The sequence below is a fragment of the Esox lucius genome, chromosome 19 (assembly GCF_011004845.1).
Source record: "Esox lucius isolate fEsoLuc1 chromosome 19, fEsoLuc1.pri, whole genome shotgun sequence".
Lineage (NCBI taxonomy): Eukaryota > Metazoa > Chordata > Actinopteri > Esociformes > Esocidae > Esox > Esox lucius.
In genome coordinates, this window is record NC_047587.1 from 28,400,853 (window position 1) to 28,453,656 (window position 52,804).

The 52,804-nt window shown below is 42.9% G+C and overlaps 3 protein-coding genes across 9 annotated transcripts; 1 reads left to right on the forward strand and 2 right to left on the reverse strand.

The window, feature by feature from the left end:
* The first annotated feature begins 4,634 nt into the window (after positions 1-4,634).
* On the forward strand, positions 4,635-7,127 carry ccl22 (C-C motif chemokine ligand 22). The gene is given in 3 exon segments (NM_001310990.1): positions 4,635-4,762; positions 5,700-5,820; positions 6,728-7,127. Coding segments are annotated over 3 exon segments (315 nt in total). The 5' UTR covers positions 4,635-4,698; the 3' UTR covers positions 6,858-7,127.
* LOC105018543 (septin-7) lies at positions 7,126-36,054 on the reverse strand. Of its 7 annotated transcripts, none has more exons than XM_034288249.1 (14): positions 31,124-31,306; positions 30,691-30,790; positions 17,668-17,774; positions 16,079-16,179; positions 15,749-15,883; positions 14,033-14,150; positions 13,829-13,921; positions 13,580-13,676; positions 13,124-13,135; positions 10,681-10,732; positions 10,427-10,555; positions 9,469-9,604; positions 9,087-9,232; positions 7,126-8,944 (listed from the first exon to the last, which is right to left on the reverse strand). In XM_034288249.1, the coding sequence occupies exons 1-14, from the start codon at positions 31,292-31,294 to the stop codon at positions 8,905-8,907; spliced, it is 1,437 nt and encodes a 478-aa protein (XP_034144140.1). In that variant the 5' UTR covers positions 31,295-31,306; the 3' UTR covers positions 7,126-8,904. The 7 variants fall into 7 exon arrangements, with proteins under 7 accessions (XP_034144140.1, XP_012994457.1, XP_019895978.1 ...); XM_013139003.4 differs by lacking the exon at positions 31,124-31,306 and adding an exon at positions 35,711-36,054 and having other exon boundaries at positions 8,905-8,944; positions 30,691-30,787; XM_020040419.2 differs by lacking the exon at positions 31,124-31,306 and adding an exon at positions 35,711-36,053 and having other exon boundaries at positions 8,905-8,944.
* A 2,647-nt stretch (positions 36,055-38,701) lies between these two features.
* LOC105018542 (C-C motif chemokine 4-like) lies at positions 38,702-40,280 on the reverse strand. The gene is given in 3 exon segments (NM_001304058.1): positions 38,702-39,320; positions 39,928-40,048; positions 40,137-40,280. Coding segments are annotated over 3 exon segments (300 nt in total). The 5' UTR covers positions 40,207-40,280; the 3' UTR covers positions 38,702-39,211.
* Between the last annotated feature and the right edge of the window lie 12,524 nt (positions 40,281-52,804).

Here is a 52,804-nt window from a genome sequence, read left to right on the forward strand (position 1 = left end):
CACTCCTGTCACAAAAATTCAAGTAGCTCAGCTTTGTTTGATGGCTTGTAACCATCCATCTTCCACTTGATCAAATTCCAAAGGTTTTCAATGGGGTTCAGATCTGGAGATTAGGCTGGCCATGACAGGGTCTTGTTCTGATGGTCCTCCATCCACACCTTGATTAACCTGGCTGTGTGGCATGGAGCATTGTCCTGCTGGAAAAAACTATTCTCAGAGTTGAAGAACATTGTCAGAGCAGAAGGAAGCAGGTGTTCTTCCAGGATAACCTTGTACTTTGCTTGATTCATGCGTCCTTCACAAAGACAAATCTACCCGATTCCAGCATTGCTGAAGCATCCCTAGATCATCACTGATCCTCCACCAAATTTCACAGTGGGTGCGAGACACAGTGGCTTGTAGGCCTCTCCAGATCTCTGTCTAACCATCAGATGACCAGGTGTAGGGCAAAGCTGAAATTTTGACTCGTCAGAGGAGTTGACCTTGTATCTATAAAGAACAACTATAGACGTGTATCAAATCTCCCTTTTATAGCCAAGATCATTGAGAAGGATGTCTTTAATCAACTCAGCTATTTTGTGACCTTAAGCGGTCTCTTTTCAGTCAGGTTTCCAACCTCACCACAGTACTGAAACGGCCCTGATTAAAGTTTTAAATGATTAACAGTTCTGGTTCTATTAGATCTCAGTGCAGCATTTGACACTGTAGATCATAGAACACTTATAGATAGGCTGGAAAATTGGGTAGGACTCTCTGGGACAGTCCTTGATTGGTTCAGATCTTATCTAGATGGCCAGAGTTACTTTGTCACCATTGGTAATCATTAATCTGATTGGGTGGCAATGACATGCAGAGTTCCACAGGGATCAGTTCTCGGACCACTTCTCTTCAATCTCTATATGCTACCTCTGGGCCAAATTCTACAGAACAACAACATTAACTACCACAGCTATGCCGATGATTCTCAAATATATATGGCTCTCGAACCATATGACAACAGCTCAACAGACTCTCTTTGTCACTCTATAGAGCACATAAAAACCTGGATGAACCAAAATGTGAGATTATTGTGTTCGGCACCAAAAATAAAAGAACAAGTATTAGTAAAGAGCTGGATTCTCGGGCCCTTAAAACCAGGGATCAAGTACGTAACCTTGGTGTTCTGATAGACTCGGACCTCACATTTAACAGTAATATCAAAGCAGTCACCAAAACGGCATTCTATCATCTAAAACGTATAGTCAGAATCAAAGGCTTGGTGTCCCAAAAAGATCAAGAAGTTCATCCATGCTTTTTTCTCTAGTAGGGTTGACTACTGTAATGGCCTCATAACTGGACTCCTGAGAAAGACTGTAAAACAACTGCAGCTCATTCAGAATGCTACTGCTAGAATGTTAACCTGGACCAAGAGAGCAGAGCACATCACTCCCATTCTTAAATCTTTGCACTGGCTTCCAGTCAGTTACAGAATAGATTTCAAAGTGGTGCTTTTAGTTTATAAATCTCTGAATGGATTAGGACCCGAATACATTTCTGATGTTTGAAGAATATAAACCGAGCAGGACTCTTAGATCCATGAACACAGGTCAGCTAGTAGAGCCCAGAGTCCAAACTAAACATGGAGAAGCTGCGTTTAGCACTTATGCTGTACACAACTGGAATAAACTACCAGAAGATCATAGATGTGCCCCAAACGTATAAATGTTTAAATCCAGGTTAAAAACATTTCTCTTCTCACGTGCCTATGATTGAGCACTTAAACTTAACCACAGTGTTTAGCCTTATAGCTTCCTATGTTTTTATCCCATTTTTAATCTTTATATGTTTTCTTATTGTATTTTTTCTTATTATGATGTATTCATTTATTTTTATGTTATTTTACTTTCAAATATTTTTCTTTGTAAAGCACATTGAATTGCTTCGATGTATGAATTGTGCTATATAAATAAACTTGCTTGCTTGCTTACGGTCTTTTGCAAACTTCAGCCTGGCTCTTCTTTGCTTCTCACTGATGATTTTTCTAGCTTTGCACGAATTCAGCACGAATGCTTGTGTTGGAATTTAAAAGACACTGGAATGGAATGGCTGCCATAAATGTAAAGATGCTGATTTAAGAAATATTAGGAGCTGTCTCTTAATTTTTTCCAGAGCTGTATATACACTCACCTAAAGGATTATTAGGAACACCTGTTCAATTTCTCATTAATGCAATTATCTAATCAACCGATCACATGGCAGTTGCTTCAATGCATTTAGGGGTGTGGTCCTCGTCAAGACAATCTCCTGAACTCCAAACTGAATGTCAGAATGGGAAAGAAAGGTGATTTAAGCAATTTTGAGCGTGGCATGGTTGTTGGTGCCAGACGGGCCGGTCTGAGTATTTCACAATCTGCTCAGTTACTGGGATTTTCACGCACATCCATTTCTAGGGTTTACAAAGAATGGTGTGAAAAGGGAAAAACATCCAGCATGCGGCAGTCCTGTGGGCGAAAATGCCTTGTTGATGCTAGAGGTCAGAGGAGAATGGGCCGACTGATTCAAGCTGATTTGACTGAAATAACCACTCATTACAACCGATGTATGCAGAAAAGCATTTGTGAAGCCACAACACGCACAACCTTGAGGCAGATGGGCTACAACAGCAGAAGACCCCATCCGGGTACCACTCATCTCCACTACAAATAGGAAAAAGAGGCTACAATTTGCACAAGCTCACGAAAATTGGACAGTTGAAGACTGGAAGAATGTTGCCTGGTCTGATGAGTCTCGATTTCTGTTGAGACATTCAGATGGTAGAGTCAGAATTTGGCGTAAACAGAATGAGAACATCGATCCATCATGCCTTGTTACCACTGTGCAGGCTGGTGGTGGTGGTGTAATGGTGTGGGGGATGTTTTCTTGGCACACTTTAGGCCCCTTAGTGCCAATTGGGCATCGTTTAAATGCCACGGCCTACTTGAGCATTGTTTCTGACCATGTCCATCCCTTTATGACCACCATGTACACATCCTCTGATGGCTACTTCCAGCAGGATAATGCACCATGTCACAAAGCTCGAATCATTTCAAATTGGTTTCTTGAACATGACAATGAGTTCACTGTACTGAAATGGCCCCCACAGTCACCAGATCTCAACCCAATAGAGCATCTTTGGGATGTGGTGGAACGGGAGCTTCGTGCCCTGGATGTGCATCCCACAAATCTCCATCCACTGCAAGATGCTATCCTATCAATATGGGCCAACATTTCTAAAGAATGCTTTCAGCACCTTGCTGAATCAATGCCACGTAGAATTAAGGCAGTTCTGAAGGCGAAAGGGGGTCAAACACAGTATTAGTATGGTGTTCCTAATAATCCTTTAGGTGAGTGTATATCACAGGTGCACACTGAGCACATGACACAGCAACCTTTCTTGCAACAGCACATATTGAATGTACCATCCTGGAGGATCTGGAATGCCTGTGTAACCTGAATGGGCTGCGGGAACTGCCTCATGCTACCAGTAGTGACAAGGACACTTGCAAAACACAAAACTACAGAAGAATCAGTCAGGAAGGATAAGGAGAGAGCAGCTGTCTGTGGCCACCACCTGCAAAACCATTCCCATTTTAGAGGTTGTCTTGCTCTCTAGTGCATCTGTTGTCACTTTCATTTGCACCAAAACAGGTGACATTGATTCACAATCGCTTATGCTTTATGTGTTGATTCAACTGGACAGATTGATAGCCCTGAAGTTTAATTGACTTGGTGTTATACTGGGAGGATAACATGTCCCTTAATGTTTTTGAGCAGTGTATATTATTCAGTCTTGTGTAAAATGTTGTACCATTGGATGAAGTGCAGTTATTAATTTCCCCATTATCCCCAGACCATATAGGCATGTGTGCAGATTCTGAAAACTCCTCCATACAACTACTCAGAGCCAAAGTACTGCAAAATGAAGCCCTGCTTCTTGTTTTATTATTTTGGGCAGAGGGCAGAGAGTCACAAGAAAATATATTTGGCTGAGAAAGGAACATTTTCTGAAAAATAAGAATCTCTCCAGTTATTCCTAATTACAATTAATGTACACTCCCCATTCTTTAATTGTACTCCATCCTGTAACAACAAACATTGTCATAAAATACTATGGGTACTAAATGTATGTAATCAATATTGTATGTAAGTCACTACAGATAGGTGTCAGTTAAATGTGTAAATATACAGCTGTTAAATGACAATACAAAACAGCTGTTAAATTACAAATACAAACAGCTGATCATTTGACTTCTTCCAAGACTGCCAACCAGATTTAGTTTAACGATGACATGGTAACTAATGAACTAAAATGACTGAATATGGTTACCAGTACTTTTATATGCAGAAGTATATCATCCTCTCGAAATCTACCCCTAACTGATCTACTTTTTGTGATAAGTTGTCATCCGCTTTTCAATGGAAGAAGTTACTAGAGATGTGTTGCACTGTGGTGACATCTTATCTTGACAGGATCTGCTCAGAATGAGGTGACAAAAACAACCTTAATATCACAAATGTTGCGGTTGGCAGAAAATTAGGGCGAGGATACGATTTATTTGGAAGTTCTGTCATGTGTCTTGACAGTATTTATATGGGGTGATGTCAGCCTTGAGGACACAGACTACAACAGAAGCAAGACAACAAAGAAAAAGGCAGATCTTTGAAACATCTCAAACCATCATGAAGACTATCTGCTTGACTCTTGCGTTATTGCTACTGACAGTGTTCCACTCCTATGCTGCCCGTAAGTAAAGTATTTAAATAGATGCCTTCTTGAACTTAGCTAACTTCCTTCTTAATCTTAACGACGCATTAATCTGATGTAATGCATAAGGTTGGTTGTTTATTCTTAAACTGAAAATGGTAATTTAAAACTCTTTAAAAAGACTTTGCCTTTTTTCATGTATTGATTCATGCTAAGGTAATGGACATATGGAATAGTTTAAGATATACCAGGGACCATTTAGCAATAACATACCAAGATTTGACCTATTTTAGGTTTCCCATCAAAATGCTAAAACATTCTTTAAATTACGTTGAAATGGGCCTATTGTGCATTCATCTCTGAAACACAGAAGTAACATTCTGAATCATTTGATCAGCTGATTATACAGCTCTGGAAAGAATTAAGAGACCACCGCACCTTTTTCTTTCCTTTCCAAAAAAGTTGAAAAGGAAAGTTTTGAGTGAGGAACAGAAGCGCTCAATTTGCAGTGGTCTCTTAATTTTGAATCCTTCTATTCCTCACTCAAAACTTTCCTTTTCGACTTTTTTGGAAAAGAAAGAAAAAGGTGCATTGGTCTTTTAATTCTTTCCGGAGCTGTATGTGGCCTCTGCACATAGTATAGTGATTGTGAAAGAAATTATTCATTTGACAGTAAATGGGCTTCCATAACTTTTTTCATCACAAACACATGGAGTTGTGGATAAAAGACATGATGTTGATTCAAAGGAGTTTTTAAGAAAGTCCATATTCAGTAGTTCCCGACCGTTTTTAGTTACTGTATCACTAGCGGAATTTTCCCCTTTAGTGAGAACCTCTGAAGTACCCCATCTTGTGCATTGTATTAGTAAGCCTATCTATTGACTATTCTTAGGTACCACCAGCAGATAAGTCGGGTACCCCGGGGGATCCTGGTACCCTTGGTTGGGAACCACTGACCTATTTTATCCATCCACAGCTCATGGTATGGAAGCATCACCCACCAGTTGCTGTTTCCAATTCGCCACTATGAGAGTGCCTCTCAACAAGATCGTCTCCATCAAGAAGACTGACAACAACTGCCTCCTACCTGCCTTAATGTAAATGCTTGATATGTTTATATTCCACTAGTGAACTTAATGGAAATCATCTGTTAATTTGATTAAGTTTAGCAAGTTTTGACTGAAGGTTAATGATGGTTGTTTTTTTCAACTTTCTTTTACTGGTGAACCTAAGGTACTTTTCAGTATGAAAATATAAAAATGTTCAATGCAAAATATGTACAGAGTAGGCAATATTTTCCTTTCTTTTATTTGCCTCAAACACATCAAACTTTTAATGAAAATGCAGTGTTTGAGTTTAATAAGGCTTAATAATACATGCTGTTAATATCTGGCTTCAGGGATCTCTTCTTTTAATTTGTTATCTATGACATTTTAGATTTTAATGTACTTTTTCTCAAAGTAGATTGAATGTAGTAAATTACATTTCAAAGTAATTTTAGTAAAAGGAACTATATTTTTATAGATAGCTGGGCACTGAACCAAAATATAAATGCAACAATTTCACTGAGTTATTTTACTGAGTTACTGTTCAAATAAGGTAATCAGTGATTTTAAATGAAATAATGATGTGCTAATCAATGGATTTCACATTAAAAAAATACATTTAGTAGTGTTCTCCCTGCAGGCAGGCTGTATGAATGCAGCTGGAGATTTAATGACAGTTCTGGTTTATTTAGACACGCATTTCTACATAGACAAAGGAAATAGCCATTTAGATATACTTTGAAACGATCTTTATAGATAGTTTTGTGTCTGCATTTTGACAGCCTTTTAAATGTGATCTACCCAGGTATACAAATAAACTATAAGCACATTTTATGTCTGAACGGGTATGAGGAGATTGCATTTCTCAGTCATTGAAGTAAAGAACCGCTGACTGTCACGGACTTAAAAAGAGAAGTGTTTGACTACTCTTCTTTGTACCATTGATTTTCTTCTACAGAGTGACAACTGTCAGGGACAGGGTGATCTGCTACGAATTGACTGAGCCATGGGTACAGAAGGCCATGCACCAGCTAAAGTCTGCGACTCACCCAACAGCTGTGTCCAGAAGTAGGAGCCAATGGGGGTAACAGTCATACTTGACAAGACACAGTGACCACAGCCTCAAGCTGACTGTGTACTCAGTGTATGGTACATGATCATTTTACAACATGTATTTTCCCGAGAGCATTCAGTATTGTTTTCCAGTAGGATTTTTGTACAAGACTAACATGTAATTAATGTGAGCTATTCGTATAAATTCATCATATAAATGTGTGATGCTGTTATTTTAAAAAGGTTTTAAGAGGTGTTAAGATTCATGACAAGATTGTATGCTTATATTAAAGAGTAAAAACATTTGACTTGAGCATAACTGTCTCATCTTTAATATTAATAATGTACAGTTAGATAAAGAGAACAATGATAATATTATGAAGAACAGAACAAAGCTCAAAACAGTGTACATATAAAAAAAAAAACAATAAAAAATTATATCCAAAAATTATGACTACCTTTAACAGGGGTAGGAGAGTGGTTAAAGAACAATTTTGGAAAAGATTGTCTCAGACCATAGCTAACTGATCCTTTAATACTTAAACCACGGACTCGTTTCTGAATATAATAACTCAGAGACCTGCAACAAGAGACTGATCCTGAGAAAGTCTACACTTGGCATAGTCATTTATGTGAGTGTGTGTGGCTCGTGATGGCAGGAGAGGCAGCGTAGGTTGGGTAAGAGCTGACCTTCAGTAATCTCACAGCAATATTGCATTTGTGTTCAGCTGTGAAGTAAATAACTATTTAGAGTCATATCCATTATGTATGTGAGAAATAGTGCCAGTTAGATGGTAGATATTTGTTTGGTCTGTGAAGGTTTAGTTTCCCTTTCGCATGTCACTGAGTGCACCTTTCAAGACTTTAGAGGTGTGTAAAGTCAAGGCTGTACAAAAAAAATGGATCCTTCTTTGAACCATCAAATAATCCTAAAGGGTTTCAGGGATCTAAGCTCTTGAACCGTACACATATATAAAAGTTGACGGTCTTCAGAGGGGTAAAGGTTTAGAGGGGTCCCACAGTGTGTCTTAGCGTCGGAGTCTCACCATGACAATGGGACAAACCCACGCATGCCAACCTCTCTGCTCAGTCTTTACAACAGGGAGGAGAATGGGGGACAGTGGAAAGGGCCTTTAGTTTGGGGCTTCCACAAAACCCATCACCTCACAATATAAAACATCTTCATTGTTTTGGACACCCATGCGATTTACGCAACATCTTCTAATAGGGACATGACATTTGCTTCAGTATCCAGAGACCGTTGCTATGACACTGACAATGTTACCGTTACAGTTAAATGTGTCTTCTAACCCTATTAATACTAAATGGAGTTATGGTTCAGATTGCTTTCTCAGGCAAAATATATGACCTAAAACACATAGGCTTATAATATACATACACACGCACACACACACACACTTGAAATAGGTCTTCCCCTTTCCTGAATCATACTTTTTTTTATTGACCCCGTTTTCCTGTTTCCTGTACACTCTCACCTGAAAGTCTTCATAATCACCTACGGTCCTGGAGTCCTATACACACGTCCCAAGCATTCAGGAAGTGTTGGAATGTATGTTACCGGGTTCATTTTGTCAATGGACTAAGACTGGAGCTGCCGATGCTGGAAGAAACCAGCAAGTTAGGTGGCAGCATCTAGAGAACAGACTTGTGTATGCTAGTGTAAATGACAGCTATGCATGGCGCCTGCAATGTGGAAAACCTCCATAATCAGAGGGATGTAATTTCCTCCTTGTCGAGAATAGGCATTGAAGTTCCCGTACACATGCATTCCCACTTATACGTTTCTGGTTTTGGCAGAGGTCCCCCAGGGCAGGGACGTTGCGGTGTGTGCAGTGGTATATGAGTATGACACTGGAGTGTTGTTCTGTGTGACCGCCAGGCCCTTGTATGAGGAGTTGCATGTAAGATGATCATACATTTGGAGTGCAGATGTGGAATGGTACAACATATGTGTGTGTGTGTGAGAATTACGCGCGTGTTCGCTTTGAGGGTCATAGATCAGGTGAGCATCAACAGGATGTAAAAACAAGGTGGTAATATTTCATTGGCCTGGTTCGACACTCAAAATATTTTTCCTTTCTTTTTGTTCTTCTCCATCGTCCTGTGGGGAGAGACAGTGTGATTACTTCCTGTTTCAGAGTCGCATTAAAGGGAAAGAGACTTGTAATTCACTAAACATTATGCTCGTCTGAGAGAGACAGAAAAGAGGAAGGATTAATAAATACTGTAAGTCAGCCACTCACTTTGAAGCGTCCAGTTTCTGCTGCTCCAGTATACGCTGCTGGGCCTCCCAGTTTGATTTCTCCTCCTCGTAGTGGCGCCTCTTCTCCTCCAGCTCTTTATACTGAGCCTCCAAGTTCTTTTTCATTTGTTCGTGGCGTCGCTCCAGCTGTTAAGAAGAGGATTGAAAATGTGAATATAACAGACAAATGCACATCCACTCAACTGCCCACGCCACACACTTGACCACCTGTCCTACACACACTTAACCGCCCACACCACACACTCGACCGCCTGCCCCACACACACTCAACTGCCCACGCCACACACTCGACCGCCTGCCCCACACACACTTGACCGCCCCACGCCACACACACTCAACCACACACAAACACATCCACACACCTCAGCCTCAGAGTCCTTCAGTTTCTGTTTCTTCTCTTTGACCTTCATCTCAAACACTTGCTCCATCTCAGTCTCCATCTTCTTCATCTTCATGACATGTTCCCTCCGCTCCTCCTCCATCTGGGCCAAGGGGCTCCTACATTTTAAAGGTGAGGTACCAGACAACAAATATCACCCACCCTGACCATCACAGCTGTGACCGTATGACAGTAACGGACTTAAAACATCGAACAACAGGTTACAGAATTGACAGAATAAACGTCCTCATCATCTTTCCTTTTAGTCTTAATTACGGTTGGAGTCAATTCCATTTCTGTTCCAGTCAATTCAGGACATACAGTGAAATTCTAATTGTCTTCATTGCTTTGTTATAAATTACATTTGGGAACAAATGTGTGGGGAAAGATGTCAATTCTCCACATTGTCCCCCAGCTAAATTTGCATACAGTAAGCCTTTGGTTTTTAGGTGTATTTCACACTGTGTTTAGCAATGTTCCCTCAAATTTCTGTGAGCACATTTCTGATTCTGAATTCTGTGCAACTTCCAGGCTGTGATTAGAGGGAACACTGAGGCTTTTCTGACTTTAAGTTACAGTTTTAAAGCATAGCCAACAGGCTATTGAGGCTATTTAAGATTACTGCCTTGACCAGTAATTCAACATTTTATACTTGGTCTGTAACACCAAGGTCCAACATTACTGCAAAATGCATTGTGTTGTGTTGTATGATGCAAGAAACCAATTTACAACTTTATTATATTTCCCATACCAGAAATTCGACAATGTAAGATACCCTGTGCAAATTCTTTAACATGATCTGAGCTGTTATCAGACAAGCACATCCACTAAGGTGTTAAAAACATTACTTCTGGGCTACAGCCTACAGAATTGTCCCCTAATAGCTAAGGTTATAAAAAAGGTCAGAGAATTAGAGAGGACTTGTGGTGTGTCTCTCCTACCTGGTCATTTGGTTCTTGGTCTTGCTGATGTCCACTCCTCCATTGCAGGTGACGGCAGCAAGCTTCTTGCTGCGATAGTTCTCATAGTGAACATTGTTGGTCACATCCTTCAGGTCTTGCATATGGGTCCTGCAGGGTTTGGGATTTTTGTAAAGTGATCTCTCTAATAAAGGCATTACTATGACTACTGCAATATGATCCCTGTGACAATAGGGAATGAACAAAAAGACAGACATGTCTACTGTGTGTCTCACCTGATCAGCATATTCCGTAAGACGGTGAAGTCACAGTGCTCGCCGTTCTCCACTGAAACAGGAAGAGAGCCAGACGTCAGAGACCCTCTGGGATTTATCTCACGTGGTCATCATCACTGATGGAACACGACCATCCCCGTAACTACAGTCATCTAATAACATTACAAAGGCCCACGGATCAAAAGGTCAGTCTCTACTCACGGAGCTAGTTTAGAGTAAGCCTATTAGCTAATGAGACAGGTCGTCTAAAACAGACACCAAGTCATTGGCAGAAAACGTCCCATGGTTAAACAGTCTCTGTTCACTGACCAGCCACCGTTTATACACCGCTGGGGTCAAAATGATCCCTGCTTCTAAAATGGAGAAGATTTCACTGGACTATACCTCAGACAGTCAGTAAAATAGAGTGAGTAATCAACAACAGACAGACATGTCACAGTCCAGACACACAGACAGACATGTCACAGAAAAGACAGACAGACATGTCACGGACCAGACACACAGACATGTCACCAACCAGACATACATACATGTCAGACATGTCACAAACCAGACATACATACATGTCAGATATGTCACAGACCAGACAGACATGTTAAAGACCAGATAGACAGACAGACATGTTACACACCAGACAGACAGACATGTCACAGACCAGAGAGAACACAGATCAGACGTTACGGACCAGACAGACATGTCACAGACAGACATGTTACAGACCAGACAGACAGACATGTAACAGACCAGATCAGACAAACAGGTCACAGACCAGACAAACAGACAGACATGTCACAGAAGACAGATATGTCACAGACCAGACAGACATGTTAAAGACCAGATAGACAGACAGACATGTTACACACCAGATAGACAGACATGTCACAGACCAGACAGACATGTTAAAGACCAGATAGACAGACAGACAGACATGTTACACACCAGACAGACAGACATGTCACAGACCAGACAAACAGACATGTCACAGACCAGAATGATCACTGCTTTCAATACAGCTGATTAAGTGGCCAGACAATCTCTCAGCTCAAACAAACACAAAGTTCTACGATCCCACAGGATTCTGGAAAAGGACTGCAGAGGCTCGGTGCTCCTGTAGAGTACTCCTCCGCTCACTAAACTTCGTAAACACAGCACTCCGCTCCCCAAGCCCCGCCACCTCTGGGGCTCAACCTATTGCCTCCCGCCGTGGAACTTGGGAGGACGCCTTACCCTTGATGAGGCGCACGCGGTGCCCCGTCTGCCAACCAATCCCCCGCCGTCACCTACCTGAGTGACTTGAGACGGTGGGAGGGAACCCGGTGGCCCAGGTCGTGCACGGGTGACCCCAATAACCAGAACCTGTCCGCCCTGACTTTCTAGTGACCGAGGAGTTACATGAAGGGGGGGGGTTTATGGGGGCGGGCTGGCAGGGCGGGCCAGCCTCAGTGACGGGTCGGGAGGGTTGAGGTGGAGTCGTAGGGAGACAACAAAGCAAGGCAGTAGCTCTAATGGAAAGACACGCCCCCCTCTGCCAATAGGCTGGAAACTCCAGATGTATGCTGCCTGAATGGCTGTGTCCTCCTCACTGTTTTCAGCGCTCGGCTGTTGAAACGACAACAGAGCAACACAGCGCGCCAGGGTATTGCACTCGCACCAGGTCAGCTGGCCATCGGGAGTTTTAAGCCGGAGTGCTTGAGCTACTAATGGTTGTTAGCACGTGATATACAGTCACCAGGCAAAAGTTTGGACAGACTTACCCGTTCATTTTCACGGGTAAGTGTGTCCAAACTTTTGCCGGCTACCGTACCTGCATGGTGGTTTTCATTGAAGAAGCTGAGAGCAGTGAAATATATCTTAACCAATGGCCAGGAGGTAACTGTATGCTATGTCAATCAATATGCAATGTAGCAGGTGTGATTGGCCACCTACGGACTAAAGTACACCTATGTGAAGGTTGGCACGGCATGCATGCATAATATTAGCCTCGTAACAAACATCCTTTGGTGAGCTCACATTCTGTTTCGCTACCTGGATTCCAACCGAATGGGAGCTTGCGAGACCAGGATGGTTTGTACGGAGTTAGCAAAGTGAACATTCACATATTATGCACACACTGAATTCTCATTTTTCTTGTAACTGCTTATTTATCTTTAATGTGTTCTATATTAGTGTTCATGATTTGCCAAATTATAAAACAAAGGTGGATCATGCAGTTCTGGAAAAGGTATGAGTTTTATTGTGAAGGTAATTAGGCACCTATTAACCTGAACTAAAAGTTGATGTTTCTCTGTTCTAGGGGTAGCAGCAGCACTGGCCAGCCTCTAGGTTTCTCTGACTAGGATGAGCTCCAGTTTGACCATTAACCTTATGCCACAGCAACAAAAAGGTGAAGGGGGGAGGAAGGCCTGATGGACTAGTATCAAAAGTGAGAGATGGATTTGTTTACCAAAAATGCCCTCTGTCAGTCATGGAAAGGAACAGACAGAAAGAAAAAAAAGAGAAAAGAAAGAATGAAAAAGTGAAAGACGATCAACCACAGAGCAACAATTGGTCAATGAGAAGATAGTCATTCAGGGGACTTCAAACAAAAGGAAATCAAGAGGAAATTAACCACAACAAAGATCCATTGTGGCCAATGGGTGAAGAAACTGGGTGACATAGTCTTTCTGTGATGTCACTGGGTATAATACAGAAAGGTAAAGGGCTAACTAAAAGAGGGACCATCATACCCCAGTAGGAACCTGTCCCCCTTTTCCAGAATCCCTGTCTGACCCTCTATCTGGGGCGGGGGGGATGTTGGGTCCCATCCACTAGCATGGCAAAGCGCGGGACATTCTTAAAGAGCTTCAGAACGATCCACAGGTAACACGGTCCAGTCTGAGCCACAGAACACAGTACCTACCTTCTGCCACGCCCCAGGGGTACTGACGACCTCTGACCTTCTTGCCGTTCACTTCAATCACCACATTGCTGCCAACCACGGCTAAGGGCATCCTCTCCTGAGGCACAAGGAAAGAGGGGCCGTGACCGTTAAATAGAGAGCCTGCATGGTAGACAACCTACCAGACAAACACACTAACAGGAATCAACAATGGCAGCCAGGGTCCAGTGTCAGGGCAGACCCCGATGACGGACTCTCCTGGTAAACTACCTTGATCTTCCGGATGAGCTTGTTGTCCTCATCATCCTCTGTGTCGGGAAACTCGTAGATCTTGATCTTGTGTTCTTGGATTTCCTTCATAATCTAAAGATGAGTTGAAGGTACGAATGACTGAACTGCCACACACTTATTATTACACGCACGCACGCACGCCAACACACAATCAAACACTCACACAAACACACACACACACACCTGTTTCTTGAACAGCTGGCATTCCTCAGGTGTCAGGGTGTCTGCCTTGGCGATGAGAGGGATTACATTGACCTTGTCATGGAGTCTCTTCATAAACTCTATGTCCAGGGGCTTCAGACTAAAAACACATTGACACAGTTAAAAGATCTCTCCTGAGGCTATGTAGTTGTAAAGCTATTTGGTTACACAGTCATTCAATCAGACAAACATGTAGACAGAAAGTGCTCCTCAATGCTTTGACGTGACGGTTCTAAATAGTTCTCTATAGTTGGTGCAGGTTTGACTCAAACTGACACAGTTCATCGTGTCACCAGCAGAGGGCTCCCTAACACAATGGAAAAACCGAGGCCTCGGAGTAACAGTGACGGTCTTATTTCTCTTCTTTTTTCACGGTCAGTGAGCAATACTAACTATGGCATGGTGGGATCATGAGGGATCCTCTTTGTTATTCTTTCTGTGATGCTCTCACTCCGGCTGGTGACTGAGTGGGAGGACAAAGGGGTTCTTCTATGTGGCTTGAGAGAGCGTTCTGTCCATGGAGCAGAGGGTGGGTGGGGGGAGAGCGTTCTGTCCATGGAGCAGAGGGCGGGTGGGGGGAGGAGCACAGACATGATGGTGCGGTGGAGGGCCCCTGTATTCTAGGAATGTGAAGATCCACAGCAACAGACCAGCTGTAACAGGTCACAGGAGGAAAGGGGGCGTACAAAGTATGGGGTGGAGAGACGAAGACGAAGCTGACAGAGGTGGAAGTTCGTGTTTTGTCCCGATGTTATCAGGAGAAGGGGTCGTCAGCGCGGACATGACCTCTGATCTCTTAAAACATTACCTTGTGTCGTTCTAACAATGGGGTAGATGTTTACGTAACTCCACACACACACACACACACACACACCGGTGTCCTTCCTCCTGAGGTGGATACCTGTGTTAACAGCAGCCATTCGACTGGTTCTAATTTGCAGCTGGATAGGCTGCGCTCTGAACATCCTAACACAGAAAGCGCTCGTAACCGAATTACTTTTCAGGCTGTCTATTAGGTCGTTTCTCTAGGCTTAAAATAAAGCATCCCATTCTCTGGGATTCTGAGCTCATGGGGCTCCTCGCTGAGCTGCTCCTGCCTCCTGCTGATTGGCTGGCTCAGTGATGGCGAGAGCGCTTCCATCTCATCCTCCACACAGCAAGCTCCGTCTAGTGGCTGTTACGCAACCTTGTGGGTCACAACGCTGGCAGCCTACATCTCTGTCGCTTCCCACTCACACATGTGAACTCAAGCATTCGCCTCCACTCCACTCATACGCTCATGTTTATGTTCCAGCTTTTAAAAAAAAGGATATATTTATATATAATTTTTAATTATATAAATATTTTTTTGATATAAAGGGAAATGCATACATGCATAATAAAAGGCATATGAAATAATACATTTATAGTTTACTCTATACAATGAGTACAGTGCACAGAGATATTCATTGTCTCACAAGCAGAAGAGATAAGGGACGTTTTCATAATTAAGAAATTCTAGAAATCATGCGATCCAGAACTTGTCATTTACTGTGGGCTTCAGCTCATGCTAGTGTCTTTCAGAGAGCAGGACAGCTGGGTAGCATATGTCATCAGGCATCAGAGCACATCCCACTATGATCTATATCTGTCAATGTCACCGTGGCACCGGTGCGTGATGTCAAAGAGCCTGTCTCTCCCAGGCCTGTCAGGACTCACCCGTGGCCAGAGGGGGCAATGAAGTACAGGCAGCAGTGAACTCTGTTGTCTGGCATCAGTCGTCGATTCACCCTGGATTCTGCATTCAGGAAGTCCTCGCATTTACTGTCAATGTAGTTAATGACAGGCTGCCAGCTTGGATGATGAAAGGGATAGGGGGGAGAGAGAGAGAGAGAGAGCGAGAGAGAGAGGGGAGATAAAGAAAATAGGAAAAGGGGAGGATGTTAACTGATTAACTGATACAGTAGGGTCTTACTGACACAGAGCATATGGTACATTCACACTCCCACAGAACATTCAAACGAGGCCATGTTCATTCCCAATACTCACCAGTTACTATTGTCCACGGCATCTCCGAACCCCGGAGTGTCAACGATGGTGAGTGTGAGCTGGACACCCCCTTCCTTCACCAGGACCTTGGATTGCTCCACCTGCAGAACACCAACAGTGTCTCTAGAACAGATTTCCACAGCTTCCTTTTCATCCCTGAGCTCCCCAAACACCACGGCTCATCTATAGATTTATCATTTGAGTCCCAGAGGGGGTGGGGGGTGGGGAGATCCGGGATCAGAAAGGCAGCTGTTGCCCAGCGAAATGGTGCTGGTTGGTTTTTCAAAGTTTAGGAGACCAATGCATCCCTTCCCTTTGTGCTGTTGTTTGTTTCAACTGCTCTCGTTTTGGCTGCACATTTTCACAAGGATAGTTATTTTTGGTTGACCCCTTCGCAGGCTCTCTAACCACTTATTTCAGAAAACATTCCAGCGAGACATAGTGTATACCAAGTTCTCCAGATTTTCTCAAAATGTTCTCCTTTTCTATGCGTGCATGTGTTCACCCGGATATCTGCTTTTGAACCGTTGCAGTGAAAGAAAAACAGAAGAAGAAAACCAAAAATATTTGCACCCATCAATTGAGTGAAATCTGAGTAGACAGAATGTGACCATTTGACAAACATACAAGATTGTTCTGGAATATAAATACTCTTCTCTCTCTCCCCCACAGCAGACAGCCGCACACAGCTATCTGACCACAAGCTAGCCTTCCACATTTACACTGTGGCTTTAGCCTATCCAAACAGCTCTATTCCTAAACATTGGACACACTGATTCTTCAATAGAGGAACAAAGACAGCACCAGAAACCACAGGCACCCCTGAAACACTACCAGGAATTTCAGGCCTCAACAAATCTGCAAAACAGCTTACTTCTGCCTACATTCAAAAGCAAAGCCACACATTTGCTTACAAACTAGCTTATTTCTTGGAGCAGCTTTGGATGAGTGCAGTTCCAATTTGGGAGATTCGCCATGGCAACTAACTCCCACACATTAATGCCGTCAATGTGATGAAGACAAAACCCAAACAGCAGCCAGGCACTGCACCAGTGCGTGAGGGTGTGCGTGTGTGTGTCTTTGTATATACATCATAAACACAGGGGAATATTAAAGAAATCTCGGGTCATGCTGTTACAGAGATGGGAGTCTTGTGTTTGGTGGGAAAGTCACCACTGGGTGTTGAGTTTCATGAGAACATTCCTAACCTCTTACTGACCCCTTCAGGCCCCAAGAGGAACAAGCGTCCCTGAGTCCAGCTTTACTCCCCTCTCCTCCCCCTCCCGTCCCCCAACCGAGGACACACACCACTCCAAACACCCTTCACTAGCCTACCTTCCCCCTCTGGTCCTTCAGATTCATCTGTCCCTCTCCTGTTTATCAAGGCCTTAAAAGGACAAAACGCGTCTCTCTTTCCCTCTCTCTGGCCCTCGCCTGAACTGCACGGAGTGTAGTGGGGACGGACGGACAGGAGGAGCGAAGGGACCAGCCCAGGGGGAGGTGCCAGTTGGATGGACCACGGGAAGGGTTGAGAAGAGGGATGAAGAGGGGCAGGGGTGGGAGGTCAAGGCGCAGAAGACGTGGCCTACCTGCACAGTCTTCTTGATCCGTAAGGACGGGCCAGGGTAATCCTTGGAGTACAGGTCAGTCAGGAAGAGGGAGTTGATGAGCGTGGATTTCCCCAATCCAGATTCACCTATAGGAGACATAGAAGACCAGACGTCAGTTACAGTCTCAATAATGGGATTTAGTAAATGGTTTTATCATGCAGCTTTGTCTGGCTATACAGTAAGAATACACCACAAGAACATTAAAACTCTAACCCCAAAAACCTTTACCCTAACCCTAACACCTAACCTTTATCCAAAACCTAACCCCTAATGTCTGACCCTAATTCTAACCCTAAACACAATTGTAACCCTAAACAAAACACTTAAGCCCACAGAAAATGGGAAAATGTCAGCATTAATTGTATTTTACTGGTTTAAGCACACACACATTTGAAGGTCATTCCTATCCTGGAGGGTTACAGCACATGAAATAGAGCTGATTCATTGTCTCACTGGGAAAGGTCAAAAGCTCATCTAACAGAGAGTAGGCTTTTAGGGAACAAAACCTTCTCAGCCTTTCTTATTCTCTCTCTCCACCCTGACAGTGGAATCATTCAATTTTTCGTGCTCACTACAGAGCCTATTACTTCACAGACGATCAAACCCGCCCCCACAACCACAGCTTATATCTTTCACTCACATGTTACAAAGATTAATGATTGTGCATCTGGCCAGTGTGTCAATTCAGAGCTGTGCTGGGAAGTGAGTTCTCTGAGCTGGGTAGTGACTACTCTGTGCTGGGGAGTGAGTTCTCTGAGCTGGGTAGCGACTACTCTGTGCTGGGGAGTGAGTTCTCTGAGCTGGGTAGCGACTACTCTGTGCTGGGGAGTGAGTTCTCTGAGCTGGGTAGCGACTACTCTGTGCTGGGGAGTGAGTTCTCTGAGCTGGGTAGTGACTACTCTGTGCTGGGGAGTGAGTTCTCTAAGCTGGGTAGCGACTACTCTGTGCTGGGGAGTGAGTTCTCTGAGCTGGGTAGCGACTACTCTGTGCTGGGGAGTGAGTTCTCTGAGCTGGGTAGCGACTACTCTGTGCTGGGGAGTGATTTCTATCGGGGTGGTGGAGGAAAAGGGGGGGTTGACCAGGCCAGCTGAGCAACAACAGCTCTACCAGCCCTGTACCAGTAGAGGGCACCCCACCATCTCCTTGCTCACGTTTCACGTCAACTCCTCAGCCATATACCGTTCTCCCTGGGAGCTTAACACATGGTTCCGGGGGCTTTCCTCCCTCCATCAGTACAGCCTAAAAATGGATGACTGTGGACGAGGGTTGCCTGAGCTCCTTTCTGCATACAGCGTTACGTTACAACCAATTCTTTTTGCAGACCGTCAATGATGATGACTGACTGAGCGATGGGCGGAGTCACAGAAAATGTACTCAATCTCCGGACCAGTAGTGAAATTGTCCGATCACTGTCGGTCTTTAAAACTTCATCTGCCCGGCTCCTTCACACCGAGACACCTGGTCAGCCAGTGTTTCCCCTACTTTTCCCCCCAATGTTGGGGGTGTTGTCACGGCATCAACGACACTAAAGGCTCAATGAGTGAAATGCTAAAATATCCTCCGGTACACCAGTCTCTCTTACTTGTCAACCTTATTTCTTGACAATACTATAACCTAACTACTCACTCTCAATTAACCATCATCTAAAACTGTTTATGAATTGCCGCCCAGACTCCTAATAAAAGCCACTAGCTACTAATTAATGAGGCAATATGAATTCTATGTACAGTTTAGTGTGTTGCATTGGGAGTTACAGTGGATATAAAAAGTCTACACACCCTTGTTAAAATGCCAGGTTCTTGGGATGTAAAAGAATGAGACACAGATAAATCATGTAAAAACTTTTTCCACCTTTAATGTGACCTATAACGTGAACAATTCAATTGAAAAACAAACTGAAATATTTGAGGAGGAAAAATAAAGTTGCATAAGTGTGCACACCCTAAAACTAATACTTTGTTGAAGCACCTTTTGATTTTGGGTAGGAGTCTATTAGCATGGCACATCTTGATGTGGCAATATTGGCCCACTGTTCTTTGCAAAACACTCCAAATCTGTCAGATTGCGAGGACATCTTTTGTGCACAGCCCTCTTCAGATCACCCCACAGATGTTCAATTGGATTCAGGTCGGGCTCTGGCTGGGCCATTCCAAAACATTAATATTCTTCTGGTGAAGCTTTTGTGGATTTGGGTTGTTGTCTTGCTGAAAGGTGAACTTCCTCTAAATCTTGATCTTTCTAACAGACGCCTGAAAGTTTTGTGCCAAAACTGCGTGGTATTTGGAACTGTTCATAATTCCCTCCACCCTGACTAAGGCCCCGGTTCCAGCTGAAGAAAAACAGTCCCAAAGCATGATGCTGCCACCACCATGCTTCACTGTGGGCATGGTGTTCTTTGGGTGATGTGCAGTGTTGTTTTTGCGCCAAACATACCTTTTGGAATTATGGCCAAAAAGTTCAACCTTGGTTTCCTCAGACCATAACACATTTTCCCACGTGCTTTTGGGGGACTTGATGTTTGTTTCTGCAAACCTCAGCTGGGCTTGGATGTTTATCTTTGTAAGAAAAGGCTTCTGTCTTGCCACCCTACCCCATTCATATGAAGAATACAGGAGATTGTTGTCACATGTTCCTGCAGTTCCTTTAATGTTGATGTATGCCTCCCTGACCAGTTTTCCTCTCATCTTTTCATCAATTTTGGAGGGACGTCCAGTTCTTGGAAATTCTCTGTTGTGCCATATTTTCTCCACTTGATGATGACTGTCTTCACTATGTTCCATGGTATATCTAATGCTTTGGAAATTCTTTTGTACCCTTCTCCTGACTGATATCTTTCAACAATGAGATCCCTCTGATGCTTTGGAAGCTCTCTGCGGACCATGGCTTTTGCTCTGAGATGCAACTAAGAAAATGTCAGGAAAATCCTATGTTTTTCCAGCATTACGCAAATCTATTGGAGCCGATTTATATCAATGTCACAGCCCCTTACTGACAGTTCAACACAAACGTGCGCGTGCACAGACACAGGCAGTTACGTTTCTCTGACCAAACTCGCTAGCTTGATACTCTGAACATTGGTGTATGACATTGTTGCTCTACTCTGATGCTTGTGCGATAGTAAACTATGCGCGATGGTAAACTGCGCTCAACTTGGGGAAAAATAAATATTTCATGCAAATATTCTGTTTTTCTGTGGCGGCGCATCACAATTTTGCAGTGGGCCGCCGCTGTTATTACAATAAGCAGGAAACGCTGGGTCAGCTCACCACTATCTGATAAATAGCACTAGGTCACAGGTTTCCCCTGCCCCGTTTAAAGACACTGTTTAACCAGGAGATAACACAGACATACCAAATCCACTGTCTGCTGGGAAAATGTACACCCCAGAGGAGTTCACCCTCCCGAACCAGAAGGGGGATGGGGGTGTTAAAGGGACACTCAGGCATTCCTTTCTCAGGTGGAGAGAAGCAAAATCAGGGCCCTGTAGCTAACAGCAGACCGACTGCCTGCAGATCATATGCTCTGGAATCTGACTGAAGCTACAAAGGCATTTAATAGAAGTCAGCCACACATCCTCTTCACTCCCTTCTCTCCTCTGTGGCCCTGACATCTGGCACTGGGGATCTCCTGTCTCTATCTGCCTCTCAGGCATGCTGCCTCAGCTCTACAGGACCTAGATAGAGGCCCTGTTCTGAGTCATGTCCTGGGAATCTAGGACATCAATCGTCATTTTGTGCTGAACCTATAGGCACTGGGAATGACTGAATTAGGACCGAGTACACTGGATTAGTAAAATACAGGTTACTTTAAATAACTATCTTTCAGGAATGCAATGTGAATTAAAAATGTTTACCCATTATTTTACCAGGTCATATGACTAAGAACATTCTCTTTTACAGCAACTAACTAGGAAATAGTTACCCAGTGGAGGGGAGGGGATGAATGGCCCAATTGGAAGCTGTGAATTATTAGGTGGCCATTGGTATTAGGGCCTGATTGTTCATTTAAACACTGGAGTTAACATCCCTACTCATACAGTAAGCACAATGGATCAAGTGACAGAGTCAAGACACCCATTTTACATCTCATCCAAAAGAGGGGAACCTACAACACACAATGTTCCCTTCACTGCCCTGTGCCGTTGGGATTTGATCTTTTGACCAGAAGGAAGAATGCCCCCTGCTGGAAATTACCTGTGTCAACACTGCTTAGCTTCAGACGCAAGCCAACATTTGTACACAATGTACTATGATGCTAGAATAAATAGCTGAACAACTTTCAGCTCAAGTAAGTATGTTATATTAGCCTCATATTAATCTGGAACTTCAACTTCAACCTACAGCTGCCTTTCTTTCTACCTCTTCTTTCCCAGGCCCCTCCCACTCACAAGATAGGTAACGTGCTCAACCTCACCTTCAGTAGATGATGTTGGACTAAACGTACTGCAACCTCCCACCATGTCTCTGATCACAACATTGTCTCCCCTTTAAACACTACCCACTTAGCACCTAGCCAGGTGGTCATTGGCTGTTGCAATCTTCTTTCTCTCTCCTCTCTTCCATCCTATCTCCTGTCTGCTAAATCCTTCTCCCTCTTGCCTCCTGATTTTGCCTCTTTGACCTTCTCGTCCCTCTATGACTCTTGACAGTCCCCTTTCCTCCCAGACATCTTTGCCCTGCCCATCTGCTATGTGGCTATGTGACACACTGTGAGCTCACAGAACAGGGCTGCAGGCAGCTAAACAAACAAAATGGATAGAACATAACTTCCGGATGACCTATCAGCCTTTCACTCCCTCCCCAAATGAATGGATGATTCCCTTTGTCTTTATGCATTGCTAAAGCTACTTCCTATCACTCCAAATGTCAAGCTTCTTCCAGTATCCCAAGGAAACTTCTCTCCTCATTCCCCCACTTTATCCCACTCCACTGACTCTTCTCTGTAGATTGAAAAAAAGGTTGATGACATTCACACCTCATTCACTCTTATGGAGTCCACTGGTCCCTCACAATTGCCCACACATTTACCCTCTTTTTCACCGCTTGCTCCACATAAAATCCTGCAACTAGAGATGCCCAGCCACCCAAACCTCTGTTCACTAGACCAGGGTTTCCCAAACGTGTCCTTGGGCCCCCAAGATGATTGCCATTTTAGTTTGATCCCTGAAAGGGCACATCTATTTCAATGCATCAAAGGTTTGATGATTAGTAAACTAATGTAATCAGGTGTAGTATTTTAGTGTTAAAACTTGGGTCTGGGGAGCCTGACGAGAGGGTTGGGAAACCCGACTCTAGACCATTTCTGGGAAACTACGCCTACCCTTCTCAGAGCTGGGCAACTACTGTGGAGATAATCTGTGTCTGCTCTGTTCCAAGACCTCTCCATCAGGGTTGACAACTCCATGGTGACCCCCATCCCGAATGCAAAGAATCTTTGCCTGACCCTGGACAACACTTGTTCTCAGCAAACATTTTGGTGGTGACTCCCTCCTGCATGTTCTTGCTCAATCACATTCGTAGAGTATGACCTCACCTTGCATAGGTAGAAATCATAGTGAAAGGACCACAGATTGCAGTAAAAGGACCACATATTTCAGTAAAAGGACCACAGAACATGCTGACTAATATGTGGAATCTATGATGCTATAATTACAACTTCAGGTTCCTCCTCACTTTGCCTACAGTAACAAATATCTAACCAGAAAAGGAACCAGGCAAGCCTAGTTCTGCCGGCACGCGATTAGTAGAAACGAATGTTGTTTTCCCTGGTGTTGTTTTCACTTGTGCTGTCTCCGGGTGAAAATCTACCATGAGGCATTCATATTTTTGAGGGAATCCTCTCTGCTGTTGAAGCAAACGGGGACGATGTTGGTGATAGTCATATTCTTGGAAAAAAGTCATATTCTTGGAAAAATATCTTTTGACACACCAGAGCCTACTAACTGGCTTAGCTGCCTACGCCAGCATTTTTACTATGGCGTGATCTGAAGGGCAGTTACCTAACTGAAATAAAACTAGTTAGCGCGTAACATTGCATAATCAAAGATCTATTTACATTTCCTTTCGTGACTTCCTGATGATTACAATTTTTAACACACAATGGCTGAAGGAGGAGAATAAATGGAATTGGTGGTGGATTAACTGGCAAAACCTTTTTCGAGAAGGAGCTTTCAAGAAAAGCAGCAAATTGTGAGGAAGGGTCAACCAACCCTGCAGCTAAGCAGCCTTGTCCTAAGCAGGGAAAGAATATATTCGGCACTTTCAATCGAGCAACTACGAAAGGTACACCTTGCTTACAGCGTCAAAGGAATATTGCGAGTTGTATAGCTGGGAATGCATGTTATTTACAACCGACTAATATGGTGTTTGGTTTGAAGCCATACTTGGTTTGCAAACCTGAACTGCCGAACGAAGGCAGCAACCAGACACCAAAGCACAGCAAGATCCTCGTAAGTTTGTTCATGTTTCTTTGGTAATGACGTTGACACATGGAAGACAGTAGATTCCCGTTGAAGGGTCTTTATTCTGGTAAATAATTAGTCAAAACTCCATGGTTCTCGAAACTAGTTCCCTACATTAGCTGACATCCAAACCATCAACAGGTATCACAAGGTCACTACACTACATTCAATGCGTTAAATTAGAAAGAGATGACTGTAGATGCCAAGCTAATAGCAATATGTTCATTGTCAGTGGTACAAACCCGATTCCAAAAAAGTTGGGGCACTGTACAATTGTGAATAAAAACAGAATGCAATGATGTGGAAGTTTCAAATTTCAATATTTTATTCAGAATAGAACATAGATGACATATCAAATGTTTAAACTGAGAAAATGTATCACTTCAAGGGAAAAATAAGTTGATTTTAAATTGCATGGCATCAACACATCTCAAAAAGGTTGGGACAAGGCCATGTTTACCACTGTGTGGCATCCCCTCTTCTTTTTATAACAGACTGCAAACGTCTGAGGACTGAGGAGACAAGTTGCTCATGTTTATGAATAGGAATGTTGTCCCATTCTTGTCTAATACAGGCTTCTTGTTGCTCAACTGTCTCAGGTCTTCTTTGTCGCACCTTCCTCTTTATGATGCGCCACATGTTTTCTATGGGTGAAAGATCTGGACTGCATGCTGGCCATTTTAGTACCCGGATCCTTCTTCTATGCAGCCATGACATTGTAATTGATGCAGTATGTGGTCTGGCATTGTCATGTTGGAAAATGCAAGGTCTTTGCTGAAAGAGACGACGTCTGGATGGGAGCATATGTTGTTCTAGAACTTGGATATAACTGTCAGCATTGATGGTGCCTTTCCAGATGTGTAGGCTGCCCATGCCACACGCACTCATGCAATCCCATACCATCAGAGATGCAGGCTTCTGAACTGAGCGCTGATAACAACTTGGGTTGTCCTTGTCCTCTTTAGTCCGGATGACATGGCGTCCCAGATTTCCAAAATGAACTTCAAATTTTGATTTGTCTGACCACAGAACACTTTTCCACTTTGCCACAGTCCATTTAAAATTACCCTTGGCCCAGAGAAAACGCCTGCGCTTCTGGATCCTGTTTAGATAGATGATGATAACTTCAAACTCTTTGCAATTTTTCTCTGATAAACTCCTTTCTGATATTGCTCCACTATTTTCTGCAGCAGCATTGGGGGAATTGGTGATCCTCTGCCCATCTTGACTTCTGAGAGACACTGTCACTCTGAGAGGCTCTTTTTATACCCAATCATGTTGCCAATTGACATAATAAGTTGCAAATTGGTCCTCCAGCTGTTCCTTATCTGTACATTTAACTTTTCCCAGCCTCTTATTGCTACCTGTCCTAACTTTTTTGGAATGCGTAACTCTCATGAAATCCAAAATGAGGCAATATTTGGCATGACATTACAAAATGTCTCACTTTCAACATTCAAAATGTTATCTATATTCTATTGTGAATTAAATACAAGTTTATGAGATTTGTAAATTATTCCATTCCTTTTTTACTCACAATTTGTACAGTGTCCCAACTTTTTTGGAATCGGGTATGTATTTGACAGTCGCAATATAAACAGTTTTACTTTAGGCTTACTTCAATGTAGCTATAGGAACTTGTAACCAGGGAAGTTTTAGTCCACCCTGAACAAATCCTAATGCCTACTTTGTTTTGTCTGTAGCGAGGATCGAACCTCGGTCAGCTATGTGGCAGTCCAAATCTCTAACCACTACACTATTCAACAATGGGTAATCAGACAGTCAGGCACTCACCCACTCACACTCAGTCACTCACATTCGCTCTTCTTGGCTGGCTCTGCTTACGTGGTCCGGCAAAAATCAACCCCACCTCATATTCCCTCAGTGCCCCTCTTGCTACTTCTCGAGATCAATGAAACCCCTAGACCCCCCTGCCTCCTCTCTCCCCAAACAGTCCATCAGAGCTCCACAAAGAGCCACACCACATGACATTTAGCAAACACCATACAACTGTTCTACCATAAATGCCGGCCAAATTACTGAAGTCTTCCACCTACAGGAAACTCTGATATTGGAATCTGAATCACACAGTTACTTTAATTTGTAGCAGTTCTGTGGATGAAAGCAGCGGACAGCTTAAACCAATGATACCCTTTCTGCACTAGTTACCCCCGCCCAGGGGGAAAGTCCAACCCAATTAGCCTGCCTCTCAGTTTTAATTAAATATTGGTCCACATGATCTCTGAAAACGCAAGCTCCATAAATAGACTCAATCTCTGACGACCCAGGGCTATATGGATGAATGACTGGCTTACCCCTCTCTCCCTCCCCTTCATAACGTCAGTAGTGTCAGGGGGGCAGGGTGGAAGAGTGGGGCTTTGGCACAGTCATACAGATGGACAGGGCAATGGGACAATCATACAGATGGACAGGGCCATGGGACAGCCATACAAACGGACAGGGCAATGGGACAATCATACAGATGGACAGGGCCATGGGACAGCCATACAAACGGACAGGGCAATGGGACAATCATACAGATGGACAGGGCCATGGGACAGCCATACAGACGGACAGGGCAATGGGACAGTCATACAGATGGACAGGGCAATGGGACAGCCATACAGACGGACAGGGCAATGGGACAGCCATACAAACGGACAGGGCAATGGGACAGTCATACAGATGGACAGGGCAATGGGACAGCCATACAGACGGACAGGGCAATGGGACAGCCATACAAATGGACAGGGATATGGGACAGCCATACAGACGGACAGGGCCATGGGCAGCCATACAGATGGACAGGGCCATGGGACAGCCACACAGATGGACAGGGCCATGGGACAGCCACACAGATGGACAGGGATATAGAACAGCCATTTAGATGGACAGGGATATGGGACAGCCATACAGATGGACAGGTCTATGGAACAGCCATACAGATGGACAGGTCTATGGGACCAACATACAGATGGTCACAAGGATACTTTTCCCAGAAGATTCCTCACATTCCTGTATTTTATCTCTCCTTTTTCTTCCTGTCAATGTACTAATGACTAACCAAAAACCCCTGGGGTAGCAGCTGGCCCCAGACATCCAGACAGGCCCCTTTTCCACCCTGCATAACCTGACCTGTTTCTTCCTTCCTCTCTTCACTCCACTCCACATAAAGAGGCTCTGGGTGCTTCTTGTCTGTACGTGTGTAGCTCTATTCTACTGACTAACACAGAGCTCTCATCCCTTAACTAACAGACATGGACCTGAATCACAGTAAGTAAATTGAGACATCTGGCCGACAAACACTAATGTCTAAATGTGGAAAGAGAGGGAGGGAGAAAGAAGAGGAGATAAAGAAACGGGGAAGGGGATGAGTAGGGATGTTTCAGAGAGTCTGACTGCAGTAGTGACACTATTGTTCAGAAGTGAAGTCATGGCTGGAGTAGGGTCAAAGGACATCTCTCGAGATAAAGATCTGCAACTCACACATCGACAGATATAAGCAACATAACTAGGATATTGAGTCCAACATACTATACTTTTGTAGGATTAAAGAATGACTGTCTACTCTAGGCTAACTTCAAAGTCAAGATCTTAAAATAGAGAATGTGAGCCAGTTACCAGAGATTTTGCGGAAGTAGTGAGCAATCTATAAAAAATTCACTTTGAACTGCTGAGTCTTAACAGATACTGACAGAATCGGCACGTGTGAGGTTATAAAAGACATGTGCACACTACACAGGAGGGTTAACTAACATAACCCTCAGCTAAAGCCAACATTTGTTAAAAGCTAACCAGATGCAATGTACTGCATAACCAATATTAGCATAGTTAAATTACAAATACATGTATGGCTGAAACATGCAATCAGTTATGGCCATAAATATATTATTTTGCAGAAGTTAAAAAGTGGGCCAACTTAGCAAAATGAAATGTAACAACATGTATATCAATATACACTCACCTAAAGGATTATTAGGAACACCTGTTCAATTTCTCATTAATGCAATTATCTAATCAACCAATCACATGGCTGTTGCTTCAATGCATTTAGGGGTGTGGTCCTCGTCAAGACAATCTCCTGAACTCCAAACTGAATGTCAGAATGGGAAAGAAAGGTGATTTAAGCAATTGTGAACGTGGCATGGTTGTTGGTGCCAGACAGGCCGGTTTGAGTATTTCACAATCTGCTCAGTTACTGGGATTTTCACACACAACCAAATCCAGGGTTTACAAAGAATAATGTGAAAAGGGAAAAACATCCAGTATTCGGCTCAAATACAAATGCCCAAAATGTAACCAGCCAGCTAGCTACTCCACCATACAACTTATCATAAGAGCTACCAGTTATAACACTTCACTGTGAGGCAAGGAAAACATTGAAGCAAGCTTAAGTAACATCTCCTTGACCAAGATCAACAGGTAACCACATTTGGCTGAGACATTTAATACACATGTAAACATAAGGTGAATGTTTCTGAAGTGAAAACAAAGCATCTAAGCTTATCTACTAATTTTAATATAAAAGATTTGCATAAGCAATCATGTTTGGTAAAGGGACATTCACCGTTTTCTTTACAACTGCCATGCTTTACAACTGCCATGCTTTATCAGCCACCATGCTTTATAGTCAGTTCAAACTGATTTTAGCTATTAGAAGACAAAATCTAGAGGACAAAGGTAAGGCACTTCACAGCGCTGCATGAGTCTGACAGAGAGACATTCTTAACTTAAACACTGAAAGTGACAAGAAGTTGGTCCTATACCTTCTGCTAAATGGGCAGCTTTTGTAAATGTGTTGTAGCCTGAGTGAGGGAAATGCTGTAGCCTAAACTGAAGGGACCTGATGTACTTGGAAGAAAAGGCACCATTGAACATGCACTTCAGTGCATTAGTCCTTGCTATTTCGCATTGACATTACGATCTGTTTCTGTATAATGCCTTGTGAATACCTAACATTTTAAGATTGTTGTATGAATGTGTGGATGCAGGGCTGTGTTTCAAACAAAACCAATAAGGGTATTTGAATTACTTAGGAACTGTGCACGCTTTGTAAAGATGTGTAGCCACTTGGAGACACCATGTCCTTAAAACAAAGACTGCTCATTTGAGGAGGTCTGAATCTTAAACCTACCTACATGTCATTAGAAGTACAGTGACCAACATAGCTGTTACATTAAGTCAAGGCTATGTGCTGGAAAACCTTTGTAGAGAATGGGTAATGTAGGCATTGTGGTTCTCTTGAACGTCCTCTCTTTTTCTAACTTCAGACCAATGCCTACTTCTCACTTAACAGAATGGGGATGGGATAATGCCAGGGGAAGATGAACGGGTAGTTAAAGAGACCAAGGGCAGAGCCAAGGCCTCACTAACCACTGGTGAGTGAATCCGAGAAAAACAACACTGAGGAAACTACAATTGATCTTGTAGATTACCGGTCCAAAGCCTGCGTCCCCTCTCAGGTCAGCAAGTAAGCTGGTCAGAGCTAAGCCGGTCAGTCCATCTTAACAGAACTCACACACATAGCTTGCACACACAACCAGGAAGCAGCCAGGCAGGGATGCAGACACAGACAACATGGATGATTGAAGGGAACACTGAGATTGCCCTAGTAGGTAGAGAATGTGCATAAAGAGAAGCTGAAGTCTGTAGACTCCTAGTCCTTGTAAAGTGAATGGTTTCAGTAGGCTGTTTAGCATCCACTTTGTTCCTACGCTATATCATGGATTTGGACAACTTTCTTTGTAGAGCAGCACGGACCTCTCCCATCTTTCCAATATTTGCAAAAAAAACATTGCCAGCTGGCTCAAAAAGTCAGGAAACAGGTTTTTTCCGTCCCAGGATTTTGGAGGGAAAAAATATCCAGAGCCAAAGTCCTGTGGCGCCCGTCTCACGGAGTGACAGCGGAACAGTGGAGATACTTCCAAGTGACCGGACTCTACAAGCAAGCGGATTTGCTTTGAGTCAAGACCCAAACAGAGCCCCAGCCTGTCAAAACAGTGAGCCCAGCTGGCTTCCATTACAGCCAATCTTCACACGGCTAAAACTACAGCTCACTGTCTGATAGCCCTAAACTGAGGAGATTGTTTTAAAATATTTGATGGGGGTCTGGTAGAGTTAACAATGGTGTGTCTAAAAGTTTGAAACGTACAATGTGTGTGTATGTGAGTGGGTACGTGTTTGAGTGTCTCATCGTTGTGTTCCAAACACTGGTGTGTTTGTTCTGTCTTCCACAGATCCAGTTGGTTCTGGGTAGTTTGGCTTGGCTAAGGTCTGCAGTGGTAAGAGCCAAAAAGAAAGAACGTGAGGCCCATATGCAACAAGGCTGAAACCTATCCTGTTGACATTGAATTTTGCCACTCTCCTTCTGGCACATACAGCCCTTAAACAGTGTCCTTTATATGCATGTCTGAATGATGTGAGACATTTCATGCTGACTGGCTGAGACATAGGAGAGAGAACACTAGAGTGAGTGTATGTGTGCGTGTGTGTGAAGGAGCGATAATGCACACAATAAAAGAAAGGCAGACAAAGTGACTCACCAACAACCATTAGTGTGAACTCAAAGCCCCTCTTCACAGACTTCCTGTACACCTGGTTGGGAAGGTTGGCAAACCCGACATACCCCTCCAGATTCCTCTGCTGAAAGAAAACACACACAGTTACTCTGGAATCTTCAGTGGGGGGCAAACCTCCGCACCTCTGCACACACACACACAACCCGGAGCGAGACTTACAGGCCATAATTAACACTGCTCTGGCTTGGGGTGATAAAGCACCTTTGAAACAGTGGTCGCATGGAAGAAAGTTTTTGGTGTGAGGTTTGTACAAATGTAAAAGGAGAAGAAGGGGGTAAAGTAAATCTAACAACAAAGGGTTAAAGGAAAGGAAGAGGGAAAGGGCCATCTAAATTCCCCTTCCTCGTGGACAGGAAGAGGGTAAGTTAGTCTTAACTACTCCTCCAATGGTATTTACGTGTCGTATCATATCCATCATATCCATCATTTGAGTCACGTCGTCATGGAGACAGTGGATCTCGCACCAGATGACAGCCAGCGCATTCCCAAGCTGTGCATTCTCCTTGTCTTTAGCAACGTATTTCTCCATTCCTCCCTCTGCCTCTGCCTCTATCTGCATTAATCTCATCCTCTCTCTCTTCCAGCGCGTTGTCATGCACGCTACACAAGGCAAACACAATTGATTGCTGCCTGCCCCTGTTCACCAGACCTCTCATGCATGCCCCAATGGAAAAAACCGGGGTAGAGTGGGGGGGGGGGGGGCATACTAGTCCCTCCCACACAGTATCCCATGGGAGACGGTCTACCAACACCCTGAAGATGTGCCCTCTCCCTTTGCCTGTAGTCAGGAGACACCACATCAGGCTGGTAGAGAGCGGTAGTTTTACAGTGGTGAGTGGATGTTTCTGAGTATAGTTACAGTTGCTAGTAAAGTCCACACACCCCCTTTCAGTCTTCACAATGTGCTGATTTAAGATGGGCTTACAGCTGTGATTCATTTTCAATAGGACTAACCTACCACATCTCTTAGGGCAGGGGTGGGCAAACCGTGTCCCTTTTCCTACATTGGGTTTATGAAATGCTTTAAGAAACTTTCACAGTTCTTGAAATTTTCCGGATTAGCTGACATTGAGGTAATGATGGACTGTTGTTTCTATTTGTTTATTTTAGCTGTTCTTGCTATTATATGGACTACTACAAACAGACATAAGGATGGTCTTCTATATCAACCCTACCTGGTCACAAAAAGTATTGGCTCCAACACATTAAGATGGAAAGAAATCCCAAAAACTAACTTTTAACAACGCACACCTGTTAACTGAAATGGCTCCTGGGGACTACATGAAGCTGGTTGAGAGAATGACAAGAGAGCGCAAATCTGTCATCAAGGCAAAGGGTGGCTACTTTGAAGAATCTAAAATATAAAACTTTTGGTTACTACATGATTATTTTGTTATTTCATAGTTTTGATGTCTTGTTATTCTATAATATGGAGAATAATAAAAAATAAAGTACCCTTGACTGAGTAGGTGCGTCCAAACTTTTGACTAGTAATGCATATGTCTTTGCTGTTATGTTATGCGTTATATTCCTAGATGCCTTTGATTTAGTTTTAGACTTTCAAGAGTGGCCAGGAGTGTTTCTGAAGAGAATTACTTTTACTCGTATCCCTCATGGGCCTGTTTGAATCAGCTGGCGGGGCAGGATCCGCTGCCTGCAACAGGCTTTGCTCACCCATCTTGGGGCAATATTTATGCATTGTTTTCAAAGCAGCAAATTGTGAATGCAGTGCAAGGGTGTGTGGACTACACTAGTAAGGGCACTGTAATTGCCCTTTTGAGGAAAGAGGCTTAGTGGAGCAAAATATATATGATATACCAACTCTGTGTGGGTTGATTGTCCCTTTATCTATAGGTATCATATCCCACATTTTACACTTAACCCGAGCCTAGATCAGATGATAATAGATTAGAAAAGTACTTCAGCCGAGAACCAAACTCTGACAGAACACAGTCATGTGAAAAAGTATGTACACCCCTGGGAAAGTAATTTGTTTTGGACAACATGGATATCGGAGTTAAATCCCAACCAAATTTATAAAGGAAATCCAATTAAACAAATCACACAATTTTTTTTTACATTAAATAGTGCGGAAAACTTAAGTACACCCATTGCTTCAATGGCTGATGTCCCAATTGCCCACATTTTCCTCAAATAACTTAATCTAGCTGTTTCTTGTAATTGTCTATCAGTCTTTTAAATCAAATGGGAATAATTGTTACCCTTTTAACAGTATCGCTTCAACTGTATAATATTTAAAGGCTTTCTTGCAGGCACGGCCCCCTTGAGGTCCCCCTTCTTTTGAGCCATTCTGTTGTAGCTTTACTTGTGTGTTTTGGATAATTGTCATGTTTCAAGATCCATGTTTGGATAAGCTTCAGCTTTTTGACAGAAGGCATCAAATTCTCAAGAATTCTCTGGTACAATATGAAATTCAAGTTTGACTCAATAACAACAACAGCAGCAAAGCAGCCCCAAACCATAATGCCACCACCTCCATGATTTACAGTTGGTATGATGTTCTTCAAAATGCAGTGTTTACTTTTTGCCAAACATGGTGTCCTTGCATTGTGGTCAAACAACATCTTTGACTCATGTGTTCAGAGCTAATGGTTCCAGTAGTTTTGGGCTTTACCTGGGTGTTGTCGGGCAAATGTCAGTCATGTCTTGATATTCTTTTTTGATAGCAGAGGCTTTTGTGCAATCTCTTTTGAAAGTTGACTCATGCACTTTGACATTAATTCTGGCATGAGATGCTGGTACATCCCTAGATGTTATCCTGGAGTTCCTAGAGACTTCTATGAGCATCTTCTGTCAGCTCTTGAACTGAATTGGTCGAACAACCTGTCCTATGTAGACTGCCAATGATTTGGAATTTTCTCTATTTTTAGATATTTCGTTGGACAACTCAATTATGTACTTATAATGCTTGGAAATGGCTTTGTAACCCCTATCATTCTAGCAGTCATCAATTACCCTTTTGTTGAGGGCCTCGGTAGGTTTTATGATCTTGGCTTGGACCCTCCTAAGTTACTTTCTAAAGATTTTCAACATTAACTTTTTTGGTGAACCTGACTCTAATTTTAGCCATTTTATGCTATTGAAAAAGGCAAGGGTGTACTTAGCTATTCCAATCCATAAAATGTGATTTTATTTCAATTTAATTGCATAAATGGTTAGAAAGTTCATTTGTCGGTGTGATTTGTTATATTGGGTGGATTTTATCAACGAATATCGTTAGAATTTAGCTTGGATATTCATGTTTCCAAATATATAACAGAAATTACTTTCTATGGGATGCACTTATTTTTTACATGACTGCATGTAATACCAGTTGTGTAATGACTATACGGTGTGCAATAAATGTGTTATTATGTAATGACAAATTAAGTTCCAAGACTTTGCCCCCAAGCTGATTTTGACACCAGATGAAACTGGTGTTCTGTATAACCAGTGACCCCATAGCAGCATGGATGAACACACATTGGATATTCTAACCATCAACCAAAATGAAACCAAGTTCACTGCATAGAAATAAGTTATATCCAAAAGGCCCTACAGCACAGCTTATATCTATCAGTGCCTGTCTATAGTATGCTGTTCATTTTAAATGAAAGGGACAATGGGACATGAATGTACTCAGAACTGTGGATCAGCATGTGACAGTGGTGTAATCCCCCACAGTTCCCTACATCTCACTGACCCATTGGTATCAATTTGGGACAATCAAGAGTGTTACAATTAACTCACATCATTAGTGGAAAAAGAAAAGGCCCAAGTCAAATGTCACATACACAGCGGGTATGTGTGAATCTAAGCGAAAATAATATCTCACTGTTGTTACCCGTTCATTATGTGTACAGGCGCGTAGTGATTTTAAATGTCCCTAAAGCAATTTCCATACTCCCTCCCTGAAAATGCTCTGTTACATAATGTTGCTCAGATGCCATCACAGCTTTTATCACCTGGGGCAAAACAAAACAGATGGGGGAAAGGGGGTGGAGTCCAAGAACATGCATTACTCCTTTAACGAGTCAGGCACATAACGGTAAGCTTGATGAACATCTGTATTCTGATTAGATGAGTTTTTTTTAAATGCAAATTTGTCAAATAACTTTTTTCTGCATTATACCAATATTGATTTGAACATATGTACAATACCTATTTATTATAATTATATAATTACATCATCAAATACTCTATAGATATCTCAAAATAGATATATAATAGCCTTTCAAGGGCACAAGTAAAAAAACGTCAGAGGCCTATCGGGAATACCTGCCCGGAAACATTCCCGTTTTCATTTTGGGGACTGGCGGTTGCGCCTATGTAAATAGCCTCCTCTTTATTAGACGCATGTCCATTCTCCTCCACGACCCGGTACAGAACTCATCCGTAAACGCCTTTCATGGTCACTTTGACCGGTCGGTGCGTGACCAGGCCCATGGCCACAATGCAAAACTATAGGTTAAAATTCTTCCCATTACTATCACCAGCATGTTCGCCACGCATCCGCGTTGATAGAGTAATTTATGGTTAACTAGTTACCAGTTTATGACAACAAAATTGTCACAATCTAAGACTAGTAATAGACTACTAATTACATACACAAAACGTAAATGTGTAAAACAAAGCGGAATCAGACACTGTCAAGATGAATCGGGATGCACACTGAGGCGAGGCCTATAATAAAACGTTCATAGTGAGTATTCCGCTTGCAGAGCTGGTAAATTGTCTTCATGTCAGTTAAGGGAGAACTGAATATAATAAATCGTACTCATGCGGTGGGCTATGAGAAAATTATAATTTTCGGTATCATTCCTTTTTCTCCTACTGTCATGGTCCATAATGGAGTTATACAAAGTTGAAGATAACATGGCTTGATTTTATAATCCATGTTTACATTTCATTCATTATCATATTTGAATTCAGTTCACACGAGAGCCAACGAACACGGACTTGATGTGATAATAATAACACTTACTGCAATGCTGGCAACTGTAGATTCTGGTCGTTCGATCATTGTAGAGGACTACTACTGAGACACCACCCACCCTACAGCCGAATAGATCAGGCATAAAAAGATGTTCTTACGACGGAACAAAAGCGTGAATACGCTCGTTTCAAAAAGAGATCGACTTCAAGGTTTTTACTAAGCTTACTGGTAGCAACCACAGCTTGGTGCCTCTAAACAGGCCCAAATGAATGAAATTGGGCAGGTTGGTGGTATAAACATGCGACTAGTAAAGCATTTACGAACCACAGAAGGAAGGGAAAAACGTTGCAGCGTAGCTATCTCGAAATGCGATTGTCTCCTCCTTTGAAACTGCGTGCCTATTGGCGAAAGACATCTAAAAATGGTGACATCACACAAGACGATTGGAAACACGCACTGCATTGTGGTGAGCAGAGTCTTTTATCTCAAATGTTTTACATTAATGTCTTGGACGGACAATTACGTACAGCTGAATTTGGATAGATTTTCTGGGCAAGTTTAGAATATGTATCAGGTTCTGCATTTCAATTCTCAACACAACAAGATGATCAAGAAAGCATTCGATTTCATTTTGCCATTCAACAACAGTCGCATACGGTCTAGTTGCGCTCTCTTGTGGCTGAAGAGGGTTGTGGTACCTAGAGGTAATTTTTTGATCAATGCCCATTTTACAATGTGACATGTTTATTTATTCGTCTACATTTATTTTAGGTTATTAACCAGAAAATATTGCGAGATACCCTAATTATGGTACACACAGGTTATGGCTACACATATGGGTTTCTGATACCACAGAGACGTTTTAAACATTCTGACAGAAAAGGCAATACCAACACACACCACTAGCCCCCAGAACGGCTGCAATGCGCCTTGGCATAGATTCTACCTGTCTCTTGAACTCTACTGGAGGATTGGAACACCATTCTTGCAAAAGATGTTCCCTCATTTGGTGTTTTGATGGTGTGGTGGAGAGCGCTGTAAAACTTGATCCAAAATCAAGATCAAGTGGGCCTGCTCAGCATTTTCATACATGCCACACCGTGTGATATGATGTTAATTGTTTAATTGTATCATGCAGTACAACTGTATAGAAGCATCTGCATTTGTTATGGTCCTCTACTAATTTATTCAGGTTTTTCCTTTTGTCTGTTACATGTCAGTATATTACACACATTTATTTTGTTGATTGTAACTTCATTAATATCATAACACAAATGTTCATAGAGACATGCATGTCTTTAAATCCTTTCAAAACTTAACCTAGTCCCACTGCCTAACCAAAACCTAAAAGTAACCCCAATTCCATCACTACACTGTAAAACCTAATAAGTTCAGAATACTCAAGACTTTTGTGGAAACTGATTACATCAAAATATTTAATTTTTTTAAGTAAGTAATTACTTAAAAATTACAATTTATTGGAACTTAATAGTTAAGATTTGTAATTTTTTTATTTCAAGTTTACTGTACATAAAATTATACATTTCCCAATATGCATTGCCCTTTAAATGATCTCTAGAGTTACCACCCATGACTGTATTTTTTAATGCCTGAGACATGGTTATTGAACACATTCCTTCCTTTCATCAATTCCTTGCCAACAGTTATAAAATATTAAACTGTGAATACTTAACATATTCATGAATCCTTATTTTGAAGTCTTGTAAGCCCCCCACCATGAGCTCATGGACTGTTCATTTCAGATGCTGTCAAAATATGCTGTGAAATGTCAGATTGAACTCCTGGCACAATGGTCTGAAAATCATGTTTAAGAAACATTCATAACTTCAAGGAAATTCCCAGCTTTTCAAAATAAAAATCAACACTTCTGCTAAGCTTTCTGGAAATCCTGGGAACTTCAGCAGAGTTTTGCAAAGCTACCCACAAGGCACTGGCTTGCAAAGGAATGCATAATTCCTATTGGAACCAGAACATCTGACACAAAAATTGATATTTTATGTAATTGTTACACAAATTTCAGTAGTGTGTGCAAAATATTTGTTTTGTTATCCATATTACAAAACAATATCCATGATTGGATTACTTTAGACAAATGTGTGTGTTTGATGTTTGCGTAGGTAAAATGTATGAATCAGTTAATGTACATGCAAAAGAAGGATAATAAAACAATTCCAAATTATCAACCTGAAGCAGAGCATGCTGGGAACATTTTGATTTTAAACTTAAGAAAACTTAGTAAAGGTTAGTATAATATAAATGCTTTAAGACTTTTCCCTTACTTTGAGTTACACTTAGTAGAAACATTTGAGTGCAAAATACATTAGGGTTTACAGTGTATGCCCAATTGTTCTCTGTTCCCAAACCTAACCTATAAGCAAAAAATCTATTTTTCCAGAATTTGGACCTGCCTGTTTCTTTGTGGGGACTTCAGGTGTACACACACATGCAGATCACACCCACAAACATAACCCCTTACCCTTCTCCTGACCCTATTGTGCACATTTTTACACACACAAATCTGTTTCTTGAAATGGCTTTCCTCAGGTGTCAGGGTGTTTTCCTTGGCAATAAAAAAGATAAAATTGACCAAGACTTTTCAAAACACACTGTCCAGGGGCTTCAGCCAAAAAACAAATTTACATGGGGCAGATATTGATCCTGAGACTGTGTTGCTATACATTCATCCAGTCAGGCAAACACGCAGGCAGGAAGTGCTGATCTATGCTTTGATATGACACAGTAGTAGTCAAAAAAATGTTTTCCCCTAACCCTTAATTCTAACCCTTAACCTAACCTTGACCTAAAAACCGTAGCCCTGATTAAACCCCTAATCCCATTTGTAATTCTAACTGTAAACCTAACCCTTAAAATTAAACATGTCTCAGAGAGACATGCAGGGCTTTATTTCAAATCAGTGAAACGACCAGGGAATCTCTTTCATGTTCCAGAGTTTTTTTTTTCACACAAGCAGTGACCATACATTCATAGAAAAAGAGGCATTGAAACCAACATATTATTAATCCAATTGTAAGCTCCTTTAATTAATTGAAAGCAATAAACAGATTATAGGCCTGTTGCCTGTACTTCCATAAACAATCAAAAATAACTCAATGTAAAATATCTTCCAGAAGATTCATTGGAAATTCTGAAACACCTATCTAAATTATTCTTATCACAAGTATCCACAACTCATTCAAATTTATCAGTTTTACTGGTGTCTTGTTTGGCTTTAGTTAACAATAATAAATACTGACAATCATTCTCAGTCCAATAATTCTTCAGTGTTTGTTTGCAGGCATCAACAGGTAAAGAAAGAGGTGGACAATATAGACATACTAAACAGCACATGCTGTTCACAGTGATCAGGTCATACAGTATAGATGTAGCTTATCCAGATGGTGTTTTCAATTCAGACCATGGCTGCTCTCTGCCTCTGAGACAGAGCTTTTGTCCTTGCTGTGTAACCAAGGAACAAAAGAGGTTCTGAAGGATTTGCTTCGATGTTGATACAGATGTGGGTCAATGTGGTTACATTGGAATTTGCTTCCCAGAGTTCTTGCTGTCCAGGAAGATCATGTACTCCTTCACCCATTTGTCTGAGGGCCTGGCACACACCTGTCTTCTCTGAGTCCTGAACCTGAACATAGACATAAAATGTTATAAGCACAGCATGACAGTACGCACCATATAGAGACATACATAAACAATATACCCATGGCTCCCTCATGTTATGACATCCTATTATACATCATGATGTCACAGGACTTTTTTTTTTAGTAGAGGAAAATGTCAGATGTAAAGGTCAAATGTAAAGTAGGAAACATTGACCATAGGAACAGGAACATAGCAGATGATTGCGTATACAGAAAAGGGAACATAAACAAAACAGTCTAACATTTCATTCTTCTTCTTGGATGCGAATAAATGTTGTGTCTTTTAGTGGACTAGTGTCTTACATACAATGATTTGAGAGTTAGGTCCACTGATGCCCAGTTATTGCCTGTCAGTCCCCCTCTCTTATCTCCCTGAAATCACTGTATCACTATCCCAGTCACCGCTTGCCTGAATCAGTATCTCCTGACTACTCAATGACATTTTTATTCTAAAGAGTGTGAGGCATATTTAGTGTGAGGCCTATTTAATGTGAGGCATATTTAGTGTGAGGCATATTTTTTGAATCACACTTGTAATAAAGCTGACACACCTCACCACACACACACATTAGTACAGTAGGGTTTACTCACAGAACTGCTTGGTTGGCGCACTGCTGGCTGGTCATGGTGTAAGACACCACTCTCTGTTTGGGTATCGGACGTTCAACAAAATCAAAGCAACACTTCTTCGGTCCACTTGCCATGCGAAGCCCTGAACAATACAACATTTGTGGTCAGTTTGGTTCACACACTTAAACAAATATACACACTCACACACAAAAATTCAAGTTCTTTCTTACCTTCGCTTAATGTGATGGCACTCAGTACCAGGAAAACCATAGACAGCATAGCAAACCGAGAGGTGAACATGTTGGCTCAGATGAGGTGAAGTTTGGATGAGGATAGGTCCGGACTGATAACTGGTCTCAAACTTCTTGTGCTGTGAATCGGAGTGAACAGCGGGCAGGTCTTTATAGGTGAGTCTTGGTAAGGGGTGACCCCGAAAACTTTCCCTGCTGTCATAATTAGGCGTGAATGCGTGATTAGTTTCGTCGCATGCATTGTTGTTCTCACCCCGCGCCCCCATCATGACATGCCTGTATTTCAGTTCTCTTTTTCACATTGGTTTTTTTTTAGCTCCAGAAGTTTGAATATGATTGTGAATTAGTAATTAAGAAAAGCCCTTGTGGGACTTCCCATACTCGGTTTGCCTATTCAATGAGCTATGCAATTAATGAATCCAATGTTTTCATAAAGCCTTTTGTTTCCTTTTTTCAGCTCTCACAAAGTGCTTAAACAGATAACCAGCCTAAAACCCCAAAGAGCAAGCAACATGATGTTGAAGATCTTTGGCAATAAAAACTCCCATAAAGTTAGGAACATATAGGTAGAGAAATTGGAACTCTGACTCTGGCAGGGCCAAGTCGATTATACCTACATGGTCTTTATAGACAAAGACTTAAATCAGGCTATTCAAAGTTCTAGATGGTCAGTGAGACAAAATACCTCCTCAGCCGTCAATGTAAATGTCAGTTGACTTCTCATAGCCAAGTGTTTAAAATAACAATAACAGTGGTAGTAAAAGGTGCATGGGGTCAGATCGTCTGAAGAAAATATAACTGTCAGTTAGCCTTTCATTGGCAAGTGTTGATGGGTCAAGAAGAAAAGAGCAATCCAACCAGTTTTGCTGTGGACAGCAACATCAGGTGTCTTCAGGTTGAATGTAGAATGTAGAATGTAAAGAACCAGCTAGGAGTAATCAGGCCATGCAGTCCTGAGGCATGGCCTTGGGTCTATTCATCATTCATCACCCAAACCATTGTCAGTGAAATATAGATATGGAGTTTGTGTTTTCATACTTCACACAGGATATGTAATGATTTGTCTTACAATTATAGTATATGACAGATATACACAGTCTGTAATATGTATATTAAGGTGTGATATTTAGAGTTTTACCCAATCAGGTGATTTCCCATCTTCATTAAAAGTAATTCTATTACTGTGTTTTTTTTACTGTGTTTCCAGTCATACATGACCATGTCTTTAGGGCATAATCAATTATGTCCAATGAAGCAAATTCACTGTAGTAATGACAGAATTTCAACCATATAAATTATTTACTACTTATTTGCTACAGTCAACCATAAAAGAAAATTAATTTATAGTTGATTGAACAGCAATATGTTTACTCATTAACATATTAGGCACCATCAAAATGTAATAATCAATATAATGAGAGAAAAATTACATATGTGTTTTATTGACTAGTTTAAAAAAAATGCCATTTGGGATGATTCAATATGTGTCTTTCATGTTTTTTTTTGTTTGGCTTTAGGAACCCCCTTGTTGGGATTTTCAAAAAGCTTTTCGTTTTTTACATAAGAGTTCAAATGTAAAATATCCTCTCCGCCCTCAAAAACAAAAAGCAGAAGTGTATGATAAAGAAAACCCCGTCAGGTTTCACTTCCCTTTCACTTCAATTCTTTAATAGACTCTCTGTTTACTTGATTCCTAAATGGATTGCATATTTCTACAATACTGTTTAAACCTACACTTAAAAAATGTTTTAGGGCTAATGTCCAAGCTGAGCATTATGTTTCAATCAATCAAATGTATTTTTTATCAAGCCCTTTTTACATTGGCAGTTGTCAGAAAGTAATTATACAGATAACTGTTTTGGCTGCGCCTGGTGAAATTATAAGGGTAAAAAACAATTTTGGACAACATACAATATTTTTGCCTGTTCAGAGGACCAGTGTCAATGAACAGAGGTGAGCTGCTTCCAATAACAACAAGTCAGCTGCACAACCAGTTTGATAAGGACAAGAATGTCCAGGCTGTGGGCAGTGTCAGCAAGAATCATCAGGCATAAAATAGATCTGAAACACAACCAGGACGTCGCCCGGTATGGCGCAGCCGGGGCCCCACCCTGGAGCCAGGCCCGGGGTTGGGGCTCGTATGCGAGCGCCTGGTGGCCGGGCCTTCCCCCATGGGGCCCGGCCGGGCTCAGCCCGAACAGGTGACGTGGGGCCGCCCTCCCGTGGGCTCACCACCCACAGGAGGGACCATAAGGGGCCGGTGCGAAGAGGATCGGGCGGCAGTCGAAGGCAGGGGCCTAGACAACCCGATCTCTGGACACAGAAACTAGCTCTAGGGACGTGGAATGTCACCTCGCTGGCGGGGAAGGAGCCTGAGCTAGTGCGTGAGGTTGAGAGGTTCCGATTAGAGGTAGTCGGGATCACCTCTACGCACGGCTTGGGCTCTGGAACCACACTCCTTGAGAGAGGATGGACTCTTCACCACTCTGGAGTTGCCCATGGTGAGAGGCGGCGGGCTGGTGTGGGTTTGCTTATAGCTCCCCAGCTCTGCCGCCATGTGTTGGAGTTTACCCCGGTGAACGAGAGGGTCGTTTCCCTGCGCCTACGGGTCGGGGATAGGTCTCTCACTGTTGTTTGGCCGCAGGTCGATGATCGACTTTGTTGTCGTCTCATCTGACCTGCGGTCGTATGTCTTGGACACTCGGGTGAAGAGAGGGGCGGAGCTGTCAACTGATCACCACCTGGTGGTGAGTTGGATCCGATGGCGGGGGAGAAAGCTGGACAGACTCGGCAGGCCCAAGCGAACTGTAAGGGTCTGCTGGGAACGTCTGGCCGAGTCTCCTGTCAGAGAGATCTTTAACTCCCACCTCCGGCAGAGCTTTGACTGGATCCCGAGGGAGGTTGGAGATATTGAGTCCGAGTGGACCATGTTCTCCACCGCCATTGTCGAAGCGGCCGCTCGGAGCTGTGGCCGTAAGGTCTCCGGTGCCTGTCGAGGCGGCAATCCCCGAACCCGGTGGTGGACACCGGAAGTAAGGGATGCCGTCAAGCTGAAGGAGTCCTATCAGGCCTGGTTGGCTTGTGGGACTCCTGACGCAGCTGACGGGTACCGACAGGCCAAGCGGGCTGCAGCCCGGGTGGTTGTGGAGGCAAAAACTCGGGCCTGGGAGGAGGTTCGGTGAGGCCATGGAGAAGGGACTATCGGCTGGCCTCGAAGAGATTCTGGCAAAGCCATCCGGCGCCTCAGGAGAGGGAAACAGTGCCCTACCAACGCTGTTTACAGTAGAGGTGGGCAGCTGTTGACCTCAACTGAGGATGTCGTCGGGCGGTGGAAGGAATACTTCGAGGATCTCCTCAATCCCGCTGTCACTTCTTCCATTGAGGAAGCAGAGGATGAGGGCTCAGAGGTGGACTCGTCCATCACCCGGGCTGAAGTCACTGAGGTGGTCAAGAAACTCCTCGGTGGCAAGGCACCGGGGGTGGATGAGATCCGCCCTGAGTACCTCAAGTCTCTGGATGTTGTGGGGCTGTCTTGGATGACACGCCTGTGCAACATCGCGTGGCGGTCGGGGACAGTGCCTCTGGGATGGCAGACCGGGGTGGTGGTCCCTCTTTTTAAGAAGGGGGACCGGAGGGTGTGTTCCAACTATAGGGGGATCACACTTCTCAGCCTCCCCGGGAAGTCTATGCCAGGGTACTGGAGAGGAGAATACGGCCGATAGTAGAACCTCGGATTCAGGAGGAACAGTGTGGTTTTCGTCCGGGCCGTGGAACACTGGACCAGCTCTATACCCTCTACGGGGTGTTGGAGGGTTCATGGGAGTTTGCCCAACCAATCCACATGTGTTTTGTGGATTTGGAGAAGGCATTCGACTGTGTCCCTCGCGGCATCTTGTGGAGGGTGCTTGGGGAATATGGGGTCCTGGGTCCTTTGCTAAGGGCCGTCGGGTCCCTGTACAACCGAAGCAGGAGCTTGGTCCGCATTGCCGGCAGTAAGTCAGACTTGTTCCCAGTGCATGTTGGACTCCGGCAGGGCTGCCCTTTGTCACCGGTTCTGTTCGTAATTTTTATGGACAGAATTTCTAGGCGCAGCCAGGGGCCGGAGGGTGTCAGGTTTGGGGACCACACAATTTCGTCTCTGCTTTTTGCAGATGATGTTGTCGTGTTGGCCCCTTCTAACCAGGACCTTCAGCATGCGCTGGGACGGTTTGCAGCCGAGTGTGAAGCGGTGGGGATGAAAATCAGTAACCTCCAAATCCGAGGCCATGGTCCTCAGTCGGAAAAGGGTGGCTTGCCCGCTTCAGGTTGGTGGAGAGTGCCTGCCTCAAGTGGAGGAGTTTAAGTATCTAGGGGTCTTGTTCACGAGTGAGGGAAGGATGGAACGGGAGATTGACAGACGGATCGGTGCAGCTTCTGCAGTAATGCAGTCGATGTATCGGTCTGTCGTGGTGAAGAAAGAGCTGAGCCGCAAGGCGAAGCTCTCGATTTACCAGTCAATCTACGTTCCTACTCTCACCTATGGTCATGAGCTTTGGGTCATGACCGAAAGGACAAGATCCCGGATACAGGCGGCCGAAATGAGCTTTCTCCGCAGGGTGGCCGGGCGATCCTTAGAGATAGGGTGAGAAGCTCGGTCACCCGGGAGGAGCTCAGGAGTAGAGCCGCTGCTCCTCCACATCGAGAGGGGTCAGCTGAGGTGGCTTGGGCATCTTTTTCGGATGCCTCCGGAACGCCTTCCTGGGAAGGTGTTCCGGTCCCGTCCCACCGGGAGGAGACCCCGGGGAAGACCTAGGACTCGCTGGAGGGACTATGTCTCCCGGCTGGCCTGGGAACGCCTCGGTGTCCCCCCGGAAGAGCTAGAGGAAGTGTCTGGGGAGAGGGAAGTCTGGGCATCCCTGCTTAGACTGCTGCCCCCGCGACCCGGCCCCGGATAAGCGGAAGAAGATGGTATGGTATGGTACACAACCAGGAGTACTGGAAAGGGAGTCCAAGAGCTCAGGTCCACCTAAGATTCTCTTAAGACAGGACAGCAGAAAAATTTGAGAGACAACCTCCTTAGATCCTAAAGGATATCTGAGCATATAATTTGACTACTCAATGTTTCCTCACTGGGAGCTGATCATTTGAGTAGTGGCTAAGTCCTTTATCATCCTTTTCATGGAACTAGATACAGTTTTGATGTGGTACAGTAAGGGAAAAAAGTATTTGATCCCTTGCTGATTTTGTACGTTTGCCCACTGACAAAGAAATGATCAGTCTATAATTTTAATGGTAGGTTTATTTGAACTGTGAGAGACAGAATAACAAATAAAAAAATCCAGAAATTCATTCATTCATTCATCTTCTTCCGCTTATCCTTGGCTGGGTCACGGGGGCAGCAGTCTAAGAACAAGTCTGACTTACTGCCGGCAATGCGAACCAAGCTCCTGCTTTGGTCGTACAGGGACCTGACAGCCCTTAGCAAAGGACCCAGGACCCCATACCAAGGTTATAATCGTTAACGAAAACGAACGAAAAAACGAAAACTAGGTGGGAAAAAACATTGTCGTTAAGTGGAATAAAAATAAAAACGAGGCATTACAAAAAAACGATAACTAACTAAAACTGTGTTGTGGTTGACAAAACTAACAAAAAAAAAAATTATAGAGTAAATGTTCTTAGTTTTCGTCTTTGTCAATGTCTTTGCTTTTTTAACGCTATTTAAAACACGCAGAGTATTCGCTCAGCTGTGTTTCCTTTCCCTGCTCTCCCTCCGTTTCTCTGTCACACACACACACCCACATGGGACACAAGTTTATTTTTTATTTTTATTTGTCATGTTCTTTTTTCTCAGATTAATCTCCCTGACATTCTGACAGAAATTTCCTGTGTGACTCAAATAGGAGTTAATTACATAGGGTTCCTCATGTATGTCTTCTTTAGTCTGTTGGCTGTTTAGTTTTTTTTCTTGGCACACATCACTTCCACATTTTGCATTTATTGCGGAGTGTAGACTGTTTACATATTTGTGCCCATATGTACATTTTATGTACTGGTTTTATTGTTGAATAAATATTTTCTAAAATTGTATGATGTTTTTGTTGAGTTATTATTACACAATACCTTTTCTGACCTTTTTGAATCTTGCCCCTGACAAATAGCCCATATTACAAAAAAAGACTTAAACTAACACTAAAACTAATAAAAACTAAACTAAAACTAAGCATTTTCTAAAATAAAAACTAAACTAAACTAGCAAACCCACTTTAAAAACTAATTAAAACTAAACTGAATTTGAAAACAAAAAGTCAAAACGAAATAAAAATAAAAACTAATAAAAAATGCAAAACTATAATAACCTTGCCCCATACTCTCGAAGCACCCTCCACAGGATGCCGCGAGGGACACAGTCGAATGCCTTCTCCAAATCCACAAAACACATGTGGATTGGTTGGGCAAACTCCCATGAACCCTCCAGCACCCTGTAGAAGGTATAGAGCTGGTCCAGTGTTCCACGGCCCGGATGAAAACCACACTGTTCCTCCTGAGTCCGAGGTTCTACTATCGGCCGTATTCTCCTCTCCAGTACCCTGGCATAGACTTTCCCGGGGAGGTTGAGAAGTATGATCCCCCTGTAGTTGGAACACACCCTCCGGTCCCCCTTCTTAAAAAGAGATACCACCACCCCGGTCTGCCATCCCAAAGGTACTGTCCCAAACCGCCATGCGAAGCTATCCCCGACCCGTAGGTGCAGGGAAACGACCCTCTCGTTCACCAGGGTAAACTCCAACACATGGCGGCAGAGCTGGGGGGCTATAAGCAAACCCACACCAGCCCACCGCCTCTCACCATGGGCAACTCCAGAGTGGTGAAGAGTCCATCCTCTCTCAAGGAGTGTGGTTCCCGAGCACAAGCCGTGCGCAGAGGTGATCCCGACTATCTGTAGTCGGAACCTCTCAACCTCACGCACAATCTCAGGCTCCTTCCCCGCCAGCGAGGTGACGTTCCACGTCCCTAGAGCTAGTTTCCGTGTCCAGGGATCGGGTTGTCGAGGCACCCGCCATCGACTGCCGCCCGATCCTCTACGCACCGACCCCTTATGGTCCCTCCTGCAGGTGGTGAGCCCACAGGAAGGCCGGCCCCACGTCGTTTCTTCGGGCTGAGCCCAGCCGGACCCCGTGGGGAAAGGCCCAGCCACCAGGCGCTCGCATACGAGCCCCAACCCCCGGCTGCGCCATACCGGGCGTACAAAATCAGCAGGGGATCAAATACTTTTTTCCCTCACTGTATAATGTTTACTTACGCAGCTTTTCCTGAATCCAGGTCCAAAGAAAAGTATCGGTCCATGGTGGAATCCCTGCGGTCCATGGCATATCCCTCATGAAAAGTCTCATTGATTGTTTTTGGAACTTCGTTCATAGAAACAGGATTACCCAAGTAACTTCTCATGCCTGCTATGTAGTTGTTGACACATACAGAATACTTTTAATTTCTCTCCTACGAATTTGAATGTAGCTTTTCAGTGGTTAGCTTTTTAACTAAGAGATATGACTCTCTTTCACTTTATAACACTTTATAACACATGCTTTGTAGTGCACGTTATAAGGGACAGTGGCAAAATCACAATTCAATGCAATGCATGTCTTCTTTTCAGCAGTCAAATGTTTGCCCTCCCATCAGGCAGGTGGTACAGGTCTCTCCATTCTCACACCAGCAGGCTCAGGAAAAGTTTATTTCCATCTGCTGTAACCCTGCTGAACTCTTGTGACTTCCCATTACTAACTATGCCCTCTGCACTACTGGACTATTCTGATAAGATTTTTCAGTTCAGGTGTCATTGCTGATATTCCTGTATTTCATTTGTACATGCCGACTTGCACCTTAAACTTGCACCTTAACCCCGCCCTCACAGCACATGGCACATTTAGAACCGCCACTGTACTTGCATTTTCAATTGTTACACACACGTCTACCTCGGGAACATCATTGCTGCGATCCCTGCATTTCAGTTGCACATTTACAGCTTGGGTCTTTATTAACGTTAATGGTGTAGCCTAAAAGTCTAGATTTTTTTAAATCACACAGTTGTTTACAATAGCCCCAGTGTGTCACAAGATTTAAAAAAAATTTGGATATAATTTTTTTTGACTTGTTAAAACAATTTAATGTGTTGATAGGGTAATACAAATTGTTAGTACACATTTTAATATAAAAGTGTTTGATCAATCAATCAAATGTATTTATAAAGCCGTTTTTACATCAGCAGTTGCGCTTTTGCACAAAGTACATTTGCAGAACACCCAGCCTGAATGATTAGGTAGCTATGGTCAATGATGATGGTGGCAAAGTTGTTTTCTACTAAATATTTGCCTATTAGCAATATTGATGTATTGTATTGTATTTCCAAACCATTATAGCATGATGCAGACAAAATGATAATTAGCCCATTGAAAATATAGCCCCCTGGTCAACTTCTGATCTTGATTTATTTGCAATTAGGGTACTGCCTCGTTAGTGGTTGTCGTAGTTGATGACAATAAACCTTACTTGCAAAAATAAAATCTGTCAGAAAAGGCATGTCTATAATCTCTAAGGACTCTTTTTACCATGCAGGATTTGATTAGCATTTATTGCTATCAACAAAGTTGTTAACATTTATTTCCTAGGTACAACCACTATCATAGCAGACAGTTAAATTCTTCAGCTAGTTCTGTGATATTATCTGCAGTTACTGAGTTATGTTCATAGTGTTATATCTATTAAACGCTGTTATTAGTTCAAAAAATAATATCAATAAATTATGCTAGGGTATAATTAGATAAATATTTCCGATGTGTCCTACGTACAGCACTTAGTGGTATACTGGCCATGTAACACATCCCCCTCATGCTTTATTACTTTTAGGCTAATTATTCAGGCTAATTATAAGCTGAGTGGTTTGAATTTGGAATACTGATTGATAGCAATGTTATATGTAAGCAATACAGCATAAGGGGGTGTGGTACATTGCCAATACACCATTAAGAGCTGTAGTGAAATAAACCATATACACTCACCTAAATGATTATTAGGAACACCTGTTCAATTTCTCATTAATGCAATTATCTAATCAACCAATCACATGGCAGTTGCTTCAATGCATTTAGGGGTGTGGTCCTGGTCAAGACAATCTCCTGAACTCCAAACTGAATGTCAGAAAGGGAAAGAAAGGTGATTTAAGCAATTTTGAGCATGGCATGGTTGTTGGTGCCAGACGGGCCGGTCTGAGTATTTCACAATCTGCTCAGTTACTGGGATTTTCACGCACAACCATTTTCACGCACAACCATTTCTAAGCAAAAAACATCCAGTATGCGGCAGTCCTGTGGGCAAAAATGCCTTGTTGATGCTAGAGGTCAGAGGAGAATGGGCCGACTGATTCAAGCTGATAGAAGAGCAACTTTGACTGAAATAACCACTCGTTATAACCGAGGTATGCAGCAAAGCATTTGTGAAGCCACAACACGCACAACCTTGAGGCGGATGGGCTACAACAACAGAAGACCCCACCGGGTACCACTCATCTCCACCTACAAATAGGAAAAAGAGGCTACAATTTGCACAAGCTCACCAAAATTGGACAGTTGAAGACTGGAAGAATGTTGCCTGGTCTGATGAGTCTCGATTTCTGTTGAGACATTCAGATGGTAGAGTCAGAATTTGGCGTAAACAGAATGAGAACATCGATCCATCATGCCTTGTTACCACTGTGCAGGCTGGTGGTGGAGGTGTAATGGTGTGGGGGATGTTTTCTTGACACACTTTAGGCCCCTTAGTGCAAATTGGGCAATGTTTAAATGCCACGGCCTACCTGAGCATTGTTTCTGACCATGTCCATCCCTTTATGACCACCATGTACCCATCCTCTGATGGCTACTTCCAGCAGGATAATGAACCATGTCACAAAGCTCGAATCATTTCAAATTGGTTTCTTGAACATGACAATGAGTTCACTGTACTGAAATGGCCCCCACAGTCACCAGATCTCAACCCAATAGAGCATCTTTGGGATGTGGTGGAACGGGAGCTTCGTGCCCTGGATGTGCATCCCACAAATCTCCATCAACTGCAAGATGCTATCCTATCAATATGGGCCAACATTTCTAGAGAATGTTTTCAGCACCTTGTTGAATCAATGCCACGTAGAATTAAGGCAGTTCTGATGGCGAAAGGGGGTCAAACACAGTATTAGTATGGTGTTCCTAATAATCCTTTAGGTGAGTGTACATCGCAGCAAGGATGTATCTTTGAATTACATATTGAGGAGGTCAGTGTCAATGCATCCCGAAATGTTCACTCTCTTCCAAGGGGGTCAAATGATCTGTCTGCAATATTGGGGGTGGGGCGTCACAACAATGTTGGTGGTTGTAGGGCAACATCAGGCAACTGCACATTTAGTGTTAGTCTTTATAATGATGTGAATACCTTTTCCAAAAAATTACCATTTATGTTTCAGCAATGTTTTGAAGCAATAAAAAACACAAATAAAAGATTAGGAATTGGAATGATGGAAAATCGGACAGGCCTTTATTGTCTCATGTATAGATGCAGCCCAATCATTTTACTGAAGTGGAAAGCAATGGTTTCAGTAACATACAGTGCCTTCAAAATGTATTCAGACCCCTTTTCCTACATTTTGTTGTGTCATGAACTCAATTTGTTATTGTTTAAATTGATTTGTTTGCCATCAATCTACACACAATACATCTTAATGACCAGCACAAACATGTTTTAGAAATATGTGCCAATTTATTGAACATTTAAATTTGCATATAAGCATTCTGTAAATAAGCATTTAAACCTTTTAGTCAGTACTTTGTGTTAGCACCTTTGGTAGTGATCACAGCTTTGGGCTCTGGCTGGTCCACTGAAGGTCTTTCACAGACTTGTGTGAAAGCCACACCAGCATTGTCTTGGCTCTGTTCTTCGGGGCGTTGCTGGAGTCCTCTACTCGGTCTGAGGTCCTGTGTGCTCTCTGGATCATGTTTTCTTCAAGAAACTCTGTTTTTGGCTCTGTTCATCCTTTCCTTAATCCTGACCAGTCTTCCTGTCCCTCCTGCTTAGAAGCATCCCCATAGCATGATGCTCCCAGTGACATGCCTCACCATACGGATGGTAGAAGCCAAGTGATACTATGTTGTTGCCAAATGTAGTTTTTGGTAATTTGGTCATTTTATTATGGTCAGATCTGCACAGATAATCTTTTTTCTCATGCTTCAGAAATTGTTGTTGTTCTGGCAGGTATTGAGTTTTTAAGTTTTTAATTATGAGGTATTGTGTGGAGATTGAAGGCAATTTATTTATTCTTTATTAATAATTAATTGTTATCAAACCCAACAAAATGTGGAGAAAGTGATGGGGTCTGAATATTTTCCAAAGACATTGTACATATGTAACGAGGACACGCGAGGAAGACACACGCCCCCCCCCCCCTGGGCGTGGTATTCGGGTGCGTCATCGCCGGCCTTCTAGTCACTCCTCCTCCCACGGCACTGTCATGTCTTGTTATTGCACGCACCTGGTGTCCATTCCCTTATTAGGTTGCCTATATTAGTTCCCTTGTTTCTGGGCGTCTTTGTGTGGTATTGTTCTATGTTTGGTGTTACTGATTGTGAAGCTGTATGCACATTTATTTTGCACCTGTGCGCTCTTGTTTTACGTGTGCCATTTTTCAAGGATAAAAGAAACAGCTAGTTGAACCACCTCCCTGCGCTTGGCTCCCTTATTTATATACACACACCTCGACAACACCTGTGACAACATAACCAATAGGGTAAAATGCTAAATCCATTTATGGCCAGTTATGTAAACTCTATCGTAGATTGACCTTTAATGTAATTTGACTTCTAATGTCTTTTAATATGAAATAAATCTAAAAGTACCTGAAAGTAATCAGATTACGTTACTGTGTTTCCGTAATCCAAAAATGTTCATTACTGATTAGAATTTTAGACAGATACCTTGTAACTAACAGATCACAGTTAAATAATAATATACCCAACCCTGGCTGTATCCATGCAGGACACCTCCTCAGATCTTATAGTTTTTATAGGCTGTACAAATGTGACACATTTTCTTTCCACTGCACGCAGTCAAATAATTTGAGTCCGAAGACGTGCATTTCTGCCCATGTGTATGATTAAATGATGCTGATGTAGATCAGAGCAGTAGGCTATCTGGAAAAAGGACGTATTAGAACAAAGGCCTATTGTTTGTTGTATGTGACGTCTAGGTAGATCTGTGGTCGGGCTGCACGATTAATAGAATTATAATCGAAATTGCGATATTAACATGTGCAATATCCAAATCGCTGACTTACGCGATTTTCAGCTCCAAAAAAAGGGGGATTGAGATGCGCTTCACGCGAGGCAACGGGCACGTCCGAAATCGGTTTTCTTGCGGGTGATGTATAGTGTTTTTGTAGATTACTTAAATACCGGGAATTATTTGGTTTAAATACTTTATGGTTTTTCAGTGTTAGTTTGAGTTAATCGTGCAACTGCTAGCGAAGACGACTGCTTCACGCTAGCAAGCGGCATCAAGATATTGTCCCATACAGAACAGCATATGGTTATTAAAAGTTTTGGCTTCATTGTTGGTGCCTACAAACATACTTAATATGGGAGAAA

Excerpts from the sequence above, each read along its gene's own strand:
- LOC105018543 (XM_034288249.1), bottom strand. The coding sequence starts at position 31,294 with ATGAGATTAATGCAGATAGAGGCAGAGGCAGAGGGAGGAATGGAGAAA. Across the intron at positions 17,775-30,690 it reads GTTCACACTAATGGTTGTTG|GTGAATCTGGATTGGGGAAA; the intron begins GTGAGTCACTTT and ends TGTCTCCTATAG. Across the intron at positions 10,556-10,680 it reads TTACGGAATATGCTGATCAG|GACCCATATGCAAGACCTGA; the intron begins GTGAGACACACA and ends CAAACCCTGCAG.